Source organism: Juglans microcarpa x Juglans regia, chromosome 2D, assembly GCF_004785595.1.
Source record: "Juglans microcarpa x Juglans regia isolate MS1-56 chromosome 2D, Jm3101_v1.0, whole genome shotgun sequence".
In the NCBI taxonomy this organism is placed as follows: domain Eukaryota; kingdom Viridiplantae; phylum Streptophyta; class Magnoliopsida; order Fagales; family Juglandaceae; genus Juglans; species Juglans microcarpa x Juglans regia.
The window spans coordinates 17535126-17607214 of NC_054596.1; the positions used below are offsets into that span (position 1 = coordinate 17535126).

Genomic DNA, 72089 nt, shown 5'->3' on the forward strand with positions numbered 1-72089 from the left:
CATGCCAAACTGCCTTTTTCTCTCTTGGGGAGGTAATTCGGACAGCAATGTGGTTGGTCCACTCCTTCGCTGCGATGGGCGTCGGGGTAAGAGTTAGAGTAGCCTCAGGGCTGAACCCACTCTCCTTCAAAAGAGGAACGAGACGGCCTTTGGCTCATCTCATCCATTTGTCCCCCAGGCAGTTTGTTTTGGACCCGCTCACGTCTGTTGACACTGCAGGACAAGGTAAGTTTGGGTCAGGTTGGCGCTGATCCCACACTTTGTCGTAGCGGGGGTCGGGGTAAGTTATTCGGGTAAGAAATCTTAGGAAATTCAAGAATCGGAAAAATGGAGAGATCATGGGGTCAAGGAATGTTTATCGAAAGATAGAGAAAGGGAAACATAAAGGGAAATGCTACTCAAAAGGAATATACTCAGAAGAAATCTCACGTCCCGTGGTGCCCTCATCTGTCATGGTATCTCCCTCCCAGCCACAACAACCGCTGCCCCACGTTCAACCGTAGCCCCTCCATCACTGCCTCTTTCTGCTGCCTTGGACAACCACAGGGAACATCACTGCCGACTTGGTTTCCTCTACACCGTGCTAGAAACTCTCTCATCTCTACTTTCTCTCATTCAATATTTTATGTCTATCTTAGAAAAGGCAAGGAAATTTTAGAAGTCATACCTTAGAAACCTTGAACCATTGAACCGATCGGGGTGTGTATATCGAGTGGCTTGGCAAGTGGTCAAGAAGTCATATGCTTGGCAAGCGGATTAAACCTAAAGGCATATGAATTTTAAGGACTTGCCAAGTTTTAATACAGATGTCCTATAAATGCAAAAGATCATAACATGAACCAAAGTCCTTGACCGTTTCATAGCGGTCACCTTGAACGATTTGCCAGGAAGTTACAAACGTTGGTTTATTAACTTCATAAAACGTTATACATTTCTTAATTTTATGCTATGAATGCCAAGTCAGCAATTGAAAACTTGGCTTTTATATAATTAAATAGAAGTATGGGAGGGTTGCAGATCATCTTTGTCTCCCCTAAATTCGTGCCCCTTCTATTGTCAAGGTCCTTCAATACGGCGTGACTTCTCTGATGGCACTATAAATGTGGCGTATAGTTCGATAGTGGCACCATTTGTTCCCGACTTTGCGCTTGTTCTTTATGAGCCATAGATGATCTGATATTGATGGATCAAGGGTTGTTTGCATTTCTCGTTGTGTTCTGTGCAGGTGTTTAGGTTTTGAACGCGACCGCAGGCTATCGGGCTTACCTATCTTGTCGACTACTCGACTCCTTTTCCTGATAGATGTTTTGCCTCTTACGTAGAATTGGTGGCTTTTGAGTCGGGTATTGGGCCGAGGCCCAATGAATTTTGTGAAGTGGGAAAAATCCCCTTACAATTAATTTAAACAAAAGTTTTATACAAGAAAATTAATATATTAACATGGTTTAACGTAATTTTTGTATTGTAAAATAAATATAACATATTACATTAAGCCAGTTCAGCATATAAACTTCCTTGGCGTATACGTATCATTTCTCTTTTATGTTTTTACCATTTAAAACAACTTTTTGTATCCAATAAACACTGATATTACGATTTTTTTCCTAACGTGGTTTTCCATGTTATTTATTATTTCTCATTACTGTCACATTTCTTCATCATTTGTAAATGGATTTTATCACTATTTATCTTTTCTTTAGAGAAATTTGAGTTTAGATTCTCAAATGGTTAAGCTTTTTCTTTGTTTTTTAATTTCAAATTTTCAAAACTATGCTTTTTAAATATAAAAACAAATTTTAAAATATAATCATTAGGAAGAGATGAATAATTGCAAAAAGACTATAAATATTAAAAAAAAACGTGATGGTTAGAGGAAAAATAGTATAAAAATATGAGTATTGAAAAGTAAGAACTAAACAAAATTATTTAAATAAAGTAGTTGAAAGGATAGAATAAATGTGTTTTAAAAAGTGGATAGCTAAAATAGATGATAAGGCCTTTTTAGCTAAACCTAGCACGCACAAATTTTAGAGAGAGGCAACGCGAATGCTTTAGCATGCAACCCGGACCGAAATTGAAGCTCACACCTCTCAATAAATGCCTCTTAGGCACCCTCTCTGTGGGGTCGCTCCCTTCTACCCCCACAATTCCAAACCCCAAAGCTTGGTCCCACAAATCTCTCTCTCTCTCTCTCTCTGTCTCTGAATCCCAGCGTCTTTGTCTAAATCCAAACAAAAGACAAGCCTTCCAAGGAAGAAAGGAGATCATTGATTTCTCTCTCTTTCTTTCTCTCTCTCTCTTACCAATCTCTCCTCTCTATCTTAAACTCCCTCACCTTGGGAGAGGAGAGATCGAACTCTTCCAAACCTACATGCCTCATCTCCTTCCTATAGTGCTGCATACAAGATCCCCCATCATCAGAATACCAGTTCGATACAACACCTAGCTGCCATTATTTAAGCACTGAACCACTTCCACTTTCTCAAAGCTAACGAAACTGATCATAAGATAGGAAAGAATAAGAGAAGGAAGAAGGGTTCTAGGCTAAGGTGGTAGGCTCGATAGACAGGCCAAGGATGATCACGAAAAGCCAGGAAGGAGCACAGAGCGAGGCTGCTACTGGGCCTGCTAAAGGCGGTTCCGAGTCCAGCCGAGCGGGGTTGAAGAAGGGGCCATGGACAGCTGTGGAGGATGCTATCTTGGTAGAGTATGTGAAGAAGTATGGTGAAGGGAACTGGAATGCCGTGCAGAAGAATTGCGGGTTGATGCGGTGTGGCAAAAGTTGTAGATTGAGATGGGCTAACCATTTGAGGCCAAATCTCAAGAAGGGCTCATTTTCACCTGAAGAAGAGAGGATTATCATAGAACTTCACGCTAGACTCGGCAACAAATGGGCTCGCATGGCTTCTCAGGTATGCTCTTATTCAATTTGTTGAATATCAATCGTATACGACATGCATTCTCATTTTCATGCATATTCTTCTTTTTTGTAAGGTGATTATGTATTTTTATGATATTGGCATTGATTTCTTGTACCTTTTCTTGCCCATTTTCTTTGGTTTTGATCGCGACCCTTCGGTGTTTATTCTATTCAGATTGGTTTCTTCTTCTTATTCTTTTTTATGTTCTGATCATGTGGTTAGATCATTTCCTTTTAGAAAAAATTTTATGGTTATCTCGTTTTTCTAATCTGATCTTCCCTCGACCTTGATTGTGACCAAGCGCCGGTCTCCTTTCCCCCCTCATGTGTTTAGATGAGTGCGATGGCTTGCATGCATCATTTTTCTTCTTGTCTATTTCATCTTCATTAATATAAATGAAGCTCTTTGGATTTAGGAACATAAATTTCTCACTTCCTTGTTTTTGGATTCCATATGAACTTTCCGATTCTACTTTGTTTCCTTTTCTTTTGCATGATCAATTTGTTTCTTAATAAACAAATATATTCGCGTCTTTGATGCTGACCTCAAAGTACTTTTGTCTCTGGTCTCTCTCTCTCTCTCTCTCATTTTTGTTTGGACCCACCGCTTTATATTTTTCTGTGAAATTGGCCACCTACGTAGTTTTTTGTTTTTTTTTTTTTTTTTTTCTTGAACTCTTTGTTCTAACTCTGATTTCTCTGCTTTCTACCTTCAGTTACCTGGTCGAACTGACAACGAAATAAAAAACTACTGGAATACAAGAATGAAGAGACGCCTGAGATCCGGGTTGCCTATTTACCCTCAAGAAGTTCAGCAAGAAGCTGCAGCGTTTCACCTATTGAAACAGCAGCAGCAGCAAGATCACCTCCACCAAAAGCACCAAGATCATTCTTCTGCTGGTTCATTCTCAGCGCTACTCTCCTCTTCTCAACCTCTTGAGCTCAACTACAATCCCTCAATTTCCCTCTTTGAGACGATGAATTTCTCTTCGGCTGCAAACCATCTTCCTAACCAAGCATCTTATGAATCTTACTCTAAACCTAGCAACCAATTCAGGTTTTTCAGTGAAAACAATAATATTGCAGGCTATACTTTGCCCCTATCCCCCATTTCTCCTTTTGAATCATCACCGTCCACCGCTTTTAATCAGAATATATCATCCAAACCCATTTCATCTCCATTAATTGAATTCAGTTCAGACAGTCTTAGTAGGAGTTACAATGTCGGGGGCATGGCTGCAAGAGCTCCATATGAGCCATTCGGTGTAGCTCAGGATCTAGAAACAGAGCCCCCTTCAAACCAAACACCACCGCAGTCAACAACTCATGCTTCATCAACAGCCAGTGGCGATGAGAACTTTATGAGAGCTCCAAGCAATGCTAATGACTGTGAACTGGAGACGCCATTGTTGCAAGATGATAGTGGATTATTGAATGCTCTGTTAGTGGAATCTCAAACTCTTTCCGAGAAGTCCAAGGGAAAAGCATTATCAGCAGCCTCTTCCGACAAAGGGAAAAGCGTGGTGGTGGATGCACTCAGTAAGGAGGAAGACACAATGCATATGGAATCACCTATGAAGATTAGTGGTGAGACGAGCGCTGAGAAGCAGTGGGATGATTTGAACTCTTCTCAATCATCATTTGGTGAGTTTGTCCTTTTTGTTTCAACCTTTTTCCTGACAAATTTAAGATTGGCTTTCGTTAGCTCGTAATAGTAATGACTGCTACTTATGATCGGTATGCATTTCTCTCAACTCTCACCGATCCTTATTTTTTATTTAACATGTTTGCAAAAAATATATATGCCTTACAAGTACTTTTGTTGGTAAGCCATCTTCTGTAGCGCCATTGTGTTCATATGCTGTACCTTTTGGTTCAAACAGGGATGAAACCAACTGATCAGGATCAACTAGTGGAGATGAACTCCATGGATGATGATTTGCTGAGCCTACTGGACAACTTCCCATCAGCAATGCCAGCACCCGAGTGGTATCGTGGAGGTCTCAACATATCCAATGGGAAATCATCGGGTGTGGAAAGAGACAATATGAGACTTGATACTCAGCAAAATGCTTCGCCTGCGCCGGTTACAACCAGTACTACCACACCAGAGCATGAATGGGGCATCGGCCCTTATCAATGGAATAACATGCCTAGCATATGCTAGAGAGCTTCCTACAGATGTCTTGTGTTTCCATTTCTTTAGTCTAGGGTTAGTGCACTAGTGTCCATATGGTTTAAAGAGTAGATAATAGGGCTTCATAAGAGTTAAGAATTAGAGAGTAGTCTCCAGGTGGGTAAAAAAAAACTTAGTCTAATTTATTATTAGTTCATGTGTTGCTTGCAAGTTTAGCTTTGCTTTAGGCTTCATGAATTGTTACTTATATATATCATGGTGCAATGTTTGTTTGTTTGTGAGTGGCTTGTGCATGTAGAGGGGGAAAAAACAGAAAATATGTTGTGGCCGTATTGTATAATGTGTATATATATATATATATATATATATATATGATCATCAATGCAGTAATGCCTTTTACATTAGCCCCAACAGTTTAAATTTACATAATTTGTTATTTTCTTGTCTCCTTTGGTTATGAAACGAGGTACTTTTCAAAATCTGAAAGTTTTAAAAGTAGGATATATGGGTCATGTGTGGCTTCATGAGATGCAGAGATAAATTTAGTAAAGGCTAATTTGCGCACTTTTACTTTTAGATTGACTATATTTGTACGTATTCCACAATTGGCTCCTTTTAAGGGACAAAGCATGCATGACAAACCCAATTTGCCACACAATCATGATCAGTACTTTCATCCTTGAATCTCGTTAAGAATAGCAGTGCAAACTTGCTAAATGATCTGCCTTGTTGGATCATCTCTTTTAACTTGGGTTGCCTTCAATTTTTGGTAATGAAACGTCTCTATATTTAGTGGGGAGAAAGGGCTCACGCATAGCATCTTTTCCCCAATCGTCGCCGGCCACTTTCCTCTAAATGCTTCTAATAATATAGACTTACATATCCACAAATGTGAGAGGAAACATAGGAGATGCCTGTAATACGGTTCACCAAGTTAACATGATGCATGTTTTTCGTTTCCCCCTTTTTGTAGCTCCTTCAAGGACCATTAGTACTATTATCCTAAATAAATAGAAAACATGTATTACGATAGTCTTGATCAGGTTCACACATTTTAAATATCTCTGCATACTGCATACTAAAAAGCAATTATCATGATGATCCCAACACCATAAATGATGTTTAACATTGTGTGATCTATATATGTGTGTGTATATGTGTATTCCTCTTTTTCCCTCATATCTCTTCATTGGTTTTTCAAGGAATCAAGCATGGAGATTGCGTGAATCCAAGAGTGAATTATTAATATATACTTGTAGGTTATATTATATTGGTCACGGTACTATTCACACCTCCTCATTTTAAGGCATTGAATTCTCCCCATAAACCTTGTGTACGTAGTACCTCTCCTCATGTTCTTCTCACTTCAAAGGCTTACGTTGCGCCCACTAAAATAAAAAGACTTCGACGTTTCCACTGGTATAAACACTGGTTCATTTTATACCAATGCTGTTTAATATAATGTGATCAATTATCGTATAATTTTTTTTCAACTCCAATTGTTTGTTCCTAGGAATAAAAGTGGCATAGTTAATGAGATTAGATGAGACTGCAAACCCAACACTATTTCAATTACAGTATATAGAGGATTTTTTTATGATGAACAGGAATCCTTGATATGTTTGCAAGAAAAGAAGAGGAAGTAGTACAATTTGCAACAAGGAGAAATGAGAGAAATTGCTCTGCTGTGAATTGCATTGATCCATGAGATTTCTGTACACAAAGGAATATATATATGCTGGTACACGACTAACAATTAGCCAAAATGAAAGAATCACCATATAGCTCATCATGCATAACAGAAAAGGAATGAGAATAAATAAGAATAGAAGCTTCTAGTCATCCTAGTCAGGTCCTTCTTCACATGCATAATCAGTGGAGAGCAAACGACTTGTCGTAGATGTAGATGGACTTTGAGAACAACGACTTGTAGCACAGATATGTTGCAATACCCCCCCCCCCCCCCACCCCCCTCTAAAAAAAGAAGATGGAGAATAGAAGTTTACCATTCCCATCTTGAGCAAATGAGAGTGGAGAATGGAAGAAGTTAGGACTTTAATGAGGAGATCTGCAAGTTGCAGATGTGTAGAAACATGAGAAGTGGAAATAGAACCATCAAGGATCTTGTCTCGAATTAAGTGGCAATCTAGTTCGATGTCCCAGGTTCGCTCATGGAAAACTGGATTGGCAGCGATGTGAAGAGCTGCTTGGTTATCACAGATTAGTTGAGCAACTTGAGGGTGATGAACTTGAAGATCAGTAAGAAGAAACCTGAGCCAAGTGAGCTCAGAACAAGTTGCTGCCATGGCTCTATACTAGGCTTCAGCTAAGCGTGAAACCACAGTCTGCTTCTTAGACTTACAAGAAATGAGAGAGCTGCCAAATAGGACACAGTATCCAGTGACAGATCGACAAGTATCAGGGCAAGAAGCTCAGTCTGAGTCACAATAAGCAAGGAGTTGAAAAGGAGAAGCAACAAAGAATAGAATGTCTTGACTAGGAGCTAAATTAATGTACTTAGCACCTTATGAGCAGCAGCCAAGTGAGCTAAGGTAGGAGTAGCCATGAATTGACTTAGTGTATGAACAACATAACTTATATTTGGGCAAGTAATAGTGAGATATAATAATCTCCCTATTAACCGACGATAAATGGAAGGATCCTTCAACATAGAACCAGTTTCCTTGCTTAATTTCAAATTCTGGTCCATTGGCACCTTGATAGGTTTGGAACCTAAAGTGCTAGAATCAGCAAGGATGTCTAGAGCATATTTTTGTTGACAAATGTGAATTCCTTGAGAAGAACGAGCAACTTCACTACCAAGAAAGTAGCGGGAGAACCAAGGTCTTTAATTTTGAAGTGATCATTCAAGAAGACTTTGAGGACAGCTATAGAATCATGAGAGTCACTGGCCACAAGGATGTCATCAACATAGATTAGAAGAGCTGTAAAAGATTCGTTAGTTGTCTTGATAAAAAAACTATAATCGACCTTGGACTAAGTGAAGCCAAAATCCAATAAACAGGAGGTAAGTTTAGCATACCATTGTTTAGAGACTTGTTTCAAGCTATAGAGACTCTTTAACAATTTGCAAACCTAATTAGGACCTCCTTTGGAGTAACCAGGTGGTTTAGTCATATAGAATTCCTCTTCTAAGTTACCAAGGAGAAATACATTATTGACATCAAATTGATGCAAATGCCAACCTTGAATTGTAGCAATGGATAATAGGCATCTAACTATCACCATTTTTGCCATAGGTGAGGAAGTTTTAGTGTAATCAATGCCTTCTTGTTGGGTGTAGCCCTTTGCAACCAAACGAGCCTTTAATCTTTCTACACTGCCATCTGAATTGTGTTTTACTTTATACACATATTTGCAATCAATAGGCTCCTTTCCAGGAGGTAAATTTGTGAGAACCCAAGTGTTGTTTTGTTCTAAGGCATGCAATTCAGCATCCATGGTTGTGCACCAGTCAGAATCTTTCACTGCTTGATTGTAGCAACTAGGTTCAAAGACAGTAGAAATAGAAGAAGAAGAAAAGGCTTGAAAAAAAGGGAGAAAATTATCATAAGAGAAGTAATATTGCAATGGAAGAGAACAAGTAGAAGGAAAAGGAGATACCTGAACCTTGGACTGAGAAATGGGAGTCAAAGCAACCTACTGACAATGGAAGTCTTGAAGATAGTGAGGGGTTGTTCGAGTTCTAGTTATCCTGCGGAGGGTAGGCTCAATGGAAGGAGATGGAGGTGCAGGAGGTGAAGGAATTGTATTATCAGAAGGTGATTCAGCATGTATAGTGGTGGAAGGTGATGGTATGTCATTAGAAGGACAAAAAATAGGTGAAGATGAATAGTGTGTAGGAGGAGGATAATCAAGGAAATCAGGTAAGGGAGAAATAAAAACAAGAGAAGGAGAAGCATATGTATGGTGTGGGCTAGAATCAATGAGGTGAAGAGAAAAGAAAGGAAATGATTGTTCATGGAAAATAACATTTCTAGAGACAAAAGTGGTATGAGTTTCAAGATCCAAGAGTTTGTAGCCCTTAACTCCAAAGGGGTAACCCAGAAAAATACATTGTCTGCCTCTTGGATCAGATTTCTTGCGACCATGAGAAATTGTTGTGGCAAAACAAATGCATCCAAAGACTCTAAGGTGAGTGTATGTGGGTTTGAAAGAAAACAACACTTCATAGCATGATTTATTGTCAAGCAAAGGAGTAGGGGTTCGGTTGATGAGATAGATAGCTATGAGGAAGCAATCATTCCAAAAATGCAGAGATAAACCAGATTGAAATCGTAGGGCTCTAGCTACATTTAGGATGTGTTGGTGATTTCTCTCAACTATTCCATTTTGTTAAGGGATTTCCACACAAGACCTTTGATGAATGATGCCTTTCTGGTTAAAAAAATCTGTCATTTGGAGTTCAACCCCATTATCACTTTGAAGCACTTTAATTTTAGTGTCAAAGTGGGTTTCTATCATATTATAGGACTCAAGGCATTTTCTGGTTTCAGACTTGGTATGAAGTAAATAAACCCAAGTGGTGCATGAAAAATCATCAACAATGGTTAAAAAAAATCTACTTCCATCATAGGCAAGTATAGAACATTGGCCCCAAAGATCACAATGGATCATGTCAAATATAGCATGAGTCTTGTGATGACTAACAGGAAAAGAAAGTTTGTGTTGCTTAGCAATAAGACAAGCAAAGCAAGAAGTAACTTTACTAGAATTGAAAGTGTCTTTTACATCAGGATCATCAATTAAAACAAGCCTAGTATTAGAAATGTGACCAAGGCGACAATGCCAAAGGTTAGAAACATTGCTATTGTTCATGATAGAAGCAGAGATAGATGAAAAGGTAGCTGATATAGATGATAAAATTGCTACAAGGGCATTTGGAGGAACAATCTCTAGCAGGAGATGGTAGAGACTGCTCCTTCACCCATTCCAATCGTGATCTAGGTGGAAAGGTCTTGAATGAAGCAATGATTAGATAAGAAAAATAAACAACAAGTTGTGATTCTGTAAGTCTTTTCATAGAAATCAAATTGAATGAAAAAGATGGTCCACACAAGGCATTCTTAAGGAGAATGTTCTTGGTGACCTAAACATATGCCTAAGTGAGTGACGGGAATGGAAGTACCATTAGGCAATTTGACTACATAAGAGACTTATGAAATAATAGAGGAAAAAAAAAGGAAAAAAAAAGTGCTATAGATCATGTGATCTGTGGCACCCGAATCTATTGTCCAAGGGATCTTAGAAGAATGCAAAGGTTTGTGATCAAAAGAAGAAAGGTAGAGAGGTATACCAGATATCTTTGAAACTTTAGGTCCAGTGGAAACAGGTTGATGAACAACCTGTGCATGATTCACAGAGGGGCAAACAGTTGAAAAACCTTTGTGCTAGAGCAGGTTCATGAGCTGCTAATATTGCTCCTTAGTAAAACTCACTCTATCCTATAGATTAGAACCAATTGATAAGCTGGTTTGATTAACAAATGGTCTAGAATTCTTTACCTGATAAAATTTTTGCCCTGGAGGTTAACCATGTAACTTATAGCACTTTTCAATCACATGACCAATCTGATTGCAATGGGTGCAAATGGGATCTTGTGCATTCCCTATCTTGAAACAATTGTCAAAAGTATGACCCTGTATACGACAATGAGTGCAGTATGGTCTATCTTTCTTCCCATTCACAAAATTTTTCATGTTAGGTTTAAAAGAGGAATAAGAAGAGTTGGTGATCAGGGCCATAGTATCGGGGTTTGGAGAAGCAGAAATGATTTGGTGATGTTGTTCTTGATGTTGAATGAGGGAAAAAACTTTGTTGACAGGGGGAATAGGATCAAGGAGCATGATCTGGTCTCTAGCATTAGTCTACCTATCGTTTAGTCTCATAAGAAATTGAATAACATTGTCCTTTTGATGTCTATCATTGAGAACAATCAATTGTCCATAGAGTCTTGAGTTTACCATAGTAAATACTCATTGGATCATATTCTTGTCTCAGACTAGCCAGATTCCTTTTCAATTGGAAGATGTGAGGTCCATTCTATTGGGTGAAGCGGTCCCTGAGTTCATTCCACACATCTCGTGCATCATCAACAAAAGCAACACTTGATTTCATAGTAGTACTGATAGAGTTCTGTGTCTAGGATACGATCATTTCATTGCACCTCTCCCAAGCATTGAGTAAAGGGTCTTCAGGGCCAGTAGGTTTGGCAATACTCCCATTGATGAAACTGAGCTTATTTTTTGCTCTAAGAGCTCAACACATAGCTCGTGACCATGTTGCATAATCGTTGGTGGTGAGAAGATCACTAACAAGGGTAACAGTGATGTTGTCTCCATGATCAACACGGTAAGGATTGTTTGGGTCAAAGAATTTAAGAAAATGGGAAGTGGGTTTTGGATTTGGAGCAGTATCATTCTCAATGTTGGCTAATTGTTCTTCCATGGCTAAGGGGAAAGAAAGAAATACGAAATTAGAGGATCAGCCTACGCTCTACTACCATGTAAGAAAAGAAGAGGAAGCAGTATAATTTTCAACAAGGAGAAATAAGAGAAATTGCTCTGCTGTGAATTGCATTGATCCATGAGATTTATGTACACAAAGGAATATATATATATATATATATATATATATATATAAAAGAATCACTATACAACCCATCATAACAGAAAATGACTGAGAATAAAAGAATAAGAATAGAAGCTTCTAGTCATCTTAGTCATGTCCTTCTTCACGTGTATAATCAGTGGAGGGCAAACGACTTGAGGTAAATGTAGATGGACTTTGAGAACAATGACATGTAGCACTGGTACGTTACAATAATGTTTACCCATGTAGTTAAACTTTGAATCTGTGTACTCTTCCCAATGCAAATAAGATAAAGCATTAGCGCCTCTTTAGAACCGATGGACCATGACACCCATAAATTATTCTTTGCATCGACGAATTTGAATGTTAGGCTTGGAGGGAGCAAACCACCAAAAACCAAGCAAGCCTTATCACTTACCACTACAAAAAAAAATATAAAATAAAATAAAATGAGAATTTGGCACGATTCTTTTATCGGGACAAAATAAAAATTGTCTAAAAAATGAGTTGTTGGGATGAAATTCAAATTTTGTCTCCAAAAAATGACAGAAGTCATTAATCGTTCGAACAGTAAATTTTTTGTTCAAACGGTATATGTAGAGACAAGAAATCCTTCCCTAATAAAATATATGTTCGAACATTTACTAAAACGTTTGAAGATAATAAAATAAACATTCGAACGTATAATATATATGGTCAAACGAGAAATTAGATCGTTCAGTAACTAAATTTAAAGGGACATTGACTTATCATTCGAACAACTTACTACACTGTTCCAAAGTCAAGATTAATCTATGCTCGAACATAAAATAAATAATTTGAACGAAGATTAATTGCAAAAATCTTTTTAAACTTAATAAAATAAACTTTTAAACGGATATTATATAGGATCGAACGAGGAATTTTCAAGTTAAGTCACTAAATTTAGCGAGACTTTGACTTAGCATTTGAACAAATTATTACACCGTTCGAACATTTAGGTTAATCGATGTTCGAATGTAAATAAAGGGTTCAAATAAAAATTTATTGCAAAAATATCTTACGGAAATGGAGAAATGTTCGAATGGTTATACATTACGTTTAAACAATGAAAAAAATTTTACAACTTTTAATGCCAAGACAATACCTTAATTATGGAGAAATTTTTTAATTTATATAAAAAATCAGCAATTAAAGAATATATATAATAGAAATTAATAATTAATTTAGAAAAGAAAAAGAAGATTCATAATTAAATTAATTTTACAAAATACAAAATATTGTCGATATAAAAAATAAAAATAAAATGCAAATAAAAGATACAGACTACTACGAACCAACTCTTTAACCACATCCTCGACTCCAGCTAGGCGTGTCTCTAGCTGTGTTAGTCAAGTACTAATCGTGACCTGAGTCGCAAAGATGGTAGCAATCTTTATACGTAAATCAAAGATACTAGCATTAGTCTCTGTACGTAAGTTAGAGATGGCACTTCGGATCTCCATACGCACTGCATCAATCACCTCTGATGTCTGTGCACGGATCTCTACACGTACTATATTTGCAATCTCCTCATGAATAGCAGTGTGTGATGCCTCCTATGTGGATGTCTCACCAGCCGATACTCCATGATCTCTCAGGTGTGCATCTCCCTGAGTCTGGACCGGCTCTATAATAGGAGCACGAAGATGAAATCTCGAGTGTCCTATACTGCATGACAAGGTCAAGGAGTTGATCAGTCCAATCGGCTCATGAACATGCTCAACAATATCTGGCAAGACCCCAGCAGCTAGCAAAAACTGCGTAATCAGGATCCCAAATGGCAATATATCCGTCGTAATGTAGTGGGCCTCTAATCAAATCCTAGCGAATATATAACTTACTAGGTCGATAGGCACCCCATGAGCAAAGCGTGTCATAAACATCGCCCAATCCATGCCAACCTTTGACTCGAACTACTGCAGATCGATGTTGTTAGTGATAATTAAATTCATAATCTTGAAGAAACTAGATAAATCGGTCTCTTTGATGCTCTTGGTCCCATCATAGGGAGGAGCATCTGGACCAACAACCAGCTGCAGAACCTCATGATCAACGAGGCCATCGAGTTTATCCATATCAGAGCCCTCTTCCTCAACCTCGTCATCTCGGCTGACACCACCGAGCTCTTTATAAAACTCAGACACGATGTCAATATGAAATAACATCCCTTCCTTCACCCTTCTGGTCTATGACTAGTGTTCAACCACACTCAACGAATGCCAATGCCAATGCCAATGAATGACTCTCTGGGCAAATATCCTAAAAGTCGGAGATCTTCACCTGACGCTTCAATGAAACAGTTCACTCTCAAACTTCTTCACTAGAGAGTTGCCCTGATCTGCCATGTTTTCTTCTCCTATAAGTCATTCTCAACCTGAAATTTTATAAATAAAACCAAGAAATTTGGTTATAAAGTATAATACATTCACATTCACAAAATTACATGCTGATTAAAACAATGAGAAACTGTTTTGATAAATATTGTTCGATCAAGTCATTTTGTGTTCAAATGGTATAATAGTTTTTGAACAATTACATAACCGTTCAAACATTACCGAATGACACATATCGTTCGAACGTATAACAGTGTTCGAACGCAATGTTCAATACATGTTCGAATGGTTTCTAGAAACCATTCGAGGCTTGAGTTCTTAACATTCAAATGCATAAATCATTATTCAAACGGTTTCTAGATCAAACTTAGCAATGGCTAAGTCAACTCAGTGGCCATTAAAATGAAAGGAATCCACCGATTCCTTTCGTTCTTCCACAAATAATTAACATACAAGGTTAGGATGTACATAGAGGCATCCTGACCTTGTGTTTTCCAACCACCTACGGTGTCCATCGACGAAAACCATGATTTCATATTTTCTAACAATACTCAATCAAAACAACTCGAAATCAACCCATTAAACGCATGTAAGTTGTGCACCTCTTAACTAGAAGTGGTCTTTGACGGTGGTGATGATGACGGCGGTCAAACAGCACGAGAAGTGTTCGACGACGTAATGCTACTAGTCTCGATCGATATTACTGTAATGCGATCAATTGAGAAAGCCAACAGTCACTTATATGTGTTATACCGTTTTACGTTCGAACGTTACTATTTTACGATTCAAACGCTAGTATTTAATGTTCAAAAGGTGTCTATTTTAAATAGTATAATATATAGTATGATACTAGTATATGATATATATATATATTATGATATATTCTGTAAATGATACTATATAGTATGATGTCACTATATGATATACTTTATCATATTTGACCATATGATATCATCACTATATCACTATATATTTATATATAGTATATATCATAACTATATGATATCACTATATATTTTACTATATGATATATTTACAATATATTACTATATGATATCTATATAGTGTATATATATGATATATACTATATGATATCACTATATAGATATATCATACTATCATCATATATGATATATGATATACACTATATAGTTGGTATCATTATATCATCTATAGTTGATATATAGTGATATCATCATTATTAAGAAGCTTTGTTTGGCAATTGTTTAATTGATTTCTCAAATTATTTAATGTATGTGCAAAATATAGAATATGCAACTAATTTGCTCGTGAGTCTTATTTTTTCAATAATGACTTTGAATTAAATTTTGGTCTGAAGGAGAAGAGTAAGACTGTTGATGAGCTTATGTGTAATGCATTCCTGAAACATAAGGTCAAATGTCATGAGCATTACAATAAGTTCGAGATCAAGGATGACGCACGACAACATCCTTTTCAGGATGTCCAACCTTCAGTTTGGGAGAAATTTTGTGATATGTTTAAGGATCCTACATTTAAGGTAAATAAATAACTTGTTTTACATGTCATGGTTTATAATTTATCTTGCTAATATTTACAACTTCTATGAAGGAGCGAAATTCTATAAACAAAGCAAATATGTCGAACTTGAAAATCCATCATCATGCAGACTCAAGATTTTTTCATCGCCTCTTTAAAAAGTTGGTAAGTCTATTTTATATAATGGATTTCTCAAGTTTATTGTTTATATTATTCTAATGACATTATATCTATAAAATATTTTTCGTGTAGCAAAACTCAGATAGCAATTACGATCTGACAAAATTATATGCTGAATCACATATTGATCGTAATGGAGAGTGGATTCATCTCGATGCTTATAAAAATTATATAAGTATTATTATCTATTTTAAATAAATGTATTTATATATTTGTGCCAATATTAATTATTTCTCTTATGTGTAGAAAAAAATGGTTGTTCTGCGTGTTGAATCTGGAACTGATCAAAATTCTATAATAAGTGACATTGAAATTTTTACGAAGGTTTTAGGTCCACATTTAGGTTATTTTAGGAGTTTGGGTCATTGCTTCAAGTCACTTCTAAAGCATTGGAGGAAGTGAGGTCAGATATCGAGGAATTGAAGACAAATCAGCATGAGTTAGAGGCTCAGGTGGCCCAACAAGTTGACTTGGAGATATGAATGAAACAACAACAAGAGCAACATGCGGAGTTCAGGAAAGAAATGCAACTCCAAATGTAAATTCTTGTGTAACAATTTAGGCCTCCAAACAACTAATTTAATTTATAAATTCAGATTGTCAACTGTCTTTTGTATTATGAAAACTACTATTTTATTTAGTTAGTTTTCACTTATGAGACTACTTTTATGTTTGTTGGATATGTACTATTGTATTTTCAAATGTTATTTATGTGTATTTCATTTTCTATTAATAGATTGAAAAAAAATATTATACTATTCAAATGCAAAAAAACCATTCGAACAATTACTAAGTGACAACCATTCGAATGATTTAATAAGACATTCGAACGTAATGCGTAAACGGCATTCGAACAACCATCGCGTAAATTGAAAATTACTTAACCTTTCAAATAATAAACTAAACGTTCGAACGAATTTGAATAGTAAAATGTCCGAACATCAAACAGTAAGTTCAAACCTGAAAATCTTTAGTTCAAACATTCAACCATATGTGTTTGAACATTATAGAAAGTTAGAACATAAATGGTGACGTTCGAATGGACTCACGTTTGAACCAAATTTATTCAATCGAACAAATAATCCAATCCGTTTGAATAGTTTTACATATTCTAACAAGTAAATTTGACCGTTGGACCGAAATAAAATTGTCTCAAAAAAAATTTCTAGTCAAATGTTATGTAACTGTTTTCTCCAATTTCGTACAAAAAACCTTTTGAGACAGTGATATTAAGATGACTTTAGGACCTTTCTTTTTCGTCCTAAAAACTACTTTATGTTTTGGGATAAAAAATTTTGTCCCAAAAGAGTCCTTTTGTTGCAGTGTGCACAGCTCATAAAGCACTTAACAATCAACATATAATATTATTATATATGTTGGAATTTAAAGGAGTATGATAACTCCAACGTACGGTAGCATATTCATCTCATTCAGTACTTTCTTAATTATTTTGAGATATCATGATGGCACAGACAAGGATTCGTGCATCCTTAATTATTATTATTAATGTCGTTAATCGAGGACAGGCTCATGCAAGCATATTTAATTACGTACTGCCAACATTAATTAGTTAAGCTGGTAGTTTTATTCAAGAAGCAACCATAGAGTCATGGACAACTAGTTTTATTCACAGAGAATGAAATTTAGTGGCGCATGATTAGCTAGTTAGCTAAGTTGGCTTTCAACTTGCAAGGGGATCGAACAGTGTTCAATGGAAGATTGTCCAATACCAATACATAGTCTTGTACTGAATGAAAAATCTTGTAACACTTTTGATTAATGAAATGGTATTAGTCTGTTTGATTCAAAAAAAAGAATTACTACCAACATTAATGTCAAAATAAACATATATAGATAGATAGGGTTCCTGCAAATGCAAGTTATTTGTAAACATATTATCAAATTCTATAGGGAGAAAATTTTGAATACTAATAACTTGCCTAACGACGCATGCAGCATGGTCTAAATTGGTTCCTTTGTAGTAGTTGAATGCGACCTGATCATATATATATATATATATATATATATATATATATACAAATTCCCCTTTATGGGCATTACCTAAAATCATATATAAAAAATCAAACTTGTAATATATAGATAGATCATACAGATCACGACCTTAAACCGGTTTAGGACCCATTTCAATTCTTAAGAACCGGTACCACACCAGACCGCTTACAAATCATACTGAACCTAGTTTGATTATGGAAGCAGCTTTTCTAGACATCTCAGGCCGTTCTTACTTTGTCGAGATCATTGATTCCAATATTTATTAATGGGTTTTGCTACAGATAGGCACCAGGTGTAGGCACCATGCACTTCACTGACATGGAATTTTGTTGCGTTAGCGGTTATTTTATTAAAAAGAAAAAAAAAACACACACACACACACACACACACACAAAAGCATCATTCTCGTTCATCTCTCTCAAACCCCCTCTAGTTCCTCAGCCACAGTTGGTGAGATCCGGCCTTAGATCGGCATGTCTTGTACTTTGCTACTCCTCCACGTTTAGACTAAGATCGACTGCTCTCCTCCACCATTGAGCTTCGTCGTCAGGTAGTTGCATTGCATTATGCTTCAAGAGCTTTCCATGGATGTCTGAATTTATTAACCATTCTAAACCAAAAAGAGAGAGAAATAAACAAAAAAAAAAATCAACCCAGAAGAAGAAAATAAAGAACAGAAATCCAAATCCCTTGGTCGTAAAGCACTTGTAGAGGGTTATGACTTGGTGGTGGAGTCATCAGTCCTTTCTCTAATTCTCTATCACCTCCTATCCAATTAAACCAAAGTTCAATCAATATTATATAACAATTCAAAATACTGAACAACTTACTCTAGCTCCGTTTTCTTTTGTTTTCTGAGAGGAAAAAAAAATTTAAGTTTTATCGTGTCGATTTTGCTTATTGAGTGATCTGAATACAGAGAGAGAGAGAGAGTAACTTCTTTGATTGAGGATGCCATGATCTAGCAAATCGAAAGAGAAGATGGAAAATCAAGGAATTCAATTTAAGAGTTCATGTAGAGAGAGAGGGGGAGGGAAGGGAAGAGAAGATGAGGCAAGTCTATGAGTTTTTCACATTTGCCTCTTCCGTCCAAAATGTAGCCTCACTCACGTTTCGGCCAAAACGTGTATTTCATTAATCTTATGAGACAGGCTAGCACAAATCGTGTGCAATGTCTACGCAAACCATGCCTGAGTTTAGCATTTTTCTTTATTAATTATCCTTTTTGCTTTCAAGTTGGGTAAGTTACATTTATTCTTTTACCATATATAAGTATATATATATATATATCTATATTTCTCTATAATAACCAATAAAACATATTAGAAACCTTATTAGAGACCGAAAAAAAATGTTTTTGAGCTCTAGTACTCCACATGATTTGGCTACTTCAAGAACAAAGCCTAGTTTAATTAATCCATACTAGTAAATCATTTGAATGCAATAGGAAATATCATAATCTATCATGTATAGTAGCGTCCTTGATCTTGTTCCCCAATTTGGGTATCAGAGTACTCAAGGATCAAAGATTAAGAACTCTTTGCTTTGAATGAATCATATACCAACTACAATTCAATGTCATATAAGAATTTTTGTGCTTTCTTCTATACACAGAAGACTAGGAGTGGGCAGCGAGGCCCCGCACCTTGCTACCACACCCCAGTCTGAATGGGCGGGACGAATCTCTCATCCGCCAGATGCGAATGGATCTGGCCCCCCAGCAGGTTTGGGGGGCGAGTCGAGCCCAGCCCAGGCCCACACATATTATATATATATATATATATAAACCTATATATAACAAACCAATGTCGTTTCGGGGTATAAAATGGCGCCGTCTTGTTTATGATCCTAAAACTGCTCCTATACTCTCAACTCCCTCGGTACTCTCTCTCTCTCTCTCTCATCTCTATCTCACTCTTTCTCAGATCTACCCTCTACCTCACTCTTCATCTGTCAAATGTCATCATTGTTGTCGTGAGGTTGCCGTCACTGTTGCCACCTGAAGCTAACTTCGTTATCGTCAAGTGTGTATCTCGTCAATCTCGAGTCTATTCTTTCTTTTTTTTTTCTTTTTTTGAGTTTTGTTGAGTTATGGAGGATGGGACTGAATTAAGGAGTTGGAGGATGGGATTGTGAATTGTGCTTTGTGGAGATTTGTTTATTTGTTGTGTGTAAATTTGATTCAGAATTTTGTTTGAAAAAATTGTGTAATTTGAAACCTCTAACATAATCAAGAGTTTCAGATTGAAACATCAAATTAACTTAAGGCTTCAATATGAAACCCCATTCTATTTTAGGGTTATTTTTGCATGGTTTTAATTGTTTTATAATTTTTGTATCATTTCAGATTTTTGTGAGTGAACGAGAATGTATAGTCAGTCAGATTTTAGTGTTAGCTCTCCTACCTCTGCACCTAACCCTACCCTTAACCCTACCACTACCATTAACCCTAACCCTGTCCCATGCCCCTACCAAGAAAGAAACCAGTTTCAGTTGTTTGGACCCACTTCACCAAAATAGAGGGTGACCCCAATAACCTCCAAGCAAGTATAACCATTGTCGTAAAGTGTATGGATGTCACTATAGGAAACAGGTATATCCCAATTAAAGATCTTCTTAGAAGAACAATGCAAAAATAGTCCAATATTAAAATCTTTATAAGAGAATAGTCAATCTAGACTAAAGATTGAACTTTAAAAACTGGCAGATGGGAGTAGTGGGAGGGAACGTTGAAGGAATTTATAAAGTATGATTCGCATGAGTGTAGAAGACACCTAGCTTATATGGTCATAATCTAAGTACTTGGAATCTAGATTTAACCTTCCTTTAAGTACTTGGAATCTAGGTTTAACCTTCCTTCTCACCACACAACGGTGAAAGTTGAAAAAAAAAAATTATAGTGTAGAAAAAAATTTTTTGAAAAGTCAATTGGTGGTTCAAAGAGTTTACATCACCACTGATACATGGACATCTATCCAAAATTATAATTATATGTCTTTGACGGCACATTTTATTGATTATGATTGGAAATTAAACAAAAAAAATCTAATTTTTTTTCAAATTTCATATCACGAGGGTGGGACTATTGAGAAAGCCTTGGAGGCCGCAATAAAAGGATGGGGGTTAGAGCCAGTTGTGACAGTTACAATTGACAATGCCTCTTCTAACAATGTAGCATTGGGGCATCTTAAAACCAATCTTAAAGAGGAAACTAAGTCAATCATGGATGGTGATTGTTTGCATATGGGGTGAGAGGTTGGAATAGGATCCCCTAGTCCATTATCCTGTAGAAGCCTAGTCAGAGTTAGATACTTGGCATCGAATTTGCACCGATTGACATGGAGGTTTGATATATTATTTTGGTGGAAAACCAATGTTGTGAAGTATCCTATCCTTGGAGACCTAGTCCATAGTATTTTAGTTATCCCTATTACTACCATAGCCTTAGAGTCAATCTTTAGCATCGGATGGCACATATTTGATCCATTCCGAAGTTTATTATCTCCTACCACTGTGGAGGCATTAATTTGCACTTAAAATTGGATTAAAGGGTCCCCAATTTATATTCCGAATGTGGGGGACTTTGAGGAGGCCGACAAGGAGGAGGGTAGTGATTAGCGTAGATCTGGTAATCATTTTTAATTCATTGATTTGCTTTTCTTATTTTAATATATATATTCATTTAACCGGTATTAATTTCATATTTAATTGTTATATCAATACATGAGTCTACATCTACATCAACTATAATATGGCTTCGTGTGTATTGGACCCACCATTGCCATTTGCTATTGGTATGTATAATTTGTCCCTTAATTGCTTTTTGTATTTATATAGTTTTTGGTAATTCTAATTATTTTTCTTGTATTTGTTCTAGATTTTATAGTCTCACTGTCATATGCCCAATCCTAATCTCAATGATCTCATTCTCATTTTGATCTCAATCTCATCTTGGTTAGTATTTTTAATGTTTCTAATTTTTACATATTTATTGTATGTTTGTATTTAAGATTTTTTTTCTTGTTTTTAATTCTCATTTGTTTTCCTATTAATATTTCAATTTTTACTACCTCAAGTTTCATAGCACAGCTCACTGACTTTCTCATCGCCATGACCACTGACCACCCTAAATTCCAATGTCAAAGTCAATTCGAAAATTGAAATGATATTCCTAGGTCAATTGTAATCTTGCTACAATTTGTTACTTAATTTTTTTTATTGTTATTCGTTTAAATTATGTGGCAATTTGTAATATTTTTAAATTAATTTGTATTATTATAATAGCTTACTTAGGATTATTAGTTGCGACTTATAAGTATACAAGTTTTTTAATTTGTATTATTCTAATACCCTCATTTTTTTTAATTTGTATTATTTTTTTTAGTTAGGTTTTACAAATTTCTAGGCCCAAAAAAGGTTCTGGGCCATATTTCAGCCTAGAAATTTGTTTCTACCCTTGTTTTGGGCCAGTAGGCCTATTTGGGCAAGGTGAGGGTCGGATGGATGAAGGATCCACCCCTGCCCCTCGGCACTCGAAGGGGGGGCCCTGCCCCCGTGTGCAAGGGGCGGGTGCCAAAGGTAAAACCCCACCCCTCGCCCATACAGGGAGAGAGTGCGAGTAGCACCCCTAGTGAAAACATGAATGATACTAATTAACACGCCATCTCCAAGCGCGGGTAACACATCTTAGATCTCCTACACTTTAATTCTTCATATTGATACTTTGGTTGAGGTGGCAGGGCCTTATCTGCCCCGAGGGACCAAACCTGTTATTTTGTGATAAAAAATGCTTGGAGTCTAACTTTTAGTGACTCACCTAGTTTTCTCTTAGCAAAAAAGCTAAAAGCAGTCAAAAAGTCTCTCAAAACTTGGAATATCCACTACTTTGGTCACATCCAAACCAATATAAAAGCATTAATAGCTCAATTGTCCTCTCTTCAAGCTCAAACTAACCTCAAGTCCTTTGCTCATCAAGAGGAAATGATTTGACCTTGTCTAAATGAAAAATTGAAAAAGGAAGAGATCCTGTGGAGTCAAAAATCCAAGATTCAATGGCTCACCACCACGGATTTGAACACAATTTTTTCACATGTCAGCCACAATAAGAAGAATGAGAAATGATATCTATTGTCTGAAGAACGCCTCAAATCAATCGGATTCCAACCCCTTGAATATTCAAAATCAGTTCCTTGATCACTTTAAGATTATTTACCAAACATCGTGGCCTAATATCTGAGATGAACTTGAGGCCTTAACATCCCCACTGATGTGGGAATTCTTTCAACCATCAAACAAATCCCATCTTCCAAATCTCCTAGACTTGATGGATTCATCAGATTCTTCTACAAGCAATACTAAGAAGTAGTCAAGGAAGATCTTAATAGAGCCATAAAAAGTTTTTTTACTGATGGTCATCTCCTAAAAAATTGAATCATACCCATATTTTCTTCATCTCCAAAATTGAAGCCCCCAACAATGTTCATCAGTATCGACCCATTAATCTCGCCAATGTCTGTTATAAAATCATTGTAAAAATCATTTCTAACCGACTCAAGTTGGTCATGCCCAAATTGATATCCCCTCAGCAATCAGCTTTTCTTCTAGGCAAACTAATTTAAGAAAATACCCTTCTAGCCCAAAAAATATTTTGTAACCTAAACAAAAGGAAAGAAATGAAGAAAGAGGCTTATGACCATCAAAATAGACATAAAAAAAAAAAAAAAAAAAAAAAAAAAAAAAAAAAAAAAAACCTTTGATTTCATGGAATGGAACTTTCTATTAACAATCCTTTCTTGTTTTGGTTTCCAGCAACCCTAGATCAATTGGATCAAGGAATGCATTTTGACTATCTCCTACTCTATTGTGATCAATGAAAAATTACAAGGATTACTTCACCCTTCGAGGGGTCTGAGGCAAGGAGACCCTCTATCCTCCTTTCTCTTTATAGTAGGCAGTGAGGTGCTTTCTAAGCTCATTTGCAGAGAATAACATTAGGGTAACATCAAGGGCATTAAATTGAGCACAAATGGTCATTCTCTATTCCATCTTCTTTTTGCAGACGACCTTATTCTCTTTGGCATTGCTTCTCTCCAAAATGTTCAAGTTTTCAAAGACTGTCTAGACAAATACTCACAATGGCCTAGCCAGAAATTTGTAATTGTTTGTTATGCTTATGAAGTCTATTTGTGGGGAAAAAAATAAATAAATAACATCCCATGTTTATTATGGCCTCTAACCTTCTTATTTAACCAAATTAAATAGAAAAATTCTATTCTTAAGCCTCATACACCACACACCATCATTTTTATGATTTTTTAAATTTTATTCTCTTATTAAATGTATGGTATATGAATTATAAGTAAAATAATTCAATTATTTTAAGAATAATAAAACCAAAAAAAATTTTAAAAAAAATTTACAAAAATAAAAAATAAAAAAAATTATGATATGTGGTGTATAGGCTTATGAATAGCAATGCTCAATTAAATATCATTTCTAGCTACAAGCCTTGAGGGAAGATGAATGTAGATGTATTCGGAGTTTTAACTTATGCACAATGAATAGAAAGGAAAGTACTGTACAAATACCAAAGGTTTGGCTAAAACCATCCAAACCACCTAACTACGATAACAAGTCTCCACCTACTCTAGCTACAGAGATTGCAAATGTTCAGTATCTGCTGAAATTAGTACGAGCAGGATCAGATTCCCACAACTAAAAAGTAATGATATATAAACAGTATATTATACAATATTTTATAGAATAATATTATAAAATGATGATATTTTTATAAAATAATGTTATTTTTATAAGATATTTTATAAAAATATCTTTCGTTTAAAATATAATTTATGTAAAATACTGTAAAATATATTGTGTGTAAATTATTTTTTAAAAAGTACAAAGAAAGAGGAAAAAGAAGAATTATAAAGAAATCACACCTAAAACCTTGTTAAACTTCCCAAACCATGTGCAATAACATCTAGAAGCTTGCTTTATATCTCATACCAAGTGAAAAGAGTATAAGTGATGTATGAGATTCTATTTTACTTTAGAAAAAATGATTCTTGATTTTTATATTGACTAATCCTTTTAGAATATGAATTTAGATACAACTTATATTTCATGCAGGACGTTAGAAATAGTATAAGAGTCAATGTTAATAAAAAAAAAAAAAAAATTGTAGGACTTGAACCGCTAGAATGGCCATACAATGGTTTTTACACTACATAATTTTCTTTATTTTTTTTTTATATTATTTTTTATGTATTCTTATGATAAGCGATATGTCACCTCAATTTTTTTGCTAACCACTCAATGAGGATATTGACGGATGAACTTTTAAGTATATATATTAAACCTAAAGGTTAAAACTAAACTTTTGTAAACCCAGTGATATTTTTTAAGAGGAAAACTAAAGGTTAATTTTACTTTTTTTATTGCCTACTTTTCAAATTAATGCCACAATTTTACGTTAAAAAAAGAATTAAAACTCAACCCTAAAAAGGACAAAAAAAAAAAAAAAAAAACCTTCGCTAGAAGGAGGGCTTGAACCTCCGACCTTGTGGTTAACAGCCACACGCTCTAGCCAACTGAGCTATTCCAGCTATGCATAAGGCTTGCTTATTTATATTAATTTAACTATTTTTAAAAGATGAAAAGATCCACCTCATCGGTAATCAATCTTCTTTTACAGAATATTATTTATTTGACACTGACAGATTCTTGTGTTTCTGTAATACTTGAAGATCTTATCCTATTTAGCAAGGGCAGATTGAAACTTCATCACTACGCCCCTGCTGCTGTAATCTGATCATCCCTGCAGGGAAAGCAAGCCATTCAAAAGGGCAAGAAAAGTACCATAAATGGGCTACCTTACAAAGTGAAAGAGCGCCATAAATTAGTGACCCAAAAATGGAAACAAGAACAGCACAGATATAGGTCACCACCACCTTGTAGCAATAAAATGTACCATTAATGTCTTATGATACACACAGCTTAGAAGCCTGTAAAAAACAAGTAACTGGCCTACATCATCATCATCACACACACACACACGCAAACTTTCACCTAAAAACTCACCAACCCCAGCTTTATAACGGCACCATTTTCATTGCTTTCTCACACTCCCCAAACTCCACACCCCTCTATTCACAAGGTTACAAAATTCTCTGGGCCCTCCCTTCCCCTCTTCACACGAAACCTAAGGTGCTCGTTTCTGTCCCTTTCTGTAATTCAGGAACTTCTCTTTGTCCGATCTGTGTCTGCATGTTTCTGTTGAGATTGATTGTTTATTGGAAGCTACCTAATAAATTGGTTAACTCATCCTCTTTATATTCAGCCCCCACCACTGCTCTCAACACAGTTCATAAAAGTTCTCTGGGCAACCTCCTCACCAGTCTTCTTCACATCAAGGTACTCATTTCTGATCTCCGTCTCTCTGTGGGGTTTGCACTGTCTTTGGATGTTAAGATTGGTTACTGATTAGTTCACAAACCCGATGAATCCCTTTTGTGCGTGATATTTATGGATATACATATAAGTACTGATCATTTAGACATTGATTTCCACACTTCTGACATGAATTTCTCACACTGATTTGTCATAATATTAGGAGAAGATCATCAATATATATTACATGTTGGGTGATGAATTTCGGTGGTTTTACATTAAGTTTAAAACCTTATACCTCTCTCATTGATTATTATATGATACGACATTGTATTGAGTGTTTTTTAGAATTTCAACAGATTCTCCTGCCTAGAGATAATGGAAGAGAGGATGGATTTTCGAGTTTTGTCAAAATGATTCTTGTTTATTTTTGTAACAAAATTGGGGCAAAATGTTTTGATGATCGAAATTGTTTCAGCGTACGTAAAGATGTTCAGATCAAAAGCGAGAAAGTTTTTCAGAAACTTCATATTACCAGACATGACAGACCTGACCCTCGATAGGCCAGGCAATGCAGTATTTCAGGGTTCCAACTGATTTATGACATTCCATCCTCCTCACCTACATACGAAACAAACATATATCACACCTACGAAACAACATTAATTTGAGTTAAAAGTACGCCCAAACTGATTGATGATTTCTTTTTTTTTTTTTTAATTAATCTGTCTGAATGAGATTTCATTAATCAGTGGCGGCATAAAACTGATCAGCTAAGAGTATGGGAAGCAAAGCACCAAGGTGGGCTGATCAATGGGGCACAAGGGAGGATTACGATGGCAAGCTGAGTAGCCAGGTAGGGCACGGCAGCAGCAGCAAGATGGATGGTGTCAAGTCTGCAGCTTCTGCGGGACTCTTCAAGGCCAAGGCTGCTGCAGTTGTCGGTGCCCAAAAGGTTAAGACTGGAACCTCCCTCGGGTTTAGATGGGTCAAGAATCATTATCAGAAAAGGGTCTCCAAATGATCATCACGATGATCATATTCATATTTTCGATCTTCTTAATTTTATGATCAGACCAGTCCAAAACAATCTCAATATATATATATAGTTGTTTTAATTATTCCTGCATCTGTTTTAATCTGTAATATTATTATTATTATTATTATTTTCTATTTTATGTACATTTTGACTTTTATGATCAATTTGGCAGGGATCGAAGCTCTTAACATGCTAGCTAGAAATCATACAGATCCATCAGACAGGCACAAAAACATTAATTTAATAATCTGCACAAACAATTGTTAGTCGGTTGACAAGCTGAGGAGCCGTTTGGACGATGTAAGACGGGATGAAATGATTATCTAAAATTATTTGAGTTGAATAAAATATTTTTTTTTAATATAATTATTATTTTATAATTTAAAAATATTAAATTATTTATTATATTTTATATGAGAATTTAAAAAATTATAATAATGAAGTGAGATAAATTAAAATGATTTCTATATTCAGTTGAGTTCACTGGAAATCGCATAAGAATGTATTTCTATTTGTTTTTTTTTTTTTCCTCTCGAATAGTTTATGTGGTGAATATATGACACGTGCGTACATGAATATTGTAATTGTTCTAGGACACGTAAGCATCTCCATATTAGTTCCTAATTAATTTACGGAAAGTAGAATGAAGGACATATTATCCCGAATTGATTTTTATAATTATCCAATCAAAATATTTGATTATAGAAAATATTTATTTTATTTTATCTCCATGCAATTTCTTTATAAATAAGAATTAATACTTTATATTCAATACAATTGATCATATATAACAAAAATATAACGTCCCTCATATTCTATTAATATTTAGTTTCAAAAAATGAAAATCTTTCTATTAAAAATACTTGAACAAGGCTAGCTATTCTAATTAATTTGTGAAACTCGGAACAATATTATTATTAAAAGATATTATTATTAAAAAATAAGATGAGATAAATCTATCGTAAAATCTAAATTAAAAGATATTAATTGGAATGTATAGAAATATCTATGTTTTTTGTCATTTATCTGTAGAATTATTAATTATCATTTTTTTTAGCTGCCTGCGTACTTTTATCGGTCCAACTTATATTAGAGGCCCTTCTAAATTGTCAGGCAACGACGAAGCCCAAGATGATGAAGTTGGTCCAACCTATATGGAGGCTGCTGAGTTAAGAAATTAAACAAGAGAGCTCAAGGCCTAACTCTACTTCCAAGAAACGTGTCAAATATACAAGAGGGGGAGATGGGTTGTCCTATACAAAAATTTCATTACAGTGACTGCATGCGATACTAGGAGGAAGAGGGCTGAAATTAAATAAATAAATAAGCAATAAACCAAAGGTTCAGGCCCATGTTACCTAGCTAACCATTAAAATCGACTACTTTGATCCAACAAGTGAATCGAGTTGTTGTGACTTCAAGAGAACACCAAGTAAGGCATGCATTTTTTTTGTTGAAAAAATCTCCTTCAAAGTTTTACTTCCAATATATATAAGACTTGAATAACCTTGAGAGAAAGTACAAGTGGTGAGTCTAGTCTTGATAAACATCTAGCATAGATTAGTAATTCAAAAAGTGGGTTGCTTCAAGATAAAAACACTTAAATTACCCATGCATTCCTTATCCAAAAAGTCTCCTTAATTTAACTATGGGTGCTACCCGCACCCCCGGACGAGGGATGCCCTTGTCCCTGGCATCGCCCCCTTAGGTGGGGGCCCCCATCCAGCTGCTGGGGACAGATTGGCCAGCCCCCCACAATCGTCAACCCAACCCCACCCCACCCAACGCCCACCCATGACAGAAAAGTGCACAAATCCAAAACCAAAATGAGAAAAAAAAAATCCTAAACCAATAGAAAACAACAAATCCACATATCCAACCCTAAAATTCACAAATTCATCATCTAACAATTATAAACACAGATTGAAAAAATAAACTTAAATAAATTGCAACTTTCTGCTCTAACAAGACCACGACATGATCGTGGGTCTGAGCAAAGAACCACAGACACAAACTGTCATGGGTCTATTTGCAAAACCCACTACCACATTGTGGCTCATGGGTGTCCGAGACATTATGTCTCACAACCACAAAATCACTAACTTCAGCCGTCAAGAAGAACAAGTTGAGGAGAAAAGGAGATGAGATTAGAGAGAGAGGAGAGCAAATAACCTAGGGTATTTTCTTTATATAGTACTCAACCAAAAACCTAAAGACGTCATTTTGGAATTTGTATATGTATATGTGTGTGTATATATATATATATATATATATATATATATATATATATATGCGAATAGACAAGACTTAATGTAGGCGGACTTGGGCCCAATTCAAGCCCGTCCCGCGTGACCAATGGCAAACCTACGTTATGTCTAAGGGGGCCATGGCCCCCCTAAAGTTTAAAAAAAAAATTCAAAATGTATCCTATATTTTATTTATAATTTTATAAATATAGCAAATGGCCCCTCCAAAAAGAATTTACAATCCTCATATGTTCTTTAAAATTTTTGAAAATTTCAATATACCTAAAAATGTCTTTCTTCAATTATTTTCCTATAGTTCAGAAATTTTATATAATTTCTATATATTATTTATTTTCAAGGATGTGGTCTCACCAAAATTAAATAAAAACTAAGTTTAGGAAAAATGATAAACTTATTAATATGGATCTCCAAGTTTTTTTTGTTATACAATATTAGACTTCTTAATATGGAATCCAAAATGAAAATACAAGAAATATCATTTAAGATTGATGATTTACATGAAAAATAGTTGAGAGATTTTAATTGAGTAAAAAACAATTATTTAAGGTCTTAATTATAGCATTATATGCTTAATGTGACACGAAAATATATAGATTTTGTATGAAACTTAATAAATTAGCTTACATACTAGAATGAAAGATGACATTTTAAAATATCACTTAATAGTTTCTATGAAGAAAATAAATTATAAATATTTTATTATAAAAATAATACTGAATTAATATTATTTTATGAAACATTATCGTCAAAAATTAGAAACATATATTAAGTTGTGTGTTTTAGAATTTTATTTCTATGTATATGTAACAAATTATTGAGATCTAATTTTATATACAGTTATATTTTTATGATTTTTCAGTTAGTAATTCTTAAAGTTTATTTATGCAAATATCCTTTTGGGATCGTCACTCCAATAATTATTGAATGCGTATGGGTTGTGGACTCATACATGTTTAAAGAAATAATTATCGAGATAAATGCTTGGTGTACATGTTCAAAGGATTAATCGAGAGATGGTCAAAAACCCTTGTAAAAAAATTAATTAATTAATTAATTAAAAATTAAAAAAAAATGATATGGTTGCGACTGGAATTGCATTTTAGGTGTCAAAATGATGTCACCCATGGTATTCAAAGTCAAGTCTTGTCCATCAACATGAACTTTGCCGGGGCGGAATGAAGACCCACTGGTGCATAGCCTGTTTTGCAACAAATCGTGCACGACCCAGGATCAGTCTTCAGAAGCAACATAAGGGGGCCCTTAGGCAAAATGTACTGTGTATAAACTTGACCATGGTCGACTACTGTTTTGATTTTACTCTCCTTTAATTTCAATATCCAATGTAGTCGGGACGCTTCCAAGATGGACAAGTTCACCATTTTGACGAGAGTAGTTTACATTTGAATGTTGAATTGAGTTAAGATAAAAAAATATTATTTTTTAATATTATTATTATTTTAAAATTTAAAAAAGTTAAATTATTTATTATATTTTTTGATAAAATTTAAAAAAATTACAATGATGAGTTGAGATGAATTGAGATAGGTTTGGTTACCAAGCGAAACCTAAAAATAACAATAATAGATGCTTTCCAATACTAAGAAAAAGAAGTTAAAAGAGGACATCCAATTATACTCCATGATGGAGAGTGAAGATTAAGACCCGTTTAGATATAATCATTTCATTTCATCTCATATCATCTTATCTAATTTCAATTAATAATTTTATTATTATTTACAAATCACCTCATCTCATTAAAAGAAAAACTAATGCTGGATTTTGGTTCTAAATCTTATCGTTTTTTTATCGCACTTGATGACATATGACATATAGCAATTGAATGATTGATAATGACAGATTCAAAATTAAAAACAATTAGGCTATAAAAGTAGTCTGTGTTTTCATCTTTACCAAAGGATTGCAGGCAGACAGCAACATTTAGAAGCATAAATATATGCATCGGTTGCAAAAAGTGAATGAACAACTGCTGAACCTACGAAGTGCCCCATGGGTGGTTGGATACCAAAAAGCAAAAGATTCTTTCGGTTTGATTCATAAATGCCGATGGAACAGAACCAACATCCCTCTTCCTCTCCTCCATCCTCCATAAATGCTACATTAAAAGCTTCAGATTTCTCCTCGTGAGCTCTTTTCACGATTCTTGTAGCTTCTCAAATTAATGCTCCAACCTCCCTTTGTTGTTGGGTAGTTGGAAATTTTAAATGCAACTCCTTCAATGCTACCATCGCCAGCCCTCTATTTTTGTTGCATATTGGGGACTACCTTCTTTAAGACATCTCTCTCTCTCTCTCTCGTACATATATAGGATCATCACCACCCTCACAAAGCATTGTCCTCACTCGTGTTTAGAGCTAGCCAGCCACTCTCACTGCCACATAAGAAGAATTTCATTTTCTTCATATGATCTGAAGACTACCCTTTTTAAGTTTTTGTCTTGTTAACCTGTAGAAGAACTAACATTTTGATCTATGTTTAGGGTTTATATATATTTTGTTATTGCAGATGTGCAGAAGTACTGTTGCTAAGAGTAAACATGGTAATCCATTGGAGATCAACGGATCCGTTTAACGGGATATTGGTCCGGTTCAATAAGAAAGCCGTGCTCAAAATGTTTCGGGCGCTGCTTTTTGATTGAGCCGTGCCAATATCACGTTCCGCTGCTCCCAAGTCCTCATATCTCTTATCAAGAATGCGAAGCGCCAAACAGACCTTGCTACTTCTGATCTCTTGTCCTGCTTCTCGGTTGGGGATCGAATTAATTGAAGGTGATTAAGTCATGTTTCAATATTCTTTCCTTTTTCCTTCTATCGTTATAACTCGATCGGCCATATATACCATTTTTTTGTCAATGATCGATGCTCATGGATTTATTAATTAAGAGTACTACTCTCTTTGCAAGATATGTCGAACGCTAGGTCTTTATCATGGGGATATATGGTCCTAGCAACTTAAAATTAGTTCATTTTAGAAGAAGGCTGCTGCATGGGGAACTGATCCTCCATGGTCTTTTATATCTCAAAGAAGAAGGCGTCTGCGTCCTACGTACTGCAAATAGACTTGATTTCCTGATCATCTTGTTCACCTGCATGCCTACTGTCATTTATATATGGAAAGTTGTGCAAGGAAATCAATTTACGTAAATCCATTTATTCCTCCTTAATTTACGTATGTGTTTAGTTTTAAAGTTAAAAGCTTCATGATTAACGTATGTCTTCCTGTACGATGTAATAATGATTTTCCATTGAAGTAATGACAAAGAATAAACTATACTCCAAATTATTGAGTAAACTTCTTACATATACTAATCTCTACCATTAATATCTTGGATTCTTGGCCATGTTTCTAAGATAACTTGAATGTTCTTCACATTAAAATACAATATTTATATCTGTTTCCCTTTCATTTGAAGATGTATTACAATGCCGGAAATCATAGACAAATGGAGGTCTAAGTTACCAGGAGTAAATTAAACGAGCTGAGACACGATGTACTTTACGTAGAACTTTGGAAAGAGATCACTGAGAGAGTACTTTCTTCAAATTCATCATGAATTCTTGAAAAACAGAAAATAAAAAACTGAAACGGAAGGAAGGAAGGTGGTGAGCAAAACCACCAAAGATTTTATATTTATTAGGAGCTTGACAGCCATGGGAACTGTTAACTTACAAAATGGCCCTCCAAGCATCAAAGAATGGGTAGTAATCGTCCCTTCACTTCCTTTTTCAGGCTGCTACTATGGTCAATCTCCTCTCTTAAAATGCAGAATGTCCATGCAGCAAGCCGCCACAACACCCCCCCCCCCCCCCCCCCCCCCCCGGCCCTCTCTCTCTCTCTCTCTCTCTCTCTCTCTCTCTCTCTCTCTCTCTCTTCGTGTAAATAAAATACTCTATACTCGCACCAAAATACAGATAAGAAAAAAATGGACGGTTGCTTCACTACTACTCTAGCTGCTTATAATCCTCCTGAGTTTGGAAGAAGTAATCCAAGCTACATGCCTCTCAAAAAGAAGCACTCCACAAAGCATTTTCACCTTCCCCACAACGCCGATGAACCTCCTTAATCCTGTCAGCAGACCTGCAAATCCCACTGCAGCTCCAATCAAATGAAGCTACACAGATGTTGCCTGCCTGGGCCTTCCACTCGCAATCTGGAGCAGTAAGTTCATAAGAAATTTAAACTTAAAGATCCAATCGTGTTCTCAGAGTCAGTCTGAGTCAGTAACAAAAATAAATAAATAAAAGGCAGTGCCTTCTCCATAGATGAAGAAGATGGTTACCCAGATCAGGAGAATGAAAGCCGATACGCCATTTGACTATTTATAAACACCATTGCTTTTCATAAACATATCATTTATAACATTTTAGTATGGAAGCCACCACACAGACTATTGGACATTATAGATATTATTGGAAATCACAAGTAGAAATTGATGAGTGATAGAAGTAAACTGCGCACAATCAAGGTAAATCTCACCAAGTAGTGAATCTGGTAGTTGAGTATAGATGTCACTATCGCAGACAAACATAGTGATATGTTTACCGTTCAATTCAATAGGGGTCCCATCTGGGGTCCATCACAAGGTATCTTTATTGATTTGGACTACATGTACTTATACTTTTACTTATAATTTTGAATTTCAAATTTCATGATTTTCAGTATATCATTAACTACATATGGAGAAGTAAGTTTTTTGTAAATTTTTTTTTCATCTTTATTAGTTGTGCAGTATATATTTTCTATGACCCTACGTGATAAGTTCCTCCTACCTTCTATAGACATTAAACATAAAAAAATCATGGAATTTCATTCAGCCAATTCAATTTTTGTCGTTAAGTACTGCATCTCTTCCAAGACATGATGGACTTTCCCCGTGCTAGACATGAACTTGTGAATTACTAATTTCTTCAGGTAGAGAGTAATTTCAGTTCACAAGACTGCATATATATTCGTAAATTACTTCATAGACTTTAAGAAAGTAGGACTTTACCAGGTGGAGTGCCACAACATAGTCTCCGATCATCGATGTGCTCCACATCAAGGCCAATAAACCATGATCCCAGCGAGACATCTTCATTAGCGTACCTGTGTAGAACATGCCTGAAATAATTATGTGACAACCAACGTTAGTGCAAGAAAGAAAGCCAACAACCATCAAATCCACGTATTAGCGTCTATTTCAAGTAAGGATATGTGATCTTACTGGTTTATCGATATGTATGCGGCCAGATCTCTAGAAATAGCATAGAGCTGTCCTGTAGCATGCCGGAAATATTTGTTCCCTGCCTCACCAAATTTCCAATACTCAGGTTCATGGTATCTCACTCCCCTGTATAATAAAATGGGAAGTTATAAAATATTCTTCTAATTAATAAATAAAATGATAAGAAACTAGAAGGTAATTATCAATCCATAAGAACATAAGAAAGAAAGAGGAGGAGGGGGGGGGAGCCTCACTTTTGATTAAGGACAGGACCAGATTTCATGCATCCAATATATACCCGTGGTTTTGATCGATGTCTAACCAGAGTCTCTCCAAGTGTTGCTGCAGAAGTTTGAAATGAGTTGGAGTCAATGTAATAAAGAGTAACATATAAAAACAAGCTGCAGAATTACTTAGCAATATAAATCCACGCTGATCAATATCAAGCCCTTTGAGGCATCAATTGGGCTTGATATTGTTCCAAAGGTGAAAATTTATCACAAATTAAGGTCATTGCTTGAAATAATGATTGCAAACCTTGGATTGAGTTGCAGTTCTCAAACGAGAAAGAATACAAATTTGAATGATTCTAATGGAATATGGCGCCCAAAAGGTTATTGTAGTAAAGAAAGAATTGACTCACCTATATTTACATGGACATCATCATCAACTTTGATGTAGAAATCTGCATCCCACAAAGCGGCAGCAGTAGAAAAATATACCTTTGTCTTGGCAGACAATTCCAGGTAACCTTCTACATGGTCCTGATCACATTTATTACAGATGTGAAGTCAAATGAAATTTGCTTTTTACATAATTAATACGATAAAAACGTCTTTTTAAGTGGTAATACTTTAGACAAAAAAAAAAACATGGAACGACAAGATATGAATGTATTACCAGCCTCAGTAAATCTCCATGCTTTCTGTCCTCTGCTTCAATAGCTCTGTCTAGAATACCCCCTGATGTGGCACTAAATAATGACATAAAAAATGTTAAATTGATCATCCATACATAATGTCTGAATTTCTTAGGGTTTTATAATGTCTATAACCAGTTGGAAAAAAAAAGGCAATGCAGGTGAAAGTGTCCTGGACGCAAGTTTTAGCTGATAGACTAATATTGTCATCGTATAGAATTTCTGAACTACTCTGCAGGAAAAAATTGTATCCAGAAACAATTTGCACGAAACAGTAGTGAACAGAGATTGACTTGGGAGATCATACACTTTTGTTTCCAAGAGATAGACTTATATTTCTGCCTCCAAAGGGAAAGAAGATAAAGATTAAGATCTAAGATTGCCTGGAGACCTTACAGCAGGACATACATGAGTGAATAGAAAGAGTATCCAGTAAAGAGTTTGTAAGAAAGAGGATCAGATTGTAACTGGGCAAGCAACTCAGATAAGCATTAGCACCCATCAGCTCTTATAGAAGAAGGAGCCTATGGTTTTTTAATCAGGAAGTTAATTATTCCGTTGATTTTCTGCCTATCAATTTATAAGCTAAGCTGCTATAGCAATTAACTTGTGATCTAGAGAAATTAAAGAATATATATCTAATTCTTTTCCAAAGAACTTGCTCAATGATTTACAGTACCTTATTCGACAAACATGTGCAGGCATGCCTAATAACCTAGACAGTCCAAATACAGTATCCACTTATCCACCTTTAGCATCAAAAAAGAATTAATACCGACCTATGACCAATGACAAAACGAACGATAATGCCCTTTTCTTCCTCCAGCTTCTTTCTCTTCTCACCTAATTCAGTTTTTTTTCAGTAGACGGATCATCACAAACGAACCCAAATAAGCAACCAGAATGGCAAAAGAATACTCCAGATAAGCTAGGAGGAAGAAAGCAGGAAATAAAAAATATGAACCTTGTGGCATCCATGTTGCACGAACTGAATCTCTTCTCTTTCGGCTGCTAAAAGCAGTATTAATTCCTATTACCATTAGATACCTTCTTTTCCCAGATGATTTCTTCTTCATTACATCTTGTGATAAAGGAGAGCCACTTCGTATAGACTCCTGAGCTGCCCTTGCAGCAGCTAATTCCATCTCTAAGTTCGATATAGTCTTGTCTAATGTCCTATGTTCAACATACAATTACGTGTTATATTCAAAACACTAAACAACCAAATTTAGTGTTTAAAAAAGGTAATTGAGATAACTAAATTAAGCATAGGTGTGCATAACTTACTGTATAGCATTATGAGTCTTAAAGACTTCCCCCATAATGTCCTTGGATTCATGCTTCACTTCTTTTAGATGCAACTAAAGAATCCCGACCCGATTAAGAAAAAAAGAAAAGAGCAAAAGAAATTCAGATGAGAAAGAATTAAACACAGTGCTTGACTCAATTTTGAGAAAGAATTAAACGATATCAAGCAATAGTAAGATGGAGATGCTCACAGCTTTTGGATCACAGCCCTCCGAAATCAGTTTTAATTTTTCAGCCTCCATTGCCGTTGTTCGCATGAAACCTTTATGTTCAGGAACAGCCCACATCCTGCACCACATTACTTTATTATTAAAATGTCACAAAATTTGAGCAACAAGTTTTATTTGCAACAACTGCAGCTATAATTTATCACAATTTAAGTTTCAAAGGAAGAATCACATCTCTAAGAGCGTATATAACAACTTCTTGAACTAACTGAAACATTAAAAAACACAAGCTTGTCAGACAACACCAAGAAATTTGCCCATAGAACTCAAGGGGATGGCCGGAATTCTTGAAAATGCAAATCTTTCTGTGTTGAAAATGTAATATATAGCCATAATCAACGTTTTACTACAATCTAAACCAACCATAGAAATAGATGAAGTCTATGCAAATTTACACACCAACAAACAAGCTACAATTGTGTCAATTAATTAATAACATAAATTAAAAGTACTTCCTTGGAATTTACAGAGCTTTTGGGCGGCTAAGCCTAATACCCAAAAAAAAAAAAAAAAAAAAAAAAAAAAAAAAAACCAAGGACTTCCAGTTAACACCACCAGAGGCAAAATTAAGAATACAACATTGAATAAGAGCTGTCAGAAGCGTTCTGAGTTTTGATGAGAAAATGGGACAATTAAGAAGTTGGAAGCATTCTTCAAGGTCCACAAATCTGACAGATAAAAAGAATTTATATCTCACCTGTATATACGGGTAGAAACAATAGATTAATGATAAAAATGAATTGACACAGATTTTTGCCGAGCATTCAGATAAGAGTTGACGATTTCTGACTCCTAAGTACCCAGAGTGGTACAGTATGCAGGAATGGCATCTTCAACAGAAAATTAATACAGCTTACACCCATAGTAGATATCCCTTTTAGATCTACCTCACTTCAACAATCAAACAGGTAAAGTAAGTATATCGTAGGCACGAAAGTTAATAGAAGCCCAGATACTATATGTTATGAAATAACGAAAACCATGTGAAAAATACTCTCAATGCCATCTAGCACTAAAATTGATGAAAATTCAGAACAATCCAGCAATCCAAAACATATAAATCATTATGTTAGATACTACAAAATTGTTACCAAAACATAATAAATATTATACAGATCTCAAAATAAAAATTCAAACATAAATTGTTTTCAAGTAATTGAACTTATTTCAGGAAAATAAACATAAATTAACCTACTTGTCAATACCCACAAGCAACGAGCTTTCAAAAAGCTGCAGCAACTGAAAATTAGAAGAAAGCATAATTCTTATTCATACCTATTGGTGAAGAGCATTCCAGCACAGAAGCAACCCAGACAGAGCAAAAGCGCCCATTTTTGTGATACAACACTTCTAGAAGACTGCTCTCCTCTGCTTTTCCAAGACATTTTCAAGCAGATTCTCCTCTATTTCCAACCCAATAGCTTTCTCAAGCGAAACCCATATACACTACAAAAATTAAGGAGACCCGGAAGCAGCCAAGCCCAAGTGCTCACAATCAAATTTGAAAGTGAGCTCGGGAACAAGATTTAAAGCAGGGCAAACATACAGAGAGAGAGAGAGAGGAAAGTATCAAAGATAGAGGTCGCTCTGTTTTTAACTGCTCGGTTTGTTTTTTCTCTTTATGCTTTGCTTTGTTCTGTGTCTCCCCGTCCCACCTCTCTCTCTCTCTCTCTCTCTCTCTCTCTCTCTCAACGCTTCTTTGCAAACAAGGGAAGTTGGAACAGAAGCCAGTGAGAGCCTGACAGAGGACTCCCTAACCGCTTATGCTCTTACTACCAAATTACTAGACGATCCTTGTCAGACCTTCATTTCTTTGATGACCCCAGTTAAGTTTCAGTCAAGTGACAATAAAGCCCTTCGGGCAGTTGTGTATTTTTGCACATACCTGTATTTTCCATCTTTTAACCAAGGCAATTGACTAATTTGACTTTACGCGATGAATTAGATTTATATTATATTAAAAATAATTTTATAATTTAATGTACTATATCAAATCATATTAATTTATAAATTTATTTTTATTTAATTTCTCAAAATTAAATAGTATAAGTTTGAGATCTATTTAAGTTTGAGAAAGAAAATGTATACTTTCCTCCTTGATATAGTTAATTATGACACACAAGCTTTTAAACTATTCAAATAAATAAATTATGCATGTTAAATTGGAATAACCCTTTTAATCAAAATTGGTAATACTCTTTTTTTCTTCTTATTTATTTTGGTCAAAATTAACAATCCATTCATTCTTAAAAAAGAAGAAAAACTAACAATTTTATCACACAGCATGTCGGAATTATTATGTTTATCTGGCTACCGAAACGGTCATTGGAAATTATTTTAATTAAAATAATTCCCATTTTGACAGAATTCTAGATAAATATTAAGGTCTTATTTGAAATTTAGACTGAACTGAGATCAATTCAGTTCAGTTTAATTTTAAGTTGAGTTTGACATACAAATATCAAACTCTCAAATCATTAAACTCATCTCAATTTAAAATCTCTTTACATATAGAACCCACAACTATTTTTCAACTCAACATCTTTTTACACGTGAGATCCATAATTTTTTTTAACTTTTCATAAATATATCTAAATTCATCTTAATATCAAACACATCTAAACTCATCTAATAAAATTCACTCTACCATCTCAACTTATTACTATTTATAAAAAAACTTAACTCATATCAACTTAATTCGGATACCCTTAGTGAATAATATGTCAAAACTCCTAAATCAGTCCTTCCAATATCTAAGGCCACCGAACAGTCCAAACCGACCAATTATCGTGAATTTCGAAGAAAGGCTGATCCTAAATTTTTACTCTTTCATGACAAAATCTGTTATTTTTATTTTATTTTATCTTATTATTACTATATTCTCTGTTTCATCTTAATGTCGATTAGATGTAAATCCAAGAAGAATGTTTCATTACCCCAACACAATAAAGATGAAAGTGCCCTCTCAATTTATAATGTATTTATCTTAAAAACTAATGGAAAATATCCTAAATAAATACTTTAATCAGTTTATAATTATCTTTCTTAATAATTAAAAAAGAAAAAAGAGATAATCACACATTATTTTATTTCATTGAAAAATATTTAAAATAATGATGATTACCTTGAATGTCCCCACGTGCGAGAAGATGGGATGATACCCTTTTCATCGGCCAAAGTAACATCAAGTTTAATATGGGCTCACCTCATCATGACACGTGTCGGAAACTGTTGATGTAAGACTTTTGCAGCAACCACGTGAGCTTGGAGCGCAATCTGTCATGCTATTCATGGACAAAGGTTAGGTACTGTTGTAAAGGGACCCATCCAATAATAATTTGCCACGTTGTTCGCGTGTAGATCTGATCATGTGCACCTAAGCAGTTTTTCCAAATCCCAACCCAACTTGTTGCTTTGAGCCTTTGGCTTCGTACAAAAGAGATGTTGGGATGCTACTTCTCGACGTTCTCGTCTCATATCACATATTTATATATTTTAATTTTTTTATTAAATTAATTAATTTATTTCACTCATCATCTATATATCATATACTTATTATAAATAAATAAATAAATAATATATAGTGCGTAATGTATGAAAGGATAAGTAGAATTATTCGATATTTTTATATAATTTATTTTTCAGATTCTAAGGTTTTATTTTTAAATTTTTTTTCTTAAAGCTTAAATCATAGCACTTATTGAACTAATAGTCGTGTTTGTGAGTTTTTCGAGTAACATTAAATATAAAATTAGAAAAATAATATTTACAATTTTATGATGTGTAAAAAAGTTGTTAAATCTAGGACCAATGTAAAAAAATATTTTCTTTAATGATAGACCTATTTTTTAATTTTAAAAAAAATGCGCGATGCTCGCACACTTAAAATTTTAACAAATCTTACTCATAAATAAGTGATGTAGAAACTTACCTCACATCCCTATCCCTATCTTATCATGGAACCCAAAAATCAAACAAAAAATGCTATAGGATCTTGACCCAAAGCTTGGTAACGTTCCATATATTAGAAAGACTTATTTCACACGTCTATTTCTAGTACTTTTAACTCCTAAAATTTATACAAAAAATCTCTCATTTGTTTTCATAAATAAGATAAAATGAATTAAGATAAAAATTAAAAATAAAATAAAATATTATTAGAATATATTTTTTTTAATATTATTTTTATTTTAAGATATGAAAAGGTTGAATTATTTATTTTATTTTATGTGAAAATTTAAAAAAATTATTATGATAAAATGAGATGAAAATGATTGTAAAAACAAACGAGACTATTGATTGAGTATTAATAGGAGATGTACAAAAGTAAAGCGTGGACCTTAAGGACAATTAATTGTCTCCTATATATGTTAATGCATGCTTGGCTGTCATGGACCTAACATTATTTGCAAGACTTTGAACAAACACCATAGACTTGGATCCATAAGGTTAAATAAATATAATATATATATATATATATATATATATATATATATATTTGCAATATTTGTAAAATGGTCAACATCATACAAAGTGAAATCATGGTGGCCACCAAAACATTTTCTATTTCCTAAAAGCCTAATAGTTTCGTAAACAAGCATATAAATAAATAAACTCACCATTAACGCAATAAAAACAGGGATAAAGAAAATCATGTGCACAGTTTAATGTTTGAAGCTTGGTTTCATAAATTCGCCATGAGAGAAGAAGTAATAGAACATGGTCCTTCAAAGTTAAGTTTAGAGAAATAATAATTATAATTATAATAATAATAATTCAAAAGGAAAGATTACAGCATGTTCCAATTAATAATTGATAACTAACATTTTTCGCACGCCAATCTGAATCATTAAATGAATAAAAATAAATATCATCACATAATCTTAGGATGTTTGGATGTAAGATGTTTAGATTTTTTTTATAAATAGGACTTATTTATATAATATAAGTAATGCATTTGATATTCTATTTTTTAAAAAATTAATTTTTATTTCTATTAAAATAATATATTTTAATTAACGAAGATAATGAAATATATTAAGATGAGGAGTTTAGAAAGAAATTGAGAATAAAATATTTTATTATAAATGAAAACATATTATACTGTGTATTATCAAAATGCTACTTTTAGTGGAGCCAAGTCAATTTGTAGATTTATTTTTATATAATTTCTTGTTTCTGTAGCAGTTATCTTTAATTTTTTTACTGTTAATTTACACTTTTAAACTAATATTTAGGATGTCAATAAAAAGTTCTGACAATTTAATTGCAGCGAAATTCCCTTAAATGATATGGAAAAAAAAAATTATCTTCCTTTTCAAGCTGGTGTTATAACCAACTCTTTATAAATCATTTCCCATATAACTCTAGATTTTAGAAATAATAAGTGTTACAGTTGCAAAAAGATTTTACAAAATCAAACCCACAAATTAACACGATCTTATATAATACATTATATCTACTTTACAATAAAAGCAGGCTCAAAATATGATGTATCACGTCAAACTACGTCAGTTTATAGATTTATTTTTATGGGACATTTTGTAGTTAAAATATCTTAGAATTAGAGTAGCTGATGATCAGCCACACAAAAACAATTAATATTCTCTATAATTGATTGATTCTCAAGATGAAAGTCTCATTCTTACTAACATTGTTGTATTAATAAGGACCTTAGGACAACATGGGAAGAGAACAGAAGAAAATTTGAAAATCGGAGGCCTTCAAGTCCAAATAATTCAAAATGTGCATATTAAAATCTACTCCATTGGGGCAGACGTGATGAGGCTGAATTGTATAATTTCCACCTTGTCTCATAGCCAACATGGGAATTATTTCTCAACGTTGTCAAGCCTGCCAGCATTTTGCTTGGAAGCAACTGCCAAGTGGGTTAACGTGACAAGGTTAATACTATATACAGATCTGTGTAATTTCCGTGTACTCTATTTAAAAAAAAACCATTAAAAAAATATTTTTTTTTATGTGGGTATCAGATTAACCAATTTTTTTTCAAAAGAAGTACGTAGAGATTGCATATTCCAAGACTACAAATATCATTTCTCATGTTACAAATCCATCAACGAAGTGAAAATCTTTCAAAATCTAATTGGAATTTAGAGATTTAAAATGAGATAAAAATGATAAGGATCAAATCCACCTAAAAGCTGCAGTTGGCTAGCTCAAAAATGGTATTTCCATGGAGGGAAAAAGGTGAAGAAGTTGAAAAAGGAGTGGTGTGTATGTAATTGGCTGGATGCGTTGCTTGCAATAGGAGTGCTGTCGCTTTACAACACCACTTGCTACACTATCTAAGCAACCCAAAGCTGCCATTGCACGAGATCATTTGATGGTTGGTGAAGGTGCTATGTCAAGAACAACAACGAAAAATGAAAGAAGGAATACAAAATGGCATAAATATTCTCACTTTGGGGTTCTTAATGTGTCACCCTCAACAAGTAAAAGGGCAAAATCTAGTTCCAGTGCTATGGCCATCAAAAGAAGCAACTTTAAGAATGGTTCCATTTTTTTTTACAATCTTGTGGTTACATCCTTCTACACTAGCAACTTTTTTAAAGTCTTGGTCAAGGTACTTTAGTAAAATGGGCTTATAATAAGAGCATGATTGCCCATTGCTTTAATTAGATTGTGTAGCTTTTTTTTTTTTTTTTTTTTTTTTGTGAATGAAGAGAATCATGAGAATGTGTTTTTACTTCCCAAAAGAAGAGAGGAAAAGAATAATTCTTCTTAGATTACCCTAAATCTAGATGCACCTCCATAGCTAACGTGGAAGGGTAAAGATGAGTCTCCTAGAATACTAAAAAGGACTTGGCCACCCACCTTTCCTAAATTGACGGTACTAGTCGGCCGCCCAGCATTTACCACTAGGAGTATCATTAGTGTAATTTTTTTTTTTCATTTTCTTTTAAATATTGTTTTAACATCCTTAACTATTAAGAAAAAAATATATACTTTATTAATAGTCATTTTCTTAACCATTAAGTAAAAAAAATAGCCAAACAGTCAAACCCAACAGTATAAGCCGAGCGGTTGACTATCAATTGTTGGTCCATCTCTCCACTGCCTCCACCAAGTTGTTTTGTGAAGATAAGGGGAACCATTCTCTTTCCCATTCAGTTAAGGATTCCTAAGCCTTTTTTTTTTTTTTTTCTCTCTACTGGGTTGAGTTTGATTCTCTTCAGGATTGTTTTATTTCATTAGGTTTCAAAGATGATCATATAATTAGAACCTTAAGTTCCCTTTAGATATTCACCATTTCTTTGGCGAGTTTTGAGATTCACCATTCATCTCATCTAAATGAAGCAGGGACTGGGAGTAGTACTTTGAACAAGTGTTCATTGGGAAGTGTTCTTTAAGCATTAAAAACTCCTATCTAAAATTTAAAGTTTCGACCTGCAAAGTAAGGAGATTCATGGGTTTGGATATTCTAGATTATTAGGAATGGCTGCACATGCTCTTGTACCATTTCGTAGGTGACCCCAAATACATATAAAACAAACAACAAAAATTTTATGTGCATTCACTTTGAATACTCTATTAATATGATTGGTTGCATCACATTTTTTAATATAAATAACTTCTTTAGTCAATCACTTCAGTGGAATGCATAAAGAATACGCAAAAGTGATTGTATGTAGCAAAACTCAACAAACAATGCCATCCAAAAGTCCTCTAATATGGCATTGTTTAATTAGTAGTCACATGGAAGGCCAATATGTCCCACAGGCCGAAGACCACATTGCCAGGCCCTCATAAATGAGGGCCATCTTCTCCTGCTCACTCATCTGCTGTCCACAACCCCATTACACCATGACCATTATGTCGCTTTAGAAGCCATCTCCATCCATGAATTTATTTTCCCTCTCAAGCCTTTGAGCTGGCCTTTAGTACGTTCAGAGAACGCATTTCTATTATTTGCGAAGAATACTGTGCATGGGTGGAGTCCACGATGGACCCAATACATCTAAGAGACATTGAGATTACCTTGCTGATAGAAAACCCCTTTACTATCTATTGTATAGAGGTTTTAGATTAATGTTCAAAACATTATTTTCTAAATAAAATAAAATAAAAAAAGGCCCAAATTGCAATCTACAAAATATATTCTTCATAGAAGTTCTAAGCATTCATCGGATCTGTATTCCAATCATGTGTCATTGACCACTTAATTGGAAATTTCCCCACCCAAAATTCGGTAAAAGATGGTATTTAAAACATGAATGTCTCATCTGCAGCATATATAATTTTCTCCAGCTGAGCCACATCATCCAGTTTTATGTTATATATCCATTAGTATGGTATACTATGTTTAAATTATTTGGAAAAGTGATCTTAATAAAATATTATGCAATTCGAAATGTAAATATTTGAGACACTTGCAGTACTCATTTCCTATTTAATTAATTTGTTCTCTCTTTTTCCCTATATTTTATTTATTACTAGTAATAAAAAAAAAAAAAAAAAAAAGGTAAAAAAACTCTAGCTACAAAGGGATTACGTGAAAGCAATCCTACAAACTAATGTGGTTTGATGTCGTTCATCAAATTGTAAAGTTATTTTTATTATAAAATAAATCTAACAAATCAGATAAAGTCATGTTAACTTATAGAATTATTTTGCATAATTTCCTTGTAGATGTTGCAGTACTCAAAAAATAAAAAGGTCTAAGTTCATATTAGCATCGCACTGGTTAACGACTAGTTTGCAAAATAATAAATACAAATTACAATCGTATAAAGTTTCTTGCAAATTTAGGGAACGTATTCGTGTAAAGGACATTGTTACAAATATATTCTGTTCAACATTGAATGGCAGATTCAAACTCTCCACAAAACTCTTATCGTCAACTCATCCGTCTTCCTTTGCTATATCATGACAAGACCACTTCCTTAGCCCGTCCAAGCAAGAACAAGAAGAATAATGCCTTCGTATGCCAGCATTGGAGACCCACAACTCAAATTCTTAAGATCACCTCAAACTACTCTACTACTATTCACAAACTATTCACTATTTTTTTTATTACTATTTATTATTTTGTCATTATTATTTACAGATCATCTAAGATCACGTCAACATCCAAATATCAACACCTTTAAGAACTGAACTTTTCTCTTTTCTCTTTTTTCTTTTCTATTTTTTTTTTTTTTATGTCAAGGTTTTGATTGTGGTCACTATAAGTTCTCCAACCCGAAGGGGGGAGAATTTTCATGTTATAGCTCTATGTCGCCCATTTGATTATTTCAAGTTTTTACTTATTTTATCTTTTAACATACCAAAAAAAAAAAAAAAAAAAAAGAGTATCTACTCATTTTTGCTCGTTTACTCTTTAGGCCACCACTATAGGAAGACAACGTGACAGTTGTTAGGTCAGGTTACAGGTTCTAATGGTTTAACCTACTTTGATCAGGGGCATGAAAACACTTCCACTTCTACTTGATTAAACACTAGACCGTGTGACGTACCCACATCACACAGATCAAGTAAATAATCAACCTTCCTTCCACCCAAGAGTTCAAACCTTAAATCTAGAAGAGTATAGCAACAAGACCAAGGCCTTTACCACTTAAAGCCAACTCCTAGACTTTAATGTTAATAACATGTATAATCATAGGTCTAATGATGGAGAATAAATCCGCTTTTTATTTTTATTTTTATTTTTTTATAAGCACCTAAATATTGGAGTACCTTCTTCGGTGGGTAGAATAATATTATGTCAAACAAATGGAGTGAAATAAGCTATTCTTTAATGTAGGGGGAACGGCTCTAAAAAATATATATATATATCAAAAAATGTAGGGGTAACGACCATCTATTTCATGGACAATATAAAGGTGAGAGGCTGAAAAGTTCCTTTTAAACTAATGTATCTTTTATAATCTCACTCTCTGTCTATCTCTCTCACCTCCACAGACATCAATCCAGTCACCAAACCTCCATATCATGGAAACTACATCAAGCCAGTGGACCATCCCTTCAATCACGGTGAACAATGCTTCCATTCAAAATAGCCCATATATAAGATGTTTAACAAAGCCGCTAGTACGGACAAGTTTCTGCTCCACTACTGGAAAGGGAAGGGGCATCTGCATGCAAAAATTACAGAGCTGCCGAGTAAACTATTACTGGGACTACAATTGCAACATACTTTCAGCCAAGCGAAGATGAGAATAGACCAGTCATTTCAAAGCTATTTCAGCTCCAGAACTACTACAAGCACAACAATTGTGACTTGTGATCAATGCCATTGAAGATGAAAGTCCCAGACATGGGTACGAATTGTCTTGTTATGAGCTGTAATGAATATAGTGACGTGTCATCAGGTAAGAGTTGATTGAGGGTAACATCAGGGGAAAAGAATTTTAAAATAGGACAAGAAAGAAAACCTTGATAACTTCTTGTGATGCAATTCCTCCAATGAAGGCAGCAACTGCGTGGAGCTGTGAAGCACCAAATCGGCACATCTCATTGATAAGGTCCTCTGTCAAGGTTGAGCCATTGCAACCTAAGTCACTAAGGAGGCCAACAGCTGTAGTCTTCAATCGTGAAATGTCCTCATCCATCCCTCTGTGGACATTAACAATAGACTTATCAAGGAAAGGTAGACTTAAAAATAGGAAGATCTGTTAGAAAGCATGGTATTGTCAAATGTAGGTGTTACCCATGAAATTGTCCAGGAAAACTGTTGTAATTAGCAGCAAAACGATCGACAGCTCGAAGCAAAATGTAGAACCCAACAGCTACACTGCCATTCATATAACCAAGAAAATAGGCTGTAAGGAAGAGGATCTCTGTCAATACGTAACTTTGTTCTTTCTGTTTCAAATTTGGTTGTGCATCAGGTATATGTATCTTTTACCTTGTCTTACATCAGAAAAACTTGCACCCAAAGAGAAAAGATAACATTTACATTCTAGGGTGTAAAACTAAATTAGTGCAGAAGATCAAAAATCCACAAGCTGAAGTTTATACCAAACACAATCAAAGGCAATGTAGGATCGAGGAATTAGGCAATAGACAGCCTACACCGATCAACCCCAACCAAATGTTTTATATCAAGAGTCACATCAGCTGTACTGTATTCTGAAACCCCAATTAAATTGGATCGGAAAAAATAAAGCATAATTTCCTAATTTTCTATTGACCGCACACAACTTTGTTACTGGGCTTTCATCATTATTCTCACTGTACTGTTTTTCTAAAATATTTTATTATATTAGCAAAGGTAATGCCTAAAGAATCCGTGTGCACTCTTGCCGCTCAAAAGCTTTAAGGCTTGTTTGAGAATGGAATCTCATCTCATCTCATCTCAAGATTTCTCATAATTTCATTCTCAAGCATCACACAAACACAAATACTTTTCAATTTCAAATTTTCGACTTTTTCATCTAATCATTACTTAATCATTACAATTTTCTCAAACTTCCAAACAAAATACAAAAAATAATACAACTTTTTCAAATTTCAAAACAAAAATAATATTAAAAAATAATATTTTAAAAATATTTTAACTTTATAATATTTTTATTCAACTCTTTCTCTCTTCATTCCCAAAACCCAATAAAAGATTTTAACTCAAATTATTTCACTACTATTCACAAACTATTTTACTACTATTCACAAACTATTTTACTATTATTCACAAAATTCTCATCTCATCTCATCCCTCAAGCATCACCTCATACTTTGTACCAGAGAAACGGTCTCAAAGGCACAAGGTCTCACACTCTCATGCTGTGCATGAAGTACAGAGATGGTCAAAGATGCATAATTAATAAATAATTGAACATTCAAATATTATCTGAAAGCATAAACAATATATTCAAAGACACCTGTAATCTTCATCTGTCAGATACTTCTGTAACTCTGGTAAAATTGGAGAATTAAATTCATCTTCAATGGAGCGATACCTGCAAACCTACAAAGTAAAAAATCAATATCTTATTGGAGACAACCAAGGCAAAAACAATAAGCAATCATAAGCTATGCTTGATCAATGAGACATTTACATCTATTTGAGATATCAGTACAAGTAAAGATGCTTGTCAAAAACAGTATAAATAAAGATGTATTAAAGAAAGGTCATTAGCTAAATCAAAATGAACATATGTAAGTATTGCATGTAGAGGAATGATGAGACAAAAGGTGATTATAAGTACAAAAATTACAATGAAAGTGGGGGGAAGAAGGCTATAGCTCCAGACTTACTCTTAGTTTTCTCGCATTTCTACAGAAGCTTTTTACTGTTGTCTTTGAGATGCTATTTGGATCTTTACCAATTTTCTTCAGAATATATCTAACTCGTTGCTCAATAACAAGACAATCAGCCTCAGCCTTCGCTTGGAAAATGTTCTGCAGATTTACATAAAGCCTACAAGATAGTTGATAGAGAGCTCGTCTCAACAAGCTATTTTCTAGTTTGTTTGTAATTTTAGAATCCAAAAAAGATAGCATTATATTTTGGAGAGATTAAGCCACTGACTCAGTAGAAGATGTCATATCAGGTATTGATCCCTCAAGAGGTGCCTCGCCACTACCTTCATTTGCTATGAATTCCTGAAAAGTGAGGAAAGTACACCATTATTCAACTTAAATTAATGAATACCTTTAACAAAAATAAAACTTTAATTAATAACACACCATAACAAAAATAAAATAGCAATGTTAAGTTTTCAGAAATGGCACGGAAACTTATAGCAGGGTAGACCCAGATCACATCCAGATAAAGAAATTTATAGGGTACCAAAGTACATAGTACATGTGAGAGGAAATAGGGTACTACACAAAAAAGTTAAAAAGCATGAAATTGGTCAATTCTAATACAACATACATATATGTATGGTGTGTGTATGTTTGCATTGCGAGGGAAGAAGAGGGAAGGGGAATGATAAATATGACAGTAAGGGGTTAAAGCTTTAGATTAAGAGAGAAATTTTTTTTTGATCGGTAAACAAATTTTTATTGATCAAAAGGGAGACATAGAGTGTCCAAGTACACGGGACATATACATGAACACGATCACAATGTCTATCTTAGAGATACAAGAAACTCGTGAAAAGACCTGCCATGAAAATCAATTACAATCGACCAATGGAGTAAAGTATTGAAAAACAAAATTCTAAGCTCTTCCATTGATCTTTCTTGATCTTCAAAGCATCTTGCATTCCGCTCCCTCCAAATGCACCACCATAGACAAATAGGTAGCATCTTCCATATGGATGCAATTTGAGTGTTGCCCCTAATACCTCTCCCTCCAAGAGGCTAAAAAATCACACACCCTTTCCGGCATCACCCACGCTAACCCCACCCGTGCTAAGACATCTGTCCATAAAGTCATGGCAACCTCACAATGTAGTAATAGATGGTCAACGGACTCACCACTCTTCTTACACATGTAACACCAATTTATAGCAATAATGCCACGTTTCCTTAGGTTATCTATGGTAAGAATCTTCCCCAAAGATGCTGTCCATACAAAAAAAGCTGCCTTTAGAGGTGCCTTTGTCTTCCAAATGCTTTTCCATGGGAACGGGACTGAGTTGTGCAAGTTTAAGGAATGGTAGAAAGAGCGAGCCGTGAACACTCCCTTCATTGATGGACGCCAACATATCTTGTCTTCTCCTTCCCCCAACACACTAGTGGAATACACAAAATCAAAAAAAGCCGAAAGGTCGTCCATCTCCCAATCTTGTGCATCTCTATGAAAAGTAAGGTTCCATTGGGAAGAGCCATTGGAAGAGATTATCAGATCTGCGATAGAAGCTTCTTTCCTTCTTGCTAGGCTATAAACTTGTGGATAAACATCCTTGAGCGCCCGATCACCACACCATAAGTCATGCCAAAACTTCACCTTAGATCCGTTGCCGACTTTGAAGCAAGTAAGTGCTGCATATGCGTCCCACCCTCTTCTAATGTGTTTCCAAAGCCCAACTCCATGAGGTCCACTCACCGCATTAGAACACCACCCTCCCCAAGATTCCCCGTGCTTCAAAGCAATAACGGTTCACCACAAGGCCTCCCGTCCTTGGTGATATCTCCATAACCATTTGCCAAGCAAGGCTTGATTGAAAGTTCTCAAATTCCGTATACCCAAACCTCCTTCTTTGATAGGGGAACAAATTGTGGCCCATTTCACCAAGTGAAATTTAAACTCATCTTTGATCCCTCCCCATAGGAAATCCCGTTGAATTTTCTCCATGCGATGAGCCACCTTAGCAGGGAGCGGAAATAAGGAAAGGAAATATGTTGGTAAGTTAGACAGAGTACTTTTTATGAGAGTCACCCGGCCCCCTTTAGATAAGTACATCCTCTTCCAACCAGCTAGTTTCCTCTCCATTTTTTCTATTACAACATCCCAAATAGATTTCGATTTGAACGCCGCACCTAATGGAAGGCCAAGATATTTCATGGGCAGCTGAGTTATCTTACCCTCCAAGATGGATGCCAGACTCTCCACATTGGGTACATGTCCTACTGGCACTACCTCTGATTTAGCCAAGTTCACCTTCAAGCCTGACACGGCTTCAAAGCTAATAAAAGAGCTCTCAAAGCTCGGATTTGCTCCCGTCTGGCCTCACAAAAGATTAGTGTATCATCAGCAAACAAAAGGTGAGTGATGTTAAGCAAACCTGACCTTGCCTCTCCCACTGAGAATCCTGATATGAATCCTCCCTCTACCGCCCCTGAAATCATCTTGCTGAAAGCTTCCATTACAAAAACAAAGAGAAGAGGAGAAAGAGGGTCTCCTTGTCGCAAACCTCGGGAGCTCTTAAAAAAACCTTTGGATGTGCCATTCACCAAAACAGAGAAACAAGGCGTGGAAATACAATGAAGGATCCAAGAACACCATTTAGAGCCAAAACCGCATCTTTCCATCATATAAATTAAGAAACTCCAGTTAACGTGATCGTAAGCTTTCTCCATGTCTAACTTACAAAGGAGTCCCGGCTCTCCCGATTTAATACGACTCTCCAGACATTCGTTGGCTATAAGCACCGAGTCAAGGATTTGCCTACCTTGAACAAATGCATTTTGAGGCTTCGAAATCAAGCCTTCCATCACCTTACTCAGTCTGTTCGCCAATACTTTGGATAAAATTTTGTATAGCCCACCCACCAAACTAATGGGTCGAAAATCTTTCACTTCTACAGCACCGGGCTTTTTAGAAATGAGTGCTAAGAATGTACTATTAAGGCTTCTCTCAAACCGCCCGCTTCTATGAAATTCATGAAAAACCTCCATAATGTCATCTTTAAGCACATCCCAACATGTCTGGAAGAAAGCCATGGAGAAGCCATCGGGACCTGGGGCTTTATCACCCGCCATACCCCTAATCACCGACCTGACCTCTACCTCATCAAATGGCCTCTCGAGTCGTTCCGCAACCTGCGGGTCAAGAACATCAAACACCAACCCGTCAAGTCTCGGTCTCCACTCAAATTGTTCCGAAAACAACTTATCATAGTAATTGACAATGTGGTCTGAGATCTCGGTATGGTTGGAAGAGACCGCCCCATCTATCAACAAAGTATCTATAGTATTGTACCGCCTATGTGAGTTGGCCACTTGGTGAAAAAACTTGGTGCATCTATCCCCTTCCTTTAACCATAAAGCTCGTGATTTCTGACGCCACGATATTTCTTCCAAAAGAGATAACCGTTCAATGTCCGCAATCACTTGGGATTTGCGGGCCCGCTCGGTTTCAGTGCTAACCCTCTCCTCTTCCACACCCTCCATATTCTTAAGCTCCTCCATTAGAACAGATTTCTGACTGTCCACACTACCAAACTCTTGTATATTCCACTCCTTCAGGTCCTTTTTCAAAGACTTTAACTTGCAAGCCATCTTATGGCTAGCATTACCATTAAAACGGTAAGACCACCATTGTCTTATTCTGTCTAGAAAACCCTCTGACTTCAACCACATGTTCTCAAATTTGAAATACCTTGGGCCTCTTCTGATGCCCCCACAATTCACAAGAATGGGGAAATGATCTGAATACAACCTGGGAAGTCTCTTCTGAATGAGATTTGGATATTGTGCCTCCCATTCCGGAGAGATTAAAAATCTATCTATCCTCGACTAAGATGGAAGTTCTCGGTTGCTAGACCAAGTGAATGAACCACCTGCAAGAGGAATATCTAGTAAATTCTGTTCGGAAATGAAGTTAGAAAAATCTACCATTGGTGAGTTGAAACCCGAGCCACCTGATCTCTCGCTCGGGAAACGGGTGACGTTAAAATCACCTCCAATACACCAAGGTAAGTCCCATAAACTGTTAATTCCGGCCAACTCATCCCATAGTAGCCTTCGAGACCGGTCAAGATTAGGCCCATAAACGCCTGCAAAAGCCCACTGATAACCATCCCTTATGTTCTTAAAAGAGCATGCCACCACATGATCCCCCATGCAATCTTCCATTTTTTCCACCACTCTTTTGTCCCACATAACTAGTATGCCCCGGAAGCTCCATTGGACGGTAAATACAGCCATCCCACATGCAAACCGCCCCACAAACTCCTAATAGTACGAAGAGAAATAACTGTCAGTTTAGTTTCTTGTAGGCAAACAATGTCTACTTTCCAACTACGGAGAAGGGACCTAATAAGTAGTCGTTTATTCACGTCATTGATCCCTCTCACGTTCCAAGATAAGATTTTAGGCTTCATTAACAAGAGAGATGTCCCTCCCTTTTGCTCTATCTCTCCCCGAGGTTCCTTCCTTATTATCATAGTTAATGGAGCATTGCAATCTTTTCAATTCTCTCTCCTTTTTAGCAGCCGACTTCAGTACCGTGGAGCGACCAGCTTCCATGGCTACTAGGAGAGCCAAGAATTGGTCTTCGTACCCTTCACAGGAATTCCCCACCCAACCATGAAGCTCATCTACTTTTTTTAGTACCCAATCTGATGCTCGAGGTGCAATATGAGGTGGGAGCATCTGTAAGGGTGACGGGCTACCCATCTCCTCCTCTTCTCTGCCCCCAGAGTCCCCATAAATGCTCAGCTGACTGGTACCCATCTCCTTTCCAGCAACAGAATCTGCTCCCGCCAAGATAGTGAGTCTTGACCCACCCATAGCTGAGTCTGATTCAACCACATCATCGGGGCTACCTGTGACTGGTTCAGCATGCTCCAAACACATCATCGGGGCTGTCTGTGTCTGGTTCGAAGGCATAGGCTCAAATACAGTAGCCAGAGCAACTTCACGTATAAGTCCCGAACCTTCTATGACCTTATCGCTGCTCGCCGACGGCTCCTCTGACGTCGGCGACGTAGTCTGTGCACCGATACCCTTCATCGTGACAGTCTGTGTAACATTCGGTCCATCGTAAGCACAGAGGCAGTCGTAAATCTCTTCTACTTGCTTTGGTTCTGTACCCGCCGGCGATGTAACGTCCATCGTGGCCTCTGCGACCTTCGACGGAGTCGATTGCGTCGTTTCCGGCGACGGTGGCTCAGGCCCACTCGTCGACGGGCCACCTACAGTCTGCATCTTCTTCCTCCAGATGGCAACCCGTGTCCCCAAGGCCCTTAAGCCCTTCCCTTGGCCCTTAAGCCCACCACCCGTGTCCCCAAGGCCCACATGGCAACCCGAGCCCACTCCTTCCAGATCATAACCCTCAACGCACCGTATTAACTCCCCAACTCTATTAGTTAGCTCCCCCAACGATTCCTGTACTTCACGTAACTCCATCAGAATTTTTTCTTCTTTCGGTCCCATCACCCCTCTGCCAACACCACCTCCACACTGAGTATCTGCCAAAAAGGGAGGTAATCCCTTTTGCAAGCCTCCCATCACCTTACGCTGCACAGCTCGAGGCACCTCCAGAACCTCCTTGTATGACTTGGTTGGCCAAGTTTCCACCATCCTTAAGAGAGAAATTAACATCCTATGTCAATCCTTCCAAAGGAACGCATGACAACTAGACACTTTCCACACATCTACTCCTTGGAATCCAACAACTCTAGGACAGGAGAAAACCTACCCTTTTGACCTGCCCTGACCCATCCGATGGAAAACTGTTGATTTCCAACATTAATCAGATGGGGATCTGTAAGAAAAAATCGATTTCCAACATAAGTCAATTTGGGGTTCCATGGTTATTGGCAACTCTCATGTGGTTTTATTAATTGTGAATCTTAGGGGTGTAATCGGTCCGGTCCGGTCAGTCTTGGAGGAGAATTTCGGACTGGACCCATTTTTTTGGTCCACCAAAAGTTCGGACCAACAATAAGGACTTTCGACCAGACCAGATCGGTCCGTTTTGGTTCAGTCCGGTTAGTCTTATCGGGGCATTTCAGTCTGGACTATTGTTTTTTCAATTTTTTGACAAAAAATTATATAAAATGATAAAAAAAAAAAAAAAAAAATCAAAGTGAATGATATAATCTAAGTATAAAGTCTAAGTAAGTATTTTAATCAAGTATAATAAATTAACTAATTAAATATTTTAATTAAGTATAATAGATTAATAATGCTAATAGTATGTGTGCTATCAATAATTAATAGTTAATACTTTGTCTTAAAATTCTTAACCTTTAATTTTTATATAATCTAAGGATAACTAATTAGGTTAGAAGAGAATCAAATGATTACTTCTAATTAGCTAGAAGAAAATTACATAATTACTTGAAAAAAATCCTACCCAAAGACCAGACCGAAAACTCAAGTTCTTCACTTTCTTGGACCAAGACCGACCGGTCCCATGATCAGTCCGGTCTGGACCGACTGAAACCCTTCGATCCGGTTGGTTTTCTCAGTCCAAAGAAAAAATTTTACACCCCTAATTGCGATCATGCAAGCGTCTACCAACATCCTGGGGTTGGTTGCCGGTGGTTTCACATGGCTGAACTGACTGGTGTTGGCTGTTCAAATTGTAGATCACATCAACATCAGTTGCCACTGGTTTCCAAACAGACCGACCACAACAAGGCTCCCGAATCACATTGATATTGATGTTTATCAATTGAGCAATGTAATAAAAGGTGGTTGACTCAAAAGCCGACTTTCTTGGAAATATCCACAATATAATTCTCCAGGGTGTACCAAAACCTTGGCCATCAACTCAGAAACTTATTCTAAATGCCTCTTTGCAGAGACAAGTCGGTACTTCTAAGAAATAAACACTAATGAATTCAATATCAGTTCTATCAGATTCAAGTAAAGATATAAATCACAAATGCTGCTTGGAGTCACAAACCTTCAGAGCAGCCACCATCACCCAAAAATCTGATGAATTAGAATCAACTTCAGCACGGTTATCATTAAGAATCTGTTGCAAGTCTGAACCTGAGATGCACAACATGAGGAAAATAATAAGCGCATGTTTCAACCAGGCATATCGGAGGAAGGTGACTCATGCCAATCCCAACTCTATCCCAATATGGTAGAAAGTGAAATATACCTAACATACCAACCATCTTGTCAACCATGCACCTGAATGAACTCTCTATGCATTTCTTTTTTAATGATGAAGATCTGAGACTTTATGTTAGATATGTAAAATACGTGCTACAAAACAAATGCTGAGAAGGGTATTTAATGCTGAGAAGGGTATTTAATCCGATTAACATGAGTATGTAGTTTATTTTCATCATAACATCAAGAAAAATCAGCACCTATGATTGTGAATATTATATGCTTAGTTACTTACTAATTCCTCGAGGAGCAAAGACCTTAAACGAGGCCTCAATAGCTTCTCTATAGTTATCTTCATCCACTGCAACCATACTGGCTTTAAGAAGGTCCTAAAATGGCGAAGACATAGATCACTTTACCCGAAAGAAATTTAACAAATGATCAATAAAATAAAGCTGCCAACATAAAAGCTATGAAGGAAACAGGTAAACCTTGAACTCTTTTTTCTCTTCTCTGGTTGATGGAAGGCTACCACCATGGCTTTTGGCCCATTTATCTGCCATCTTGACAAGAATGACCACATATGGTGTATGCTTATGGGCCACAGTATCTTGCACATCTAAATCAATGCTTTCTGCAAACCTATCATGTGATACAATCACGATCATGTATATGGAACACAAGGTGCATGCTCTCAGGACCAAACATACGGGCTGAAAAGTTTCCCAGACCAGACACCGACATACATTAGACAACATGCAATAGCCAAGCAAAGAGAAACAAATATGTACCTCCTGAGCTCGGGCCATGGATTATTCAACCGGAGATCATCCAGAAAATGGTCAGGCTTTGACTCAACAACTGTATGTTCCTACAATAAGAAAAAATTGGATATAGCACTGTTTTTGTACAGCTAAATTTCTACATGTGATACTATTTTGGTATAAGCCTTCTGATAAATTTTAATTTAACTCCTATGAAGTTGGGCTATGCCTTTGGCATACCCTAATTAATTCTTCCATTAATTATCAAAAAGCACATAAATTTTGACTAACTGTAGTCCCTACCTCACGGAAATTGTACGCAAAGTTCCAGAGGTTCATCTTTTTTTAGATAACAAGTTAATAGTCGAAGGAATGTTTTTTTTTTTTTAGAAGTAATCAATAATATATTAATAGAGATAGGCAAAGCCCAAGTACACAAGATGGTATACAAGAGATAAGACCTATCTAGGTCGAAGTAAGGGAAACTAAAAAGTCATGAAAATTCAGGCCAATAGTCAAAGGAATGTTGCTGATGATTCAAACAGAGAGATGTTAAGCTAGATCTGCGCTTAAGGGAAACCCTATTGATCATCCTTCCTGTGTCCAGGTTATCCCTTTGGAGGAACAATAAGGGTAAACATCTCAACCTATCTCAAACCAATCATTGATGGGACCCACTACTTTTTCAACTTCCCATAAAAAGTTAAACATATATAAACCTACTTCATACATTCAAACACATCTCAATGGGACTCACAAACAAATCAACTCAGACCATCTGAGATCACCTCAGCACCCAAACGCGGCCTAATAAAGTTAAAGAAGATTACCTTCACACTGATTCGGACAAAACCAGTTAGGCCATAGGAGCGAGCAAAGATCAACATTACATTTGCCTCCCTACAGATTCTATCAAGCTTTAGCATCGAGTCTTCCCCTAGCTGAAAGTGGAAGTATGAAGACTCAATTATATTTATTGAAGCTAATATGATGAAACAGAAAATTTGACAAAACATGGAAACTAGATTATGCATTCAGAGGGCTGCCACCATCCAATTTATCAATGAGGTACAACCCACACAAACGTTATAAAAAATCTGGGTGCAACACAACCACAAGTACAGGCCACCTTGGACACTCAATTTTTCTTTTCCTTTTCTTAATTTTCTATTATTTTTTGCACATATGAAAGTTCATCTACATCCTACATATAACAACAAAACATAAATTTTCTGCTTCATTAAAATAAAAAAGCAAATGATGCTTTATTTGCAACACGTGGATTGCAAAAAGATCTATGGTATGCAAAGCAATGTGCTCTACTTGAACTATGTCATCTTCACGATGGAAAAGTAGGTAAACATTAGCTTACATACCTGAGTAGCTACTACCAATGTAAACTGGGAAAAAAATGAGGGACTGGTCTCAATTAACGACTCCGGATACTCTTCTATAAACTTGGCCTTAACAGCATCATTTAGCTCTTGAAGAAATGCACATACACATTTTGCCTTCGACTGCCCAACGCTTGATTCATCCACTACCATCATCATAGAGAATAACAAGAAAACACAGTTAACTTAAGAAGGCAGCTGGGAAATATAGTATCACACATAGAACACATTCATACATACCCATAAAATTATTTCCAAGGTCCCCAGCGTCAACCTTGGATCCATCAATTACAGTGATGCTTCCAACCCCACCAAGAACAAGATTCTTTAGTGTCTCAGAACCGGTTGGACCGCAATTGAGTAAGCATATACTAGCTTTCTCAAGGGCTGCCTGTCCTTGTTCACCCCAAATCCTAAAATTTCTTTCAGCTTCAGTAAATCGAGCTTCTCACAGTAATAATTTCCAAATAAAGGAGACAAAAATTGCACACAACACTTCCGAGTTCAGTTTTTGTTATTTTATTACTATATATTCTTTTGCTCATACATCAACGATAAGAAAAAAAAATGGATTTAAATTTAACTAAAAATTAGATAATTAAAAAAATTAATAACAAAGTGTAATAAAGGAAAGAGCTATAAGCCAAAACAAAAAGGCTAATTCAGAGCGAATTGCAGTAAATCTTTACAGAATATATGACTTTTCTCTGGGGAAACGGTTTTCTTGGAAAATAATTTACGAGGAATCAAAAGTAACTGAGAGAGAGAGAGAGATGAATTTTATTAAAAAGATGGAGACGGAAAAAATTTCCGAGAAGGGAGACACGTTACCTGAGCTGGCGATCGTATTTGATTTTGGGTTCAGCCATTGCTGTCTGCTGCTCTTCAAATTTCGCTTGGTACCTACGCAGTGTGTTGGTATGATTATTGAGTCTGTCACTTTGCACGGGGAGAGAGGGAACTAAAGTCACTGAACCTTTTTCCAAACGGCTTCGTTTCGTAAGCCATCTTTTTATTTTTTCTTCTCTATTTGAATTTTGCACAAGCTTAAGTATAGTTTATATTTTTTAACAATACTGCTATATACCACCGGCTCTTAACCCCGCCGCAGCCTCATGGCTGACGTGAACCGATAATATTAAAAAAAAAAAAAACTAGAAACATAATGCAGGAGGGAGGGAATTATTTTCATTTTGAAGAAACCAAGCAAAGCCCAAACCAGAGCAAAGCTGCGGTCTTCAATCCATTGTGCGGTCTTCTCTTTTGGGTTTTAAACCCATTCTTTTATCTACATTTCTAGATAAGAGAACGGCTTATTGTTGGATTTTAGCTAAGCTTTTCTTTCATCGACATTTTAGCTGCGTTGTTGCTCTGGGTTGGTCTTTTCTTTTTTATTTGTATGTGAAAAATGGCTTTGTTTATTAGCTTTATACAGAGACCAGTTATAAGGAAATTTGATATCTTTGCTTGGGATGTGTTTTTTAAGCTTGATCTTAGTTCCCACCAATCAATAGGTAGGTGAAAAGCTGATTGATGTTGAACTAACTCACTTCGCCAAGTACTTGAAAACTTTAAGCATGTACCCTTTTCTTTTTTCCTAAGCACTTTAAATTAAAGTTGTACCTAATGAGAGAGTATTTATAATTATGTAATATAATGGAAATTTGATGGTATGGTCTAACATGTTATTAGATAAAGTTATTGATGTATTTTGGAAATACATCCCAAATTACATGCCTGGTTACTTTGGACCAGTGCCTACGTGGTCACCAACTTTTTACCATATACAGTTGGCAACCAATATCCAATCAACATACAGGTGGTGATAACTGATCAGGATTTATTCTTAATAAATAGGCTTCTTTGCACCTATAAAAAGAAAATAAGTTGGCTTCTTTGCAGGAGTTTAATTGCAGACCTTTTGTGTTTATTGCAGAATGCTGGTTATTCATTTCAACATATCATGGAACCTCCGACTCCTATCAGCAATACAAACTCCGCTACAAGCAGAATAGTTGGTTCAGATGATAATAAATCTAATGGTGGGGAAACTGAAGCGCCATGTGGATCCCCTAGAGTTGAAGAATGAATTGAAGATAGACCAAATCCTACGGAACCTGATGATGGCAGTGCTGAGAAATCTCAGAATGTCCAAGTAGATGATAATGATATAATTGAGGAGCCAAAGTCGGGAATGAAGTTTAATTCCCTTGAAGATTTATTAAGTTATTATAAGGAATATGGTAAGAAATGCCGGTTTGGGATGATGACAAAACGGATTGAGAGGGGAGAAGATGAGTCTGTTAAAAATGTCACCCTTGCTTGTGTCTGCGGTGGGAAGGCCCGGAATAGAACGTTGAATGTTGTCAACCCACGTCCGACAGGAAAGGCGAAATGTAAGGCAAAGATTAATGCCTTAAGGTAAGATGGAGTGCTTCAGTTGACGACAGTACATAATATCCATAACCACAGCCTCAATCCAAAGAAATCCTGCTTCTTCCGATGTAATAAAGAAGTTAAGGATGCCGTAAAAAGGGTCCTAGATACAAATGATTTGGCTAACATCTGAATGAATAAGAGTTACGGATCTCTTGTTGTTGGCGTGAGTGGATTTGAGAACCTCCCATTTTTGTAAAAGAATTGTCGTAATTATATTGACAAGACAAGACATCTACGACTTGGGGCAAGTGGTGCTGGAGCGCTTCGAGAGTACTTTTTACGAATGTAGTACAAAAATCTTGGGTTATTTTATATAATGGATATAGATGATAACGGGAGATTAAAGAACGTCTTCTGGGTAGACCCCCGTAGTAGAGTAGCGTATTAATATTTCTGTGATGTGGTCACATTCGACACCACATACCTAACGAATCGATATGGGATGCCCTTTGCACCATTTGTTGGTGTAAACCACCATGGGTAATCAATTCTATTGGGAGCAGACTTGATTTTCAGTGAGGATACCGAGACCTTTGTGTGGTTATTCGAGACATGGTTGCAATGCATGGATGGTATCACTCCGAAAGCTATTATCACTAATCAGAATAGAGCGATAAAAAATGCAATCGCAATTGTTTTCCCAAAAACCATGCATAGATTTTGTCTTTGGCATATACTAAAGAAAGTCCCCAAGAAACTTAACTCATATGGTTCCTACAAAACTGGGATGAAAAATGCATTGGTGAAATGTGTATATAACACCCAACGTGTTGATGAGTTTGAGAAATGTTGGGATTAATTGCTTACCACTTACAACTTGCATGAGAATGCGTGGTTGCAAAGCTTATATGTTAAGCGTGAACATTGGGTACTGGCATTTTTGAAGTAATGTTTTTGGGCTGGAATGAGTACAACGCAGCAAAGCGAGAGCATGAATGCATTTTTTGAGAATTATATTCATTCTAGGACAAACTTGAAGGAGTTTGTAGACCAGTTTGATAACGCGTTGAAAAAAAAGATTAAGAATGAAAATCTCGCGGACTTCCAATCATTTAATGTCACAATCCCCTACATATATAGATCTCTGATTGAAAAGAGGTTCTAAGAGCTGTACACGAATGCTAAATTCAAGGAAGTTCAGCAGCAAGTCAACGGCATCATTGACTTGAATCTAAAGTTACATAAAAGTGATGATGTAGTAAAGACATATATGGTAGAGGATAAAGTTTATTTGGAAGAGTTCACTGAGCTGGTTACACATTTTTGTGACTTTAGTGAGGAAGATGCAATTGCAGAGTGCTCTTGTGGACTATTTGAGATGAGGGAGATATTGTGTTGGCACATTTTGGTCGTATTCAGGTGTAACGATATTAAAGTTTTGTGTATTTGAGGGACTTTGTTGTGGATTGGATTGGTTATATTTGTTGTGGATTGAATACATCTTTATTTATTTAAGAGACTTTGTTGTAAATTGGATTGGTTATATTTGTTATGGATTGAATACATCTTTGTGTATTTGAGGGACTTTGTTGTAGATTGGATTGGTTATATTTACTCTGGATTGAAGAGGTGCATACAACAGAAGCATAAGGTATCTAATAACTGCCCCCTCTAAAACATGCTTCAAACACAAGTTGCCTTTGGGGCTTGCATTGTTTATCCGTGTTTTTTTACTTCTTGGTATTAAGGATTGGAAGAATATGCAGAGAGAGCAACTACTAAAGTCAAATTACTTAAACAAATGTACAAGTCCAATACCTAAACATAAAACTACTAACAACAATCCTAAATTACTTATCTAACACTAGGTAAAATACATGTAAAAATGCAAAATAACAATAAATCTAAAGTAGCGTGCCTAAACGTCTTATTTTAGCTTCTTGTGCATTAAGCACCAACTCTTTTAGCATAACCTCGTCGCTATTATTGGATAGTACCATCTACACCCTCTCGAAGTGATCCACTATCTTACCCAACTCAATCTCCCTCTTTTCGTGAAGCTCGAGTATCTTCTCGACCTCTTTCTCTTTCTTTAACAGTTCATTCATTCTTTCTTGAACTTGTAGCTTAGTTACTTCATTACTATCCAACCACTTGAAAAACTTACAATATGGTAAGCCCTGTTCATTGCATGCATATATTAGAAATGTATGAACTATACATCATATTAAATGATTATATATAAAAAAAATATTTTAGACAACAAATAATATAGTTATCTAGGTATTGTACTTTGATCACCCTAAGAAGGGTTGTCTAGGATTTTTTGCAGTAATTGACCATTTCAATGTGGCTTCGAGCTCGCAGATGCATAATAGTTTTCTCAAAGTACGTTTAGAAAAAGATGAAGAAGATATTGATGAAGATGATGATGACATTCTAAGATGAATCCTCATAGAACAATTGAATAACAGTTGAATACTGATGGAATAAAATTGAATAACAGCAAGTTTTAATTAAATACTTTAACTGCCCCTGCCCTAACAGGAAAATATCATGCAACATGCAATATGCCTACTAAAAAAGTTGAAATATATTTTAAACAATACAGTACATATATTTTCCAAAGATTTAATCTAACAGTAATGATGATAAAGTGATATATTTGAAAGAGTAATTCTTATTGCAGTCCACGGGTGTGGACTGCTTTGCGGGCATAAATGAAATGCTCTTGTTTCATTTATTGATGAAACGGAGCGTTTCACAAGACATAGCAGAACCAAGGAAATTATGAGAAACAAAGAAAGCACAAACTAAGCTCAAGAATAATGAGGAATTGTGTGTTTTAAGGGAGAGTTGGTTGCATCTATGGATATAATTAATGGCAATTTTGCAATTCAAAACTATTTAATACAACACTAATTTATATGGATCTCCTGAAGTGGTAAAGGTTCTTTTTCAATCTCCTTTCAAAAAGGCATATAAAGCAAAAGAGAGAGCTATAAGGGAAATAGAAACAAATGGGGACAAGACTGATATTCCTTCAAGTTTGTGCCCTTGCAATTCAATAATTTAATAAATAGCAACAAGTGGGGACAATATAATCTGGTCAATAACTAAAAGAATATCCATTTTATTATATTTGTAAAACCTTTCTCTGTCTTTCGGTTAAAAAATAAAAGAAAATCTGAAAAAAAAAAAACACATACCCAATTTTAGTCCAATCTACAATTTCAAACACAAAAGGCACAAATTATATTTTTTAATCGAGTCTACCAAACACAATCAGCTCTCAGCAGTATTTAAATAAGGAATAGAATTCATGTGTAACTATGTACATCATCAGAAGATTAGATAAAGTAAACAGATAAATAAATCACTAGTGGTTTTAGATAAAGAGTTATAAAACAACGATGAGATTATTTTACAATGGAATATCCCAAAAAGTATATGCATTATACAAATGGTATAACCAGAAAACACTTTTATTTTGTAGCCTATTGTTCATTGGAATATCAGTGGGCTCTCCATGTTTCTTACAAAGACCAAAACATCCAATAATGGTTGAACGTGTGCATTCAATATCTTGTCATGATCACCACCACCTCTACCATTGTAAATCATTTAGCTCAAGCTTAGTTGGATTGATCAAGTCCTCAAAAACCCCAATTTAATGGCCAAAATGATCATGAATAAGGCTGAAGATAGAAATCTGCGTGAAGAAAATAAAAAAGGAAATGTTGGGTATGGTATTGTTGTTCATTACATCCCAAGGGAGGATTTTAACAACTTTGGTGGGGGTGGTAGCAATGCTGGTGTGAATTAATGGAAGTACTGGGTAAAAATTTGTAGTAGTCTTTAAATATTTGGCAAAAGCATTACAAGTTATATGCATGTTATATACATATCTACATATATACGTACATACAAATGTAAGGTACAAAGATGAATAAAAAAACAAAAAATTCAAATTGCAAAATATATAAATAAACCGAATCAAAATCAAACAAAATCTCCAAATCAAGTAATCAACACTTAAAATCACAAGCATAAATTTGATTCATAAAACTAAAAGCAATAATCCAAAAAAAACCTAGGGGGTTATCGAGCAGAGAGAAGTGACCACTGGGTTCATGGGTTCGTGTCCTGTCACGACCTTAGGGGTGAAGATGACAGGGATGGAGGTTCGGGGGAGAGGGAGGACGACGAGGATGGAGCTTTGCGGGGTCGTGGAGAAGAGAGAACGGTTCGTGGATCCAAAGAACAGGGTTCGTGTGGGTTCGAGGCCTCAAGGATGAAGACGACGGGTAGATTAGGGTTAAGGTTCGTGTGGGTTTGCGAGGTCGTGGAGAAGAGAGACGACTATTAGGGTTAAGGTTCGTGTGGGTTAAAGTTAAGGATGAGAGAAGATAGAGATGAGAGAAGACAGAAGGGTGCGGGGGGAAAGGAAGATTGAATACGGGCTATTAGGGTTAGGGTTCGTGTGTGGGATGAGAGAAGATAGAGATGATAGAAACAGAGGGATGTGGGGGAAGAGGAAAATTGAATGCGAGGGATGAGCGAATGAAATAAAACGGTGTCGTTTAGTAATCATGCCACAATACAAGGCAGTTGCGCTTAGAATTTTCCATTTTTTAAACCAATAAATAATTGATTTCTGCAAGTCTCGTTTGTTTTCGCAAATAAGATGAGATGAGTTTTTTTATATATGTGTGAATAGTATTAAAATATGTTGAGTATAGATGAAATAAGATGACATAATATGAAATGTGTGTTTGTTTATAGAGATGAAATGATATTAATTTGACTTTTTTATAGTATTTAATGTGGTGGGACCCATAAGTAATTTTGTTAATTTTTTATAGTATTTTATTGTAGAAAACCGTTGAAAGGGGCACATGAGAGTATGCAAAGCATATGTTTTTTATTTTTTTGAGAAACAACTTCCTTCATTGACAACATGTTGTATTATGATCATCCCAAAGTAGCTTCCATTTTGATTTCTTTGACTACTGTTTTGGAGTCTCCTTCAAGTGTGACCTTCCTCATACCCAATTCTATTCCAAATTGTACTGATATCCTTGCTGCTATGACTTCTGCTAGATTAGGATCAGGCATTAAGTCTTGTTTTTTCCTCAAGGTTGCCAAAATTTACCAACTTCATCTCTTACTACTACCCATATTCCTATTTTATAATTTTTTTTTATCAACGGCCACATCCCAGTTAATTTTACAAAAACCTTAAGGTAGACATTCCCATACAACTGTCCTTCTGTTTTCTGCACTGACTTGATGCTCATGTCTTGGTTCATCTGTACATAAATATAATTGCACTTGTTTCACTCTATGTATCACAGCATGAGGATCTATCAAAATGTTTCTAAATACTAAATGAGTTCTTCTCTACCAGAGATTCCAGAGAGTTAAAGAAAGCTCTATCATTTCTTGCTTATCTAATTTATTGATGTTTTGAGTCAACTATCCAGGAAAATACAGAAATGCAAGTGGTCCTAAAGAAGGTTTAAAGAGTTAATAGAAGACATACCCCTATTCCTATTTTACAATGTTTTTTATCAATAGCCACATCCCAATTAACTTTACAAAAATTTTGAGAGGGACATTCTCATACAACTGTCCTTCTGTTTTCTGCACTGACTTGATGCTCATGTCTTGGTTCATCTATACATAAATCCAACTGCACTTGTTTCACTCTATGTATCACAGCCTGGAGATTTATGAAAATGTTTCTACATACTAACTAATTTCTTCTCCACCAAAGATTCCAAAGAGTTAAAGAAAGCTCTATCATTTCTTGCTTATCTAATTTATTTAATATGTCTTCTATTAACTATTTAAAGCTTCTGTAGGACCACTTGCATTTCTGTATTTTTCTGGAGTCATGATTTGTTGAGGCACACTTCCACAATATATGCTCAATAGTTTCTAGCTCTCTAATACACATTGGACAAATTGGATTATCCAAAATTTTCCTCTTGCACAAATTACTCTTTGTGGGTAGTATATTTCGACAGGCTCTATATAGAAAGTTCTTTGCTGCTGGAGGTAATTGAATCTTCCATAATCTGGTCCACTACTAATCTTTCTGATTATTGATGAAGGAACTCTGGCCTTTTTCCTTATCTTGTAATTCTCATTGTAAGTGATATGCACCTTTCACTGTGAAACAACCATTAGCATTATTCCTCCATATCAATTTGTCTTGTTGATTACTCTGACTGATTGGTAATTGCTTAATAAGGTTAGCTTCCTTGTTGCAAAAAACTTCCTGAATTAAAGGTAGATTCCATTCCTTACCACCTGGCATTGTTAAAGCTTCCACTTTAGCATCTTCCCCCAATGATTTATTGTCACTTTGAGGTTTGTAAGTTGTTGGTTGTGGCAGCCATGGATCAGATCATATGTTAAGTTCATTGTTTCCTGGGCGTTTGTATTTCTCATGCTTTTCCTCTCTTTTTTTCGCTGCTTCTTTTGTTTATTTATTTACCAATTATGTGTAATTATTTTTTCTTTTTATCAAATATTTTGCAACTTGTTCGTATTTCGAACGGCTAGCTCCACAGAGGTTCGGTGCTAAGGCTTTGATTCTTGGAGACCTGATTTCTCGAGCCTCGTTTGGAAGGCAACCCACGTGACGACATAGTTCTACAACAAAGGGATGCACGCGAAAAGGCAACATGAAAGAGATGGGATCAAAATAAAGCTGAATGATGGGATAAAATGAGGAAGATAGAGGAAGATTCACATGGAAAATTAATCTCGAAATGGGGCTTTCTGCAAAAAGGGCAACACAAGAGAGACGATTATGTCAGTAGGTTTCAAAATGAGTGGGTTTCAAAATGAGTGAGATGAAAACATTAAGACATAAAATGAGTGTTTGTTTTCGCAAATTATCTAACCATTCCAAAATTTAGAAAAGTTTTCAAAGTTTTATATTTTATTTCTAAAAGCAAACGAGGCTCAACGTCAATGTATAAATACATCCTAGAATAATTATAAAAGGATTCAAAATATAATAAATTTTTTATAATTAATGTAGTAGGCTCAAACATCAGTAGAATGTTAGTCTATCAATAAATAGGATTGAAATATAATTATTTTAAATAATCTGTCTTTCTATTATATTTTCCTTTTTCAAAGCATTGTAATTGTATTTTATGTAGATACTGTGATGTAACTATGCAATCTTGTGTAATGTACATGGAGAGGACATATTTAATTTCGTGTAAGAAACTATAGCATATGGTAATCTCCATTTCTTTCTATCCCTTTTGTTGTGTACTTGATGATCGTTGGTGGGCAAGTGAGAGATTGATTGAGCTCAATAGGGTGTTACAAACACAGTAGGTTCTGAACGTGCTGAACTTTGAGACACAGGGCGAGATAACAATCATAACATAAGAGAAAAGACATAATTTGAAACAATGGGCCAAGATCCTTTATATCAAATGAGAGAACCAGGTTTGAACCTCCACCCCTGTATCAAAAATAAATTTGAAACACAGGACGGGCACGCACGCACACAAACATATATGTTCATATTGACTATGCTGACATTTTCAAAAAAAAAAAAAAAAAAAGTCAGTATCCTTGGTACATTAAATAAAGCAAACTAGAGGAAAATACAGCTCAAATACAAAGATACATATATTTACACACACAGGGCATGCACGCACGCATATATATTAAGAGAAAATCTTCGAATGAGTTGGACCAAAAAATGTACATATTTACAATACTCAAGTACATTAACCCAGTGTGCAAAAACAAAGTACATTAGCTCAGTCAAATTGATTGTTAGAACATAGAACATCATATGGTTGAACTAATATGTGCTTGAAACAACTTCAAATATCCCGTGTAAGCATAATTCTATAGATTTTGAAAAGGCTTGAGTTTCTTAATTATACTCATCTATACTAGTGTGCATCCAAAATTTAAGAATCCTACCTTTACAAATACAGAAGGGTGGCATTCCAAGGTCACTCTTCTCTTCATCACGCTCCCTACGTCTATGTTACATTTCTTCAAAGTATTTTCCAAAATGAAACATATAATCACAACCCTACACAGCACTCCAACAAGCCGAACATGACATGATTTCGTTCTCTTAAGAATATATCTTAGTTCCATAAATATTTTCCTTAAGAGGAAATGGTAAGTATCACTAGACCACAAGGTTATTGGTAATATGACATTGTCATGAAACAAAAAGATATCATATGCCCATTTGATGCTACTATCCATAATTTGGCCAAACTTCATCAATTACATGGTCGTGAAACAAAAATATAATCAGAACCTAATGCACACCTAATTCCTCCAAAAATACTAATTCGATGGTGTAAAACTAGCTGAAGCATTACTCAAAACATGGAACTTGAGTTCAAATGACAGTTGCAACTACAAAATTGATGCATGCCAAGGATAAAACCGCAGCATAATGCAAAGCCTAAAGCTAAAAAACACATCCGGTACACTTCTAGAAATGGGAAGTCAATCTAAAGAACGCTAAAGTCCCAACAGTAATCTATGAATGCAAGACTCATCAACATTATCAAGCCATGTCAAGCTTAATAATAGTTTACTATAGCACTAGAATCTTACTATTACATGTCTTAAAAAGGAATTGCTAACAGTCAACAGGGGCAACCATAAACAGATTGGCCTGACAAGTTAATGCATGCTAACAACTTGATACCCAACACAATAAACCCAATATACATTGTGTTTAAAAGTACATCATATCTATTAATAAGCGGTACTCACCACTTACCAGTGGTTTCAAAGTCCCACATGCCCAACTCAAAAGCAAAATGCAAGAAAAGATGGAGCACTGGGGTCTTCTCACCTAACTGAAATACAAAGATATATCTCTGGCCATGAATGGAAAACCGAATAATTAATCACAATTAGACGAAGCTATTAATGGTAGGCATCATGAGACCTATGATCTCTCGTACTGTCATCCCCAAAGACGAGTTGTTCCTCAAGCACTCAACATGAAAAGTTACACAAGTCAAGATGCTTAGACAACAAACAGACTTAAAATACAGAAACAAATACACAAACCAAAGCAAAACAAGAATCAAGTCGTAGATAAAACTTTAGAACAAGCAAGATTAACAGAGCATGCAACTGGAGAAAAAACCGAAACATGAAGACCAATTAAAACTTAAACTTCTTGCGCAACACTACTTTTAACTCGGATAATTAAGCCATAGCATATTAGGAGAGGAGCAAATTAATTCAACGCAAAGCCTTCACTTCTCAGCATTACATCTAAAACCAGTGTTTACACTAGAAATGAAACAAAATAAATAGCCGCATTGAAGAATTCAACCCGCAGTGTCAAGTCCGGAACAAGCAATACTGTGATTTATAGTAAAGATCACTCAAAGTTACTGATTAATAGACTAATCACAATTAACTGAAATTAATTCCCAATCCAAGCAACAATTAGAACTAGAAAAATTCGGAATATAATTGAAATAAGAACTGGATCTGCAATTATAGATCTAAAATTGGAAGTTTTGGATGAATTTATTATCATTTTTCAGTTCTGTCTAAGAAATATTTTTTCCTTTTTCACATAAATGATCAAAGTACAACCAACTACAAATAAAAATCGCTCTACAAGAAGAAAACTCCTCAGTAACCTCCACAGAGTGAGCTAAAACTACTTCATTTCAATGAGCGACGAGAATATCATTACTGAACGCGTCGACGACCGGATCGGGCGTGTCCGGGACCGGGCTGGGGTTCAGGAACAAGACAGACTTGGCTGCCACGAGCTTCTTCCTCTGCGGGCAACGCGGACCGTAGATCCTGCTGGCAAAGCAAGGGATGCCGTCGCCCGCATTAACCGGGAGTTGTTGACTGCCGTTGCTCGAAGGTGGAGATGACGGTGGGGTCGAGCGGTGGATAGAGATCTGGGAAGAGGAGGAGATCGAGTATAGCAACCTGACTCGGTGAGTCCGAGCGCTGATTCGCAAGTCACGGATTTGGGCGAGCATGCCTGGTTTAAGATACTTGTGGAATGGCTCGGACCGGCTTGGGGATAAGGAGCATTTGGTAGAGGCTCTGACCCTCCGGTTCATGGCAAAAAGCGAGAGAGGAGAGATTCGAGTATTCAGAGAGAGCTGATGAGATCAGGTTTGAGACTTGAGAGAGAGGGAGGGAGGGAGAGAGAGAGAGATGGAAGTAGGGTTTTTAACGAGGGGAGGGGGCGCAAGAGGGGCGGGAAAGAAATGGAGGGAGGAAGGGTTAGGGGGGAGAGGGTGGGGGTTTGAAAGAGAGTGAGGCGCGGGATAGTGAATAAGGATTATTTGGGGCCTTGGATGACCTACTTTTTCACATGGGGTCGACGCGTGTTTTGTTGTGGTCCCTTGTCCTACGTATGGTCACTACGTCAGCATTTAGCTTCAGAGTCTGCGCAACAAGTAATTATTCGGTGCTATTATTAATTTGAAAAATTTTATTAAGTGCTCTAATTTATATTATTTAATTTATTTTTTCAAGTACTTATTAAAAAAGAGTGGTATTATCTGTATTTATAGTTTTATTTATAAGATTCATTTTATTAGTTTTCTTTTAAAAATTAAATTTTATGATTTTTAACGTATCAATAACTGACATATGAAAAAAGTGTAAATTTTCTTTAAGTACATTTAACATTTTCTATTAAAAAATTATATATTCAAAATAAAATTACACTCTAAAATGTTCAAAAAAGGGAAGATTCAAATCTTAATTTTTTTTTTTATTTTTGCACGGAAGTAGTTTGTCATTAGTCTTTGAAATGCATTTATGTGATACCATTATAGAATATTATATTAGTAGAAACTAGTGATCATATAAACTTTTAATGGCATCTTATTTTATAATAGCACATAAACATCACATATTTTAAAAATATCGATAATAAATTTCTATGCACAAATACCGTACCGTTCTCCCACATCTTAATACAATCCTCCTTTCTTATTTCTTTTTTCTCAACCAATTAATTGCGAAATCATTAGAGTCAGTATTGTCTACTGTAATTGTAAAAA

The 72089-nt window shown here is 35.6% G+C and overlaps 4 protein-coding genes, 3 long non-coding RNA genes and 1 other non-coding gene across 13 annotated transcripts; 4 read left to right on the forward strand and 4 right to left on the reverse strand.

Moving 5' to 3' along the window:
• The first annotated feature begins 2446 nt into the window (after window positions 1-2446).
• LOC121248550 (transcription factor MYB101) lies at window positions 2447-5488 on the forward strand. The gene is made up of 3 exons (XM_041147045.1): window positions 2447-2912; window positions 3637-4564; window positions 4804-5488. Exons 1-3 carry the CDS (start codon window positions 2577-2579, stop codon window positions 5085-5087), a joined length of 1548 nt encoding a protein of 515 aa, XP_041002979.1. The 5' UTR covers window positions 2447-2576; the 3' UTR covers window positions 5088-5488.
• Window positions 5489-20782: 15294 nt separating this feature from the next.
• Window positions 20783-22099, forward strand: LOC121250935. The gene is made up of 2 exons (XR_005937882.1): window positions 20783-21688; window positions 21811-22099. It is a non-coding gene; the product is annotated as an uncharacterized LOC121250935 (long non-coding RNA).
• A 3168-nt stretch (window positions 22100-25267) lies between these two features.
• Window positions 25268-25341, reverse strand: TRNAN-GUU. Its single transcript has one exon. It is a non-coding gene; the product is annotated as a tRNA-Asn (tRNA).
• A 129-nt stretch (window positions 25342-25470) lies between these two features.
• LOC121250933 lies at window positions 25471-28646 on the forward strand. Of its 3 annotated transcripts, none has more exons than XR_005937880.1 (3): window positions 25813-25942; window positions 26076-26149; window positions 26878-27246. It is a non-coding gene; the product is annotated as an uncharacterized LOC121250933 (long non-coding RNA). The 3 variants fall into 3 exon arrangements; XR_005937879.1 differs by adding an exon at window positions 28278-28646 and having other exon boundaries at window positions 25852-26149; window positions 26878-27080; XR_005937878.1 differs by having other exon boundaries at window positions 25471-26149.
• A 2862-nt stretch (window positions 28647-31508) lies between these two features.
• Window positions 31509-32740, forward strand: LOC121250934. The gene is made up of 2 exons (XR_005937881.1): window positions 31509-32217; window positions 32352-32740. It is a non-coding gene; the product is annotated as an uncharacterized LOC121250934 (long non-coding RNA).
• Window positions 32741-33039: 299 nt separating this feature from the next.
• On the reverse strand, window positions 33040-38880 carry LOC121250932 (probable beta-1,3-galactosyltransferase 2). Of its 2 annotated transcripts, none has more exons than XM_041150197.1 (11): window positions 38382-38880; window positions 37071-37167; window positions 36859-36932; window positions 36536-36747; window positions 36351-36414; window positions 35553-35625; window positions 35296-35416; window positions 34907-34994; window positions 34653-34778; window positions 34440-34549; window positions 33040-33599 (listed from the first exon to the last, which is right to left on the reverse strand). In XM_041150197.1, exons 1-11 carry the CDS (start codon window positions 38489-38491, stop codon window positions 33451-33453), a joined length of 1224 nt encoding a protein of 407 aa, XP_041006131.1. In that variant the 5' UTR covers window positions 38492-38880; the 3' UTR covers window positions 33040-33450. The 2 variants fall into 2 exon arrangements, with proteins under 2 accessions (XP_041006131.1, XP_041006132.1); XM_041150198.1 differs by having other exon boundaries at window positions 37071-37175; window positions 38382-38846.
• An 8036-nt stretch (window positions 38881-46916) lies between these two features.
• On the reverse strand, window positions 46917-59660 carry LOC121250931 (NEDD8-activating enzyme E1 regulatory subunit AXR1). 3 transcript variants are annotated; one of them, XM_041150196.1, is made up of 15 exons: window positions 59470-59622; window positions 58879-59051; window positions 58621-58784; window positions 58075-58185; window positions 57272-57351; window positions 56972-57122; window positions 56776-56869; window positions 56323-56411; window positions 49603-49676; window positions 49329-49491; window positions 48953-49038; window positions 47782-47865; window positions 47507-47687; window positions 47327-47414; window positions 46917-47295 (listed from the first exon to the last, which is right to left on the reverse strand). In XM_041150196.1, exons 1-14 carry the CDS (start codon window positions 59505-59507, stop codon window positions 47331-47333), a joined length of 1572 nt encoding a protein of 523 aa, XP_041006130.1. In that variant the 5' UTR covers window positions 59508-59622; the 3' UTR covers window positions 46917-47295; window positions 47327-47330. The 3 variants fall into 3 exon arrangements, with proteins under 3 accessions (XP_041006130.1, XP_041006129.1, XP_041006128.1); XM_041150195.1 differs by having other exon boundaries at window positions 46917-47206; window positions 47297-47414; XM_041150194.1 differs by having other exon boundaries at window positions 46917-47414; window positions 59470-59660.
• Window positions 59661-70545: 10885 nt separating this feature from the next.
• On the reverse strand, window positions 70546-71308 carry LOC121248477. The gene has a single exon (XM_041146950.1). It carries the CDS (start codon window positions 71133-71135, stop codon window positions 70725-70727), a length of 411 nt encoding a protein of 136 aa, XP_041002884.1. The 5' UTR covers window positions 71136-71308; the 3' UTR covers window positions 70546-70724.
• Window positions 71309-72089: the final 781 nt, after the last annotated feature.

What these genes read in the sequence shown, in the direction of transcription:
- LOC121248550 (XM_041147045.1), top strand. Translation starts at nt 2,577, where the DNA reads ATGATCACGAAAAGCCAGGAAGGAGCACAGAGCGAGGCTGCTACTGGG. An exon ending in GGGCTCGCATGGCTTCTCAG is followed by an intron (nt 2,913 to 3,636) that starts GTATGCTCTTAT and finishes TTCTACCTTCAG; the next exon opens with TTACCTGGTCGAACTGACAA. An exon ending in CTCTTCTCAATCATCATTTG is followed by an intron (nt 4,565 to 4,803) that starts GTGAGTTTGTCC and finishes TGGTTCAAACAG; the next exon opens with GGATGAAACCAACTGATCAG.
- LOC121250932 (XM_041150197.1), bottom strand. Translation starts at nt 38,491, where the DNA reads ATGTCTTGGAAAAGCAGAGGAGAGCAGTCTTCTAGAAGTGTTGTATCA. An exon ending in GGAATGCTCTTCACCAATAG is followed by an intron (nt 37,168 to 38,381) that starts GTATGAATAAGA and finishes AATGTGGTGCAG; the next exon opens with GATGTGGGCTGTTCCTGAAC. An exon ending in GGTCCTGTCCTTAATCAAAA is followed by an intron (nt 34,779 to 34,906) that starts GTGAGGCTCCCC and finishes TTTATTATACAG; the next exon opens with GGGAGTGAGATACCATGAAC.
- LOC121250931 (XM_041150194.1), bottom strand. Translation starts at nt 59,507, where the DNA reads ATGGCTGAACCCAAAATCAAATACGATCGCCAGCTCAG. An exon ending in TTGTCCGAATCAGTGTGAAG is followed by an intron (nt 57,352 to 58,074) that starts GTAATCTTCTTT and finishes TTCTTATTGTAG; the next exon opens with GAACATACAGTTGTTGAGTC. An exon ending in CTTTGCTCCTCGAGGAATTA is followed by an intron (nt 56,412 to 56,775) that starts GTAAGTAACTAA and finishes TGTGCATCTCAG; the next exon opens with GTTCAGACTTGCAACAGATT.
- LOC121248477 (XM_041146950.1), bottom strand. Translation starts at nt 71,135, where the DNA reads ATGAACCGGAGGGTCAGAGCCTCTACCAAATGCTCCTTATCCCCAAGC.